We start from the raw sequence: 72089 nt of genomic DNA, 5'->3' as shown, positions 1-72089 counted from the left end.
GCTCTCTTTTATCTCAGCTTCCACAACGGCAATTGCAATAGGGTACATGTTGTTGTTGGCATCTTTGCCAACTGCAGCTAGTAGTGTTCCCTTGAAAGGACCCTTCAGAAAGCACCCATCTAGGCCAATAAGAGGCCTACAACCCTCCAGGAACCCTTGCTTCATGGCTACAAGGGACATATAAAGTCTTTGGAACATAGGTTCTAAGTCAGGGTAGGTCTCTCAACCTTTATCATAACACAGCTGCCCTTGTTTGTTTGCCTCAGAGTTTCTTAGTAATCCAACAACCTGTCGTATTATTCACCCAGATTACCAAAAATCTGCTTTCCTGCCCTTCTTCGACCCCTATACATTTGGGTCCTGGTCACTTCTACGTTCCATCTTCTCTTCACTTCATCTTGTATCACCTCAAGTGGCATGTCTGGTTGAATCTTAAACTTGTCAAACAACTTATCTAATATCCACCTAGAGTTCACAATTGAACTCTTGTATACACGAGTACAAGAGTGTTTAGGTCTTAAGGACCTTACTTCAAAGGACTGCTCATCACTCATCTGTCTACCATAGACTCTGTAGTCACAAGAAGGATCTCTACAAACTGCAACACATCTGGCTCTTTTATTTTTTACAAACTGAATGTCTTTGCCCCTTTGTACATTGTACTGCTTAACAGCTTCTCTGAACAACTGTAAACTAGAAAATTTCATCTTTAGCTTTAGGCTTGGATTGACAAGGTCCATCTCATGGAACTTCGAACCAAGATTAGTGAAATCTCACCAAAATCATCATCACTAATAGGTGGTGACAATAGGATGTCACTTCTACCCATTTCAGAATCATTGTGGTTACCTCAACATCTTCAAATGACTGCATGACGTGGTCAGATGTAGATGGCCCACTTCTACCCTGAGACATAGATGGCCCACTCCTACCCTCAACTCCAGAACCCTCAAACCCATCCCCATCCCCATCCCCATCCCCATCCTCATTCCCATTCCCATTCTCCCTATCACCCTCCACACACTCATAGGTTGAGGGGCTAGCCCTATTCACATCATAATTAACTTCAAAAACATCTTATTCATCTTTAATTTTATCATCCCACAATGGATTATTAAGAGCAACCCTACCTCGAACATCTTCCTCTTCATCATCTTCCCCACCTTCCCCATCCCCATCCCCATCCCCATCATCTTGGAAAGAAACAATATATAGTTCAACAACATTGTTCTCCATATGTATTGATGACATATAATGCACATCATAATCCGAGGACACTAGATGCAAAACCACAACTAGATCTTTATTGGGGTCTCTAAAATAAACTAAGTCACCCGGATTGTACCCATATTGTTCCACAATAGACTCGAGCATAGAAAAAGTAATACTATTTGGATCAACACTTTCAGGATGAATAACCATTTCACCTCCCGAATAGATGACTCCATATGCTCTGTCGAACCTACCCCCATAATTTATCTCAAACACCAATTTCATCCTACACATGCAAAAATATCACATTATCAATTGGACTAAGGGACCACTACTATACAATTTTAATTTTACATTACATTACATTTACAACATAATTCATCCAGGGAAAAATAAGCTATGAACCCACTGCCCTCAATATGCCCCCAGGGAATTAATATGTTATGCACCAAGAGAGAACATGGGACCACTATGTTATGCAACCAACTAGAAATGGTAAAAGATTGAGGGTGCCTTAGTGTGAGGGGTTTTTATCTTCAAAGCATATGCTTTGGATGCTTGGACTACATCATTGGTTAGTTTTAGAATGTTTTGAATGTTTTGAGTTATTTCTTCCTTGGTTAGTTTATGATTGGACTGACTTTAACCTACTAGAATGTTTTATAAATTATTCATCCTTTTTTTTTTTTGGCTTGTGTGTGCTGTGATTTATTTATTTGTGAAAAGGTGAAGGACTTATTTGATAAAAAATTTATTGAAGTGGGGGAAAGTGACTGAGTTGTCTATTTATCTTCGTGCATATAGGTATGTCTGCCGTGTACATATGGCATCCTATACAAAAGTAATTCTATTCTGTAGAAGGTTCGGGTAGGCTTGTATCCTTAACATGGCTGGCATCTTTAGATGGCCTTTGAATTGATTTTACTTTGACTCGAATCTATTAGGAACAGCCATGTGGTTATGTACCCTAAGCATTTTTTACCACTAGTGATAGGTCTTGAATGTTACACATTCAAGCCCCTTAATTTGTTATTGTTAAATCCTTAACCTCATTGTAATTTAACATTTTATCTTGTTTTAGTGTTTATCTTATTTTTAGGTCCTAAAGAAAAATACACACAAATGCATCAAGGAAAACCGAACATTAAATTGAAGAAGAAGTCAGCACTGAATTGAAGAAAATAATTGAGTGCGCAACTCAAACCAAATCATGATGTGGCTGGAGCTTTAGATGATGTGCTGGACGTTGGAAATTGAAGTCATCATGCATTGTGTTTTGCTGGAAATTCAGCATGAGGTGGTGCAGGATTTTGTTGAAAGCATGAGGTGGTGCAGGTTTTTGTTGAAGGCAAGACGCGTGGGCCCTTTTTCCTTAGTTGGGCAGCATGTGGACAGCATGGGGAACCAAGAGAAGGCCAGCAGCAACTCCAAAGCTTCTGGACAGCAGCATTGTACGCAGCACCCATCAATTCAAAAGCTGGAAATCACATTCACACTTTTCACTGTTGTCCCCCCATGACGTCTAGCACCAAATTTGGATGATTTATTTCATTCAAAAACGAGCAGCACAGTGCGGTAGAGAAGAGAATTGAAAGCACCATTTTTTTTTTAGATCCAGATTTTGTTCGTGGACAGCAAACTCGTGGATGGGGAATTGTTCTTCCACTCCAAATTTTCAAAGGATCTTCATGCGTGGCTAAAGCTCTCCCTAGGGTTTTGATAAACTCTATCCAAGTATCAATGGCTTAATTATATTTTTCTTTGGGGATATTTATTTTGGGCATTGATGATTGTGTAACTATGAGAATTACAATTTCGTAAATGGTTTTAATGTTAAATGCAATCATAATGAAATGTTTATCTTGTCTATGAGAAAGCATTTTATTTTTCTCATTCTGATGTGTTCATGATACACTTTCTGTGCTTTGGGTATTTTAAGTGTCTGCAAAGCATACATAAAGTCCACTGTATTTTCGATTTGAGCTATGTCATTAAAGCACAATTAAAATAAGCAAATAAATAAACAAACCCTCAACTCAAATCAGTGTCAACTGAAACCCCCAAATTCCCGAAATCCTAAATTCTCCACAGTTGTAATGCTTTTATCCCAAATCCCAAACAACCCCAAAACCCTAGAAATTAGGAAACAAAACACCAATCACAATTAAACTATGCAAACAAAAGAAACAAACCCTCAACTCAAATCAGTATCAACCGATGCCCCCAAATTCCCGACAGTTGTATTGCTTTTATCCAAAATCCCCAACAACCCTAGAAATTAGTAAACAAATCCCATACAACCGAAACCCCCAAAAACTCGACAGTTACTATGCACACACCCACTATTCAAAACCCAAATGCTGATAAACCCTAAACTATATAGAAAGCACAAAAAGGAATGAAAAAGACACTCACCTGCATTTTCGATTTGGTTGAGAGAATATTGGTGTCGAGTGGGAATCGAAATTGGGAAATTGATGTCGCATTCTTCCTCGCCTTCTTCCTTTTGAGTGCAAAGTGAAGTCAAGTGGGGAACAAAGTTTGAAAGGGAGGTTTTGGATGGGCACGAGACAATGATATGTGGGTTAGATGATGTCGGGGTAATTTGGGGATGTAAACCATGTTAAACGTGACCGTGCGCTGCACGTGACACGATTTCCGTCTAAAATGATGGGCATGTGGACGGAAGGTCCACGGTGGCACACGGATACAACTTGAAGGGGGGTCATCTACCAAAAAGTAAACATTGGGCGTCAAATTGCCAATGGGTGGATACATCAAGGGGGTAAAGTGTACTTTCCCCTTATTATATCAATAATATGATAACACCATATATATATATATATATATATATATTTATATATCAAATATATATTATATTACACACAGTAAATATTACATAATAATATTATTCATCAATATTATCATATCAATTAATCCATTGATTAATTCAGTCGGTCTGTTAAATAATCCTGTAATATTATTAGAGTCTAATAATATTATTCTTTATTTATAAAATTACAGTTTATAAATAATAAGACTAAGGAATATTAATTTTCATAAATATTCATGTGTTCCTTATTATTTATCGGGAATTAAAATATCGTGTTTTCAATAGTATTAAGCCGCTCGAGTGTCGAGTCTTGTAGATCGAACGCCAATTCTAGACTGGTCTATTTTACTCAGTCTTAAATTCTAATTTAAGACATTTTATATAATTACTTAAAATCTGGGGCACTACGCATGTTCAGGTCGTCGTATGGTTGACAACCATTACGCACTCATATTATCCATAAATGAAAATCCATGTGAGACACATTCAGCCACCATTGGTATGCGGTTTGTGTGAAATCAAATCTCTATATTTTCCATTATCTCCATTTTAATTACCTTTAGTTTATGTTGTTTTAGTTTTAAAATTTAAAATAAAAAACAATATCTTTTCTAAGTTGAATTGGATAAAATATTGAATATTTCATAAAGCAAAACTGAAAAATAAAGAGACTTCTAATTTAACCGTGTGTGTGTGAACAAGGTGTAGTAAAATATCTAAATGCATAATTTAAATGAGACAGATATTTTGTTAACGAAGTGAAAACTCAATTAAGAGAAAATTTACTCCGGGGCAACCAAACCCAGGAATTTCACTATTCAAAAGACAAGCTAGTAACAAGACAGTAACACTCACATACCCATATGCAGCAATCGTATATTGCACTCTGACACATAACCCAACGTGAATGCCTCCCAACCAAGTCACCTACTTGAAGGGGTCTTCAATGGATTCATTTACCTTAGGTCTCCTCGCTAAGATAGACTTCAACAAGAGCAAGTCACACACTGGACAACCCTTAGAGAGCTAGCAGATCTTTACAATTTCTACCTAAACATCTCTCTCTCTCTCTAAGAACAGGAGAATTCAATACTGAATTCATAATGTTTACATGCCTAGAGGCCTTTCTTTACAGGCTCAAGAAAACCTAAGTCGAGTCTAAAACGAACTTCTCTAATCAGCGTCTGGAAGGAAGCTGAGTGCGTCCGAACTGAGAACTGTAACTGTCTTTCCATAACGCGCTTCACCCTCTCCATATTAAGGCTGCGTCCGGAAGGTATTGCCCTAAAATAACAAACTCCCTCTTTGTCTACAAGTAATTTCCTTATCAAGGACTGCATCCAGACGGTGTTACCCTAGAGTCCGGACGGATGTAGGTTGTATGCACGTAATTTCCTTATCAAGGATCTCGTTCGGACGGTGTTGCCTTGTCGTCCAGATGGATGTAAGCTGTCTTCCCAATCCATGTCTCTAGAAGAAAACTGGAATCTTCTCGAACTCTGAAGAGCGTCTGTTGCCATGACGTTTGGACGGATGCACACAGGAACTGTTCAGAAGCTTCTCGACATTAATGGGCGTCCAAATACATCATTTGGCCGTCTGGACGGAAACAAAGGATCCGACTTCTCTGAGTTGGAATCTGCACAGAATCTTCCTGGAACTTCTGAAATAGCCTTCTTAAAGCTTATGACACTGCAACTTATCATAATAAGGCTTTTTCCGTATTAGAGAAATAAACTCTAAATACTTTGAAGATTTTGAAATATACAGCATCCTTGTTTACAACAGCAACATTACACGCTAGTGATTCTGTCAATAGAATGAAGCCAACAAAACTAACAAACTCCCTCTTTGGCCATTCTGGGACAAAAATCACTTGACCAGTTTAAAAATACAATCCCTATCAAAATAAAAATGCTGCCCATTTTTGTCTCAAAAAAAGGGTAAACAGAGTATAGAAAAACCACAGCTATAAAATACTCCCCCTTGATGTCTGAAGAGGACAAGGGTAAACAGAGTACATAAAATCCGAAGACAAAAATTTCTAAAATCTAAAAATAATAGGGATAATAAAGAAGTGTCTGCAAGTAGCCCGAATAATCAAAAGTTTGTAAAACAACTGATAGAGAGAGGAACCAAAATCCTCCAAGTACCAAATCTTGCTGATCCACTGAAATCAAGTGATGGAGAGAGATCCGTACATTAAGCTGGATTTGTGCTACTTCGGCTTCTAGCTCTTGAAGCCGGGTACTATAGATTGAAGATCTTCAGACGCTTGAAATCCTCTAGTCAACTGGTCTGCAAGACGATGAAGATTCACCACAAAACCTCTAACTGGTGCAGATATGGAGGAAGATGCTACAAAAGGCTCTACATGAGCTGGGAGAATAAGCTCATCTAAATCATGAGACCTTTGGAAATTGAATATATGGCTTCAACAACAGTCTATTTTCTGAAGGATCCATTTGTCGGATGTTGTGCTGGAAGCTGTTGGTTGACATATACCTAAAAAGATTTAAGCAGAAATATTTCCAAAAATACCACGACCAAGAAAGATTAGATCCTGTTATTTTCAAAAACAATGTGGTATTATGACGGTTGTCAATTGTATGCACAAATTACATAAGCAAATATAGCAAACCAAAACTCCCAGATATATCAATATAAATCCCACACACAAACAGAATAGGATTTTCATGCATAATATCTTAAGAAAATATTCCAATTAACAAATATTTCTAAAAATTAATATGACTTCTAATTTATCAAGTGTGTGCAACAGTGTGCAACAAAATATCACAATGCGGAAAATACAGAGACAGCATTTTGTGGACGAAGTGGAAACTCAATTAAGAGAAAAACCACTTCGGGGCAGCCAAACCTAGGATATCCACTATTCAGAAGACAAAGCTAGTACGTAGACAGTAACACTCACATACCCGATGCAGTGATCGTATCTAGCACTCTGACGTATAACCCAAAACGAACGCCTCCCAACCAAGTCACCTACTTGAAGGTGTTTTCAATGGAATTCTTTATCTTAGAGCCAAACCCTAAGATAGACTTCAGTTCAGCACAGCAACAGCACTTGGCAACGGCTTGAGAGTGAGCGTATCAGCACAATAACTTCTAAAATAAACTCTCTAAGCACTACCGAATTCTTACAAAAAACATGCCTAGGGGCCTCTATTTATAAGTTATAGGAATCCATATTCGCGTCTGACTTGAATTTCCTAGGCGGTGTCCGGACGGTACCTGAGGGCATCCAGACGGATAACTGTGCGATCGGCTTTCCAAATTCGCTTAAAATTCTTTCCTGAATAAAGCCCCATTCGGACGGTGTTGCCCCAGCGTCCGGATGGTTGCACTTTAGCTGCATGCAATTTTCATATCAAGGATTTAAGCGTCCGGAACATGAAGTATGACATCCGAACGGTTGAACTGATGCACGCAATTTCCATATATAAGGCTTAAGCGTCCGGACCATGAAGTCTGACGTCCGGACGGTTGAACTTGTATGCACGACTTGCCTTATCAAGGATAGCGTCTAGACGGGAACACACATCGTCCAAACGGTTGCAACTGTCTTCCCATATCTATGTTTTGGAACGAAGTCCTTTTCCTTGTCGAACACTGAGAGGCACCAGGCCGTGTTGCTGAGACGTCTAGACGGATGCAACTAGGAATAGTTCGAAGGTTCTTGACATAGAGGAAAGTCCAGACGGAAAGTTCTCGTCGTCCAAACGGATGATGCTTGGACAATTGAGCGTCAGGACGAATACAAGGGATCTGATTTCTCTGACTTGGAATCTGTACAGAATCTTCTAGAAGTATAACTTTGAATAAGAAGACTTTGAAAATAACTAAATCCCTATTTAAAAGCATCATTACATGGAAGTGATTTTGTCTAACAGAATGTAGCCAATTACAAACCAACAATTTCAATATTCTAAAAAGCACAAAAAATTAAAAACAGAGAAAGACACAGAGAATATCATGGAATGAGAAGAGATGTGTAGAGAATGCCAAAATCTCGGGAGAAATCCGCAAGAGAAACACACAATCATGACAAAAATAAGAAGAAAAAAATGCAGTACTGTGTAAATGGCAGGGAAAGCAAGTGACAGATAAAAACCTGCAGGAACACATCCAGACGTGTTACCAACTCGTCCTGATGGTCCATTGCCAGATTATCAATCTACAGGGCTGCATGCGTCTAGATTGTATGCCAAATCCGTCCGGAAGCTTCACACTGAAAAGCTGAAATTCAGACAAAAATTTGCAGAAAAATAATTTTCCCTTAAGTTAGCTTCAGAACACACATGTACAAATAACTGATAAGACAGTCAAATAGCAATTCAAAAATAAGCAAAGATATAATTGAGAGTTATGTATTCAATAAGCACAAATTTCCCTGCAAATAGAAATTTTAAATAGTTTACTCAACTCATCCAATGCGTGTGTGTGAAAGCTTCCTCAATAAGGTATGAAGTTCGGTGATATGATTTAAAGCAACTGAATTTTTTAAACAAGAGAGAAAATCAATGTTAGATCAGTCAAAAGTCAAACCTTATTTTACTAGGGCCTAGACACCCTCATCTGTTATACTCCTCCTAAGATGCAGTATATTTCTTTTACTTAGTCCTTTAGTGACCGTCTATTTTCACAATGAATTGGTCACTGACTATTTCTATATGGACAAGTTTAAGAACATAATTATAGCACAATAAGCAGTGCATATTTTTATTTATCCATATTTACTAAAATTTAAATGATTTTTATCACTTGGTGCTACAACCTAAAAAGAATACCAGAATTTTTAGGTTCTAGGTTCAACTAGTGAGTTGGTCAATTTGACCATATTAACAAAAAAGGAAAAAAAAAAAAAAAAAAAAAAAAAAAAACCTCATTAGAATTTTCAGAAGCTAAAAATCAAAGAGAACAAAAAAATGTACCTTAGGGGAGCTTTGGATAGTACACAATTTTCCATCGCATGAGAAAATCAACTATCTAGCATTTAGATGCAACAGGAAAACTTAGCAAATATCCGGCATAAACTCTCAATCATATATAAGCATATTCAAGCAATGCACAATGAACTAAGATATCAGGCAAAAAGACATACAATATCTGAAAAGTTATCAAAAGAAAGAATAATAATTCTGCATCTTCTTCCCCAATTTTTTTTTCTATGTTGAAAAAAAAAATAAGACAGAAAAACAACAACAACATGCTTATGGAGAAACGAAATAATATCTAGTCCTAGCATGTAAGGTAAGAACAAACTTGACCTCAGGGAGAGATGTTTGGAATTACCAAAACAGAAAAGTAACTGCCCGACGTGCTTTTTCTATCATTCCCATTAAATATCTGCAGAAATTTTTCTCAAAGAAAACAAGAGAAAATATGGAGATGGAATCAATGGTTCCTCAAATAGAATGTAAACCATACTCAAGATATGCCAAGATAAATAATGCAATGCAAATGTACCTAACATGCACTAGGATTTAGGAACCAAAACCCTGGGCATGATGAGATTGTACCTTTACTAGGTGAGTCCACTCCCCCTCAAGGGGTGAATGGTCTCATCCTTCCTTACCCATACCTTCTTTACCTGAGAGATAAAGTTGTAAGCCATGTCCAATTTGTCAAAACTGACTAGGACATTCTTCATCATGTAGACAAGCCTTTCATAGATCTAAATTTCCTTGGGCTTGCGAGGCTTCTCTCTGGAGTATTTGGCCTTGGTGTGGCTATTCTTGCCACTGTGACGGCCTGAGGGAGAACCCCTTTGAGGATATTGCCGCTCTTGTTTCTTGATTCGAGGCTTTTGATGCCGGATCTGATGACAGTGTGACCTGATGTGTCCTGTGACACCACAATGATGGCAAGTAGGTTGACTTTGTTTGCTGAAATGCTTCTTGACAGGCTTTACAATTTTAGCATTCTTATACGAAACAAGGTTCTTACCTTCTTGAGATAAATGTCTCCTATGGGGCAGGACATATTTATCAGAAGAATGATTCTCAATTTTGCCCTTTGTAGGAGCAACCTGCTTATTCCAAGGCCTGTGGGATTTCAATAAATAATAATTTGGTCTAATATGACCAATCTTCCCACAATTATGACAAGTAGGAACAAACTTACCTTGTGTTCCTGATTCCTTGGATTTAGGATTCACACAGTCATTCAAGCAAGAATTCTCAACATTATCTAAACAAGCTGTATCTACTATAACAGGTTTAATGACAATAGAATCTAATTTAGAATCAGAAGCATGTGAAGTAAAAGCACACAAATCATCAACAAATAAGTTAGGCTTGTTAGAAATATCTGGATGAATACTAAGTATGCTTTTTAAATTATCACTAGAGAATTTTTCAAGAGATCTTCAGATTCTTTTAATTTATTCTCAAGTGCATCAATAGTATTAAATAGCATGGTATTCTCAGATTTTAAAGAGTTAATCAAAGCATGTGATTCAGACAATTGAATGATTAAAGATTCTTTTTCTTGCTTAAACTTTTTGAGCTCTTTAGTGGAATTTTTAGAAATTTTACTCAATTTAAGAAAATCCTCAATAAGCTCATTATTAGAATTCTCTTCAGATAACATAGAAGAATTCATGATAAAAGAAGTCAACAAAAATATGGATCACACTCAAAAATTAATCCAGTCTACCCGCTCTGTTACCAATTGAAAAATAAAGAGACTTCTAATTTAACCATGTGTGTATGAACAACGTGTAACAAAATATCTAAACGCGGAATTTAAATGAAACAAATATTTTTTAAACAAAGTGGAAACTCAATTAAGAGAAAAACCACTTCGAGACAGCCAAACCCAGGAATTCTACTATTTAGAAGACAAAGCAAAGTAACAAGATAGTAACACTCACATACCCATATGTAGCGATCATATCTTGCACTCTGACATGTAACTCAACGTGAACGCCTCCCAACCAAGTCACCTACTTGAAGGGGTCTTTAATGAATTCCTTTACCTTAGGGCTTCTCCCTTAGATAGACTTCAACACGAGCAAGTCACACACTAGACAACCCTTAGGGAGCTAGCAGATCTTTACAATTTCTACCTAAACACCCTCTCTGAAAACAGAAGAATTCAATATTGAATTCATAATTTTTACATGCCTAGAGGCCGCTATTTATAGGCTTAAGAAAACCTAAGTCGAGTCTAAAACGAACTTCTCTAGGCAGCGTCCGGACGGAAGCTGAGTGCATCCAGATGGAGAACTGCAACCGCCTTTCCATAACGCGCTTCACGCTTTCCATATTAAGGCCGCGTCTGGACAGTGTTGCCCTAGAGTCCGGACGGTTGCAAATTGTCTGCACGTAATTTCCTTATCAAGAACTGCATCCGGACAGTGTTGCTCTGGAGTCCAGATGGATGCAAGTTGTATGCAAGTAATTTCCTTATCAATGATCTAGTCCGGACGATGCTGTCCTATCCTCCGGATGAATGCATGCTACCTTCCCAATCCTTGTCTGCAAAGGAAAACTGGAATCTTCCCGAACTCTGAAGAGCATCCAGACGTGTTGCCATGACGTCCAAACGGATGCACACTAGAACTGTTCAGAAGCTTCTTGACACTGATGGGCGTTTGGACACATCATTGGGCCGTCTGGATGGAAACAAAGGATCCGACTTCTCTAAGTTAGAATCTACACAAAATCTTCCTCGAACTTCTGAAATAGCCTTCTTGAAACTTGTGACACTGCAAGTTGTCTCAATAAGTCTTTTTCCATTTTAGAGAAATAAATTCTAAATACTTTGAAGATTCTAAAATATACGGCATCCCTCTTTACAACAGCAACATTACATGCTAGTGATTTTGTTAACAGAATGAAGCCAACAAAACTAACAAAAACAACCACCACATTCCTTGAGGTTCGACACCCTCTCTATAGTGCAAAGATTCGTACTATTGCAAGTGGTTATAAATTTAAAATCCACGTGTGTTCAAATTAATTTTCGAGCCATCAATTTTTGGAGTCGTTGCCAAGGGCTGTCATACAGTTGTTTATGAAATATTAAGGAGTGGATCTAGTTTAATTCTGTACATATTGTATAACCTGTCCATAAGTCTTTTCTTTGTATAAATTGTTGTTTTTATTTTCATTTCCGTCTCCATTCTGTTTTTGCATGTTTCTATTTCTACAGAGTAGCTGTCGATCGAGCGCTGGATTGCATTGATCGATCGACCCTTCAATCGATCAACAAAAGAAGTCGATCGAGCGCCCTCCCGACCAGTAGCACCGAAGCTACTGCCTCACTACAGAAATCACTATTTTTTCTAAATTTTTCTTTTATTTTTATTTTCCTTTTATTCTGCATATATTGTTCCTTTTTTGTTAGTATATGTTTGGTCGTCGTTCATTATTATTGCCTATTCTTCCATATGACCTAGACATAGAACGGACTCTTAGACAACGTAGAACCAAAAGGAACTCACTTCTAAAAACACGTTCTGAAAAACATATGGCTGAAGAACCAAAGTCCATGTTGTTGAGGGACCATTATGTTCCCTCCACATACACACCATCTTCATACCTGCAACTGCCAGACATCACGGCAGGTCAATATGAAATTAAGTCTAGCATTATTCAAATGCTCCCATCTTTTTATGGACTTAATAACAAGGACCCTTATAAGCATTTAGATGAATTTATTGAAATATGCTTCACCATAAGGTTACAAAAAATTTTAGAAAATGCTTTAAGGATGCGCCTTTTTCGGTTCTCCCTAAAAGATAAAGCAAAATATTGGTTAAATTCCTTAGAAACTAATTCCATCACTTCTTGGGCTCAGATGTAACAAGAATTTATTAAAAAGTACTTTACTATAGGGAAAACTAATCAAATATGAAAGGCCATAATTGGGTTTTCGCAAATTGAGGGATAACCGTTTCATGAAACTTGGGAAAGGATGAAGGACTTTTTATGAAAGTGTCCACATCATGTTGTTCCTAAATGGCAACTTGCACAATGCTTCTATGATGGCTTGACTGAGCCTCATAGACAAATGGTAGATGCCTCGTTTGGAAGCATGTTTATGTTAAAAACTGAAGATGATATGTGGACTCTTTTTGAAAATCTTGCTGAAAACTCTTTACATCATTCATCATCCAGTCGTAGGGCACCTGTTTATAAAAACCAAAAAAGTGAAACTCTTTTTGAAGTGAGCCATCCTTTAGATTTGACTGTTAAGGTGGACACTTTATCTAGAAAAATAGATCAATTAATGGCGTCTAGTTTTGTACCTACGACTGCTTCTCACATTTCAACTCCACATGAAGCTTATTCATTTCGCTCTAACCCATCGCATTGAGTGAAAGATTGTCCTACCATTGGACAATTTTCTGAAGTTCCTCCCGAGCAAATGAACACAACTTTCTCTAGATCGGGGAATGATCTTTATTCCAATTCCTATAACCCGGGGTGGAGAAATCATCCTAATTTTTCATGGCAAAATCAATCTAATGGAAATTATGCTTCACAATTTAATGGAATGCACAATCAAGCTTATCTGTAGTCCAACAACCAATTTTTCCAGCCACCACCTAATCCTCGTCCTCCCCACTAGCAATAGCAATTAGCCCCTCTACCTCCTAGGAACTCTACCTTTAAAGACAAAGTGTTGACTACTCTCAGTATACTTGAGTCACAAACACAATTGCTAAATTCCCATTCTCAGTCCATAGCCAAGCTAGAAGTCCAAATTGGATAGCTAACTAATTCACTCAACGAGAGAGAGACAGGGAAGCTTCTGAGTCAGCCAGTGGCTAACCCTAAAGGACACTACATGATTGATGAAAATTCTTCTAGCAGTTCTCATCATGAGCAGGTCCAGGCCATCACCAATCTTAGGAGTGAAGGAATAATTAACCATCAAGTGGACAAACAAAGGACAAAACCAATTGGGCCCTCAGATAAGCCAAATCTTGCCAAAGGCAAGGGAGTGATCAACGAAGAAACTATTTGGCAGAGGCATGAAAAGACCAATGCTGCCCAATATCTGCCATTCACTGACCGAATCTTAGGCAGTCAGTTTTGCAGGGTCTGGCTAAAGATGTTAAACTTTTACACTTTCGGGAGGCACCCCATGTAACGCCCTGCTTTTACAAAAAAGCGTAAGTGAAAATTTTTGAATTTTCACGTGACATTACTAACTTATCAAAGGTAATTATTGGTAACGGAATATATGTAAATGTAATACAGATTTAGAAACAGATTGACACCTCAGAGCTTCTACTGAAATACGTCAAAATATATAAAATAGCCAGTCAGTATAATTATACAAACAGTAATAACAGTTATGCCTCACAGGGCAAGATAGTCATACAAGCCAAATATCTACATATAACTGGGGAATTATAAATACTGTCTTAAGCTAGGTAGGGTGAACTATAGCAAGGTAGTCCCAAAAAGAAAGGCTGTCCAGCCTTACAAAAAACTGAATCAGGAACCATCTACGAGTCAGGATAGTCCTGATATTCTTCTTCTTCATAGCCTGAATCATTACACAATACAAAGAGAAGACAGCAACATAAAATACTAAAGTAAGTCCAGTGTTTCTAATAATAATATGAGTGCTGATTTATTTAATTAATGCAACACAATGCAATGGCCTTATAATCACATGTATATACAAAATATAATCTATGACCGCGAATCATAGACATAAATGAACATAAACATAATCATAAAGCAATGACAGTTTTAAATGAAAATTTTTTAGGTATTTCCCTTTTTCCACTCCTCTGTTGGCCTTGGCACGGTTAGCGTGTTATTTGAAACCTTGGTTTCCTCACTTTAACTTTTAATTATATTCTTTGGGGGCCTTGGCTCCTGGAAACCTTGGTTTCCCTGGTGACCTTGGTACACCAGTTTTTATATTTATTAATCTCTTTTCAGGTACTTCCTCATTCACTGAGAACCTTGGAACTCAAATGAAGCCTCAGGTACCCACTGTGGATCTTGTTAGTATTTTGGCCTCATTCTGTGTTTTGGACAAAATCACTTGTATGTGAAAAGATGTTGTAAACAGGGATTTCACTATTCAGAGCTCTCTCAGAAGACTTTGCACTGCGAAGATTTCGGTTCCCTGTCAGCTGTCCGGACGATCGAACCATCCAGTCCGGACGCCCATCTGACCACTGTTCCATCCGTCCGGACGACGTACCATACCGTCCGAACGCCAATTAGACCTAGCATCATCCGTCCGGACGACGTGCATTTCTGTCCGGACCCTCCACTGTGTCGAGAAGGTTCTATCCAGCTTGCATCAGTCCGGACGTCTCAGCAGCACGTCCAGACGCCTCTCGGTACTCGACCAGTCTCAGATTCTTTCCAAGTTCCAATAAAGGAAAGATCGTTCGACCGTCCGGACGATGTGGTATCCCGTCTGGACGCGCCTCTCCGTAAGGCAAGAATCGCAATTCAAATATCACCGTCCGGACGTTTGTCAGTCTTGGTCCGGACGCGCGTACAACTTATATGGAAATTGCCTATTCGACTTCAACCGTCCGGATGACTACCTCTCATGGTCCGGACGCACGCATAGCAGATATGGAAATTGTGTGTTGAAGTTCAGCCGTCCGGATGCTCATCCCCATGGTCCAAATGCGCGAAGCCTTATAAGGAAATTACTTGCAGCGGAAGTGCGACCGTCCAGACGATGTGCCATCCCGTCCAGACACAGCTCTTAAACAGGAAAGATTTCTCAGTGAAATTTTCGGAAAATCCTGTCGCACAGTTGTCCGTCCAAACGGCCCATGTCCACTGTCCGGACGGCGCCCAGCTATATTTTGCCTGACGCTCATTTGAGCCCCCAGCCTATAAATAGAGGCCCCTAGGCATTGAGAACTGTAAGAATTCGGTATTGAATTCCACAACTGCTCAGAGATGTGATATTTCCTCTGAAGCCATTTCAAGTGTGTTGTTACTGTGCTACATCTGAAGTCTATCTTAGGGGTTGGCCCTAAGGTAAAGGATTCCATTGAAGACCCATTCAGGTAGGAGACCTGGTTGGGAAGCGTTCGTGTTGGATTACACATCAGAGAGTAAGGTACGACCACTGCATCGGGTATATGTGAGTGTTACTATCTTGTATCTAGCTTTGTCTTCTGAATAGTAGAATTCCTGGATTTGGCTGCCCCGGAGTGGTTTTTCTCATGATTGAGTTTCCACTTCGTGAACAAGAATCTCTGTGTCTTTTACTTTCCGCTGTGTTTATTTTTGTTGACACTTTGCGCACACACTTGTCGTTTTATTTAGAAGTCAATTTCAATTTTCAATCTTGATCCAACAGCTTGTTATTAAACAGATTATTAAAAATAATAAAATATGCAAAACCGCATGCGCAAACAAGTAAATAAAGCAGTAAACATATATTATAGGAAAAGTCAACCAGCTTCGTCCTTAGTAAGTATAGAGATACTTACTAGTTTCTGCTCCAAATATTTTCTTTTACAACTGCATAATAATCATCATGTAATAATAATAGATTAATTAAAGCATTAATGAAAACATTCATTAATATTACCATATCTCTTTCTAGAAATTGCAACGGCTACGAATTTAAATATAATAAACATGACATCATATTTATTTATTTCGGTTTAGTGCTTACTTTTACCAATTCTTCATAATAGTACCACTAGAGTTATTCATTCTGTACGAAAATTATTGCATATATATATATATATATATATATTATAAGTTTAATAAATCCAAACACATATATATATTCCTACAAAGTTACACACCTATTTCCTTACTATATATATCACATTTCAAAACCTCAACAAACACATATTTATACTTATATTTTCTTGATCCATTTTAAACACAATTTACCCATGCTCATATGTTCATAATATAAGTTAGCAAACTTCTCACACAATATTCATAATCAAAGCAAGGGCAAACCAAAATCTTAAAATAACAATAGGACTACTCGTTCTATGAGAAGTTTAAGGAAGAAGATACTCACCAAAGCTTCTCTAAAGGCTCAAAGGGTGGAGGAGAGTTGCTGTCCAAAGAAAATTCCACTTATAAGACTTGGTTCTTTAGTCTAAAACAAGGATAGTTTCTGCTCATACTTCTCTACTGATTTTGTGATGGAATGAGGGTGATTTGAGGCTTAAATTTGGCTTGCTAGATGCTGGAAAGTAAGGTGAAATGAAGGGATTTTCGTGCTATAGCTACTGCACTAGAACAAGAGAGAGTTTGAGCTAAAACTTGGTTTCTTCTTCATGAAAATCAACTTCCCATGCATCCTATATATAGTGATCTTGAAGGGCTGAGATCAAGCCAACAAGAAGACACTCCAATGGCCAAATTTGAGCCAAACACTCTCCCAAAATCGTAGCCCAAATCCTCTAGGCTACTATTTCACATCTTAGGTAATGATTATATAATATCTATAGAAATCTTGTTAGCTTTGAACCAAATTGGGCTAACTAGACTAACTAAAATGAGGTATGATCGTGTGGTCCTAAGAGCACGGTGTGGGTCCAAAAATCAATGGTTGAAAATTGATCATCGTTGTTTCATGAAACTGCACCACACTGGGTAAAGTCACTCGATCGAAAATTAGTCGATCGATCGACATCGACCCATAATCGCTGGATCGACCAGAAAGTCACTCGATCAATTCTACATTGCTTCCAAAGTCGCTCGATCGCTCGATTGACTTTGATCGATAACTTTTACTAATCCAACTCTCTACATGCAAATATATATAATTTTATTAAACTAATAGTAATTCTTAAGCCTTATACTTATGCATGCACATATTTCAATAACTTAGGTATGGTGTCTTTCCCGGGTATTACACCCCACCCCATTCCATTCTTGTCTTTTTGTTTATATTCAATTCTTTTTGTTTATTTTCTTTGGTTATTTGTTTTCTCTTGTTTTTAGTGTTTTGTTTTTAAGGATAAGTGTTCATATGTCCAAGTTTAGCAATATGCTATGAACCATACCTCCCCAGTGAGGACAATATCCTTTATCCCTAATATCATGCTTTCATTTTAAACATATTGAGGACAATGTGTGATTTATGTTTAGTGGTATGGAAAGACGCTTTGTCCAAATTTTTTCTTTTTCTTTTTTTTTCTTTTTTGCAAATGATTATGTTATTCTATAGAATTTGGTTGATTTGTAATTATGGTTTGCTTTTCATTGGCAATTTTAAAATTTTGAACTAATGATTGATAAGTCTTGAATTATTCGATTCAAGACCCCTTAATTTACGTTTGTTAAACCTAGTTTATGTTTTATATATAACGTTTTGTTGTAGTTTTGTGTTATGTCTTATTTTCAGGTCTTAGTTGAAATCTAGTTCAAAACACTTGAATTAGACCTGAAAATATATCAAGGGCAATTTGGTCATTTCTAGAGTTCAATGTTGATCCTGAAAAGATGAAAATCGTCTAAGCCATTTTGATCGATCGATTATTTGTACAGTTAATAATTCGATCGATAGACTTTTAGTCGACCCAACTTCGATCAATCGTGATGCAATCAATCAGTTCTTAGAACACCATAAAAGCAATCGATCGAAGTTCGATCGATCGACATTATATTCGATTGATCGACTTCGCGTCTTCCATAAGGTCCAGATATTTCCAAATTTTTGTACGATCCAAATCAAAAGTTAAGTTCTATGGACAGAAATGGACGCCGACCAGCTCTATTTATGTGGCCCAAATTGATTCTTGGTGGTTTCTTTTGTAAATCCAAATTCCTATATATATGGAATTAGGATTTAGGTTTAGTTTATGCATCTTTTAGGGTTTTCGAATTTTCTCAGGTGTATCACTTAATTTCTTGTGTTTTTAGTTTCTTTTGATGCACGTTTTCTGGGCTTAAATCCAGAGAGCAACTTCCTTTGTTAAGTTTCAAGTTCTAGCTTAGGTTTTGTTCTTCCTTTTCATTTCTTTTGTGTAATCCGAATTTCTTAGATTAATATAGTTGTTTTTAGTTCATTTTAATCTTGTTTCCTTTACTGTTTTCCTTAGATTTCATGCTTAGATTAGTTTAATCATGTGTAGCTAAAACTCTTTCTTAGGGTTTGATCAAATCTTTTCCAAAACCATGAAGTGTTCTTGATGTTCTTGAGATTTTCTTGAAATGTTTGATGATTGTATAAGACTAGAGGATATCAAAACTCATGCTAAAATGTTTTCTTATCAATATTCCAATCTATTTTATCAATGAAAAAGGGATTTACTTGTCTATGAGTTTCTTGATTTCTTGAATAAAACCAACGTTCTTGAAAGAGAACGATGTCTTATGCAATGGTTCTATTTGACATAATGCATGTTCACTTATTAAAGTTACCTTATTGGGTATTCTAGGGAGCACCGGTCGTTTCACAGATTTGGTAGTCTAAACCATTTTTCAATTATAGTGTAACTTTTACGTAATGTGATCGGTATGAAACTAGATACCTTATCATTATGGCCTAATTAGGATTTTCATGTATTGTGTATGCTTATTAGGATGTTTTATAGGGTAGTAAGCTAGGAAGCATTAATCACCCCACACATTTTGTAGTGTAAACGTTTTTCAATTATCGATTAATCTTTACGTGGGGTTGTTTAATGTGAAACTATGTGCTTTATTATTAAATCTTAACGAAAGTGTTTTCTTGTCAAGGTTGTCGTAATGGTTGACGCCCATTACGCACTCATATCATGCATGTTAGGAAGATCCATATAGACTTTAAGCTTTTCATTGGTTTAGGATTTGACGCAATCATTACCCTAAGTTCTTTTAAGTTAATTTCAATTTTCTTTGTTTTCATCACTTGATTCATTGTAGCTTCAATTCTACAACTTTACTTTTGTTTTTATTGTTAAGTTAAGTTAAATACGTTCCTTTGAATATCCCATGACTCAAATCAACCCCCTAATCCTTGTGGTTCGATAACCCTTACTATAATACAATTGATTCGTACTATTGCGAGTGGTTCAACTTATAAATTTAAAATCCACGTATCGTGTCGTTGAGACACGTACCAATGATCACACAATTAGAGATTCTAAATCTACTTACTTACTTTTGGCTATTAGGGTTCACTTGTCTCAAAATTTGAGAAATCAAGATACACATTGGCATATTGTTTATGGGGTATGAGCTTAAACTTAAATTACCGAACTTCATGGAGTAACTGTACCTTTTGCCACATTAAGCATTGAGCATTCACGACAAAATATGTGAGTAATTAATAAAATGGCTAGTTTGACTTTGAAAATTAAATATTGACTTCTAACAACCAAGTGTGTGTGTTTGTGTGCAACAAAATATCTTAAAATGTGGAATTAAAAAGACAAGATATTTGTTGACAAAGTGGAAACTCTGTAAAGAGAAAAACCACTCCGAGGCAGTCAAATCGAGGAAATCCACTATCCAAAAACAAAGCTAGTTACAAGACACTCGTACTCACATACTCTTATGTAGTAGTCATACATTTAACTCTGACACGAAGCCTATCGTGAACGCTTCCCAACCAGATCTTCCATCTGAAAGGGGTTTTTGATAGATTCATTTACCTTAGGGCCGACCCCTAAGATAGACTTCACAGGAACAGTTGAGCACACACCGACAACGGCTTGAGAGCTACCGGATCTTCGATTCTCCCTAAACACCCTCTCAAAGCACTATAGAATTCACTGTTGAATTCTGTACAAAAAAAAGCCTAGGGCCCTCTATTTATAGGCTTATAGGAAACCTAAAATTGCTGAGATTTGGGCTTTAGCTGTCGAGCGTCCAGACGGAAGTTAGCCATGTCCGGATGGTTTTCTGCGATATCCTTTCAGAAACAGCGTAATTCTTTCTTTATCAAGTTCACGTCCGGACGGCTTAACCGAGCGTCCGGACGGTCTTCGCTAAAATCCTTTCTGTGTTCGAACAGAACTCTGGAATATTCTAAAATACTGGACATCGTCTGGACGTGTTGCCACGTCGTCCGCATTGCTTGCAGAGACTTTCCAAACAGTGTCGACTTCTGAAATCCAACTCCTTTTTGAACCATGATTGACCTAGCGTCCGGACGTCTTCATCATTATCTGTAAAACACTGCGGGGCGTCCGGACGCCTTCAAAGGCTCGTCCAGACGGTAGCACAAGAACCGGTTGTTTTGTCTTGAATTTTGCATGGACTCTTCATGGACATCTTCTAGAAGCTTGTGATCAGTTACTTTCTTTGATTTGAACATTGTCTGAATACATGAAGATTCTAAATTGAAAACCAACCATCCTGTTAATTTGCAACTATTACATAAAATGTTTTTGTCATCCAGAATATAACCAACATAAAATACTAACAGACTTCGTAGCCTTTTTTACTTGAGTTATTAAGTCCTTTGGGATGGTTTACATCTAGTGCCCTAAAGCCATTTGGTTTGGGAGTCATTGGCCAAAACTCGTTACATAGGTCAAATAGAAAGCTTTAAGGAATTAAGCATTGCACAGCCATATAAATATTATAAATACTATTAAATTCTACCTATGCCTTGGTTATCCCATGTAATGAGAAATATGAAGAATTTTGAGATATTGAAGCATGTTTGTAGGAAATACTTTGAAGCCCCATAACTGTTTTAATATCACTTTGCACCAATTTGAACATGTTGTATCTTTGCTAGCCATTTGTAAGTTATTAGACCATGAATTTCCTAAACTGTTGTGAAGATGGAGTTTAACAATTTAAGCTTGTTCATGAATTAAAAACCGTTGTTCTGATGATGCTTCATTCTTAGGGATAACATGTATATTATTAAAAAAAAAATATGTTTGTGGGTAGTATTTCTGTTAAACCCTCACAAGACTTCACTCGTCCACTAAGAATGTCTAAGGGTTTAAAAGGCTTCTTGCATGTGCTAAATACTCGCGGTTCCTACGAAAGAGGAATTATAGTAGTTGTTTATGTTTCATTTCTTGTTGTAATGCTAGGGTTAGGGGTGTGATAAGTGTTGAATATTTACATTCAAAACCCCTTAATTCACATTTGTTAACCTTAGTTTGTGTTGTAAATATAATGTTTTGTTATGTTTTAGTGTTTTATCTTATTTTTAGGTCCTAATTGAAAACAAGAACAAAATTATTGAAATAGGTCTAAAATGTATCGAGGAATGATGAAGATCAACGAAAGAAGTCAGCACAAGCTTTGGTCGATCGATCGACTTCACTCCTTCCAGAAGCGTCAGATATTTTCAATCTTCTGTGTGGTGGAAATCAAAACTTAAGATGTGCAGCTAAAATCAAATGTCAACATTATTTTTCTATGCGGTAGAGAGCAATTAACGAGTTGTGTGGCTTGAATCTCCTCTGAAAATTATTGGACTTCTAATTAACTGTGTATGAGCAGTGTGTAACAAAATATTAAATGCGAAATTTAAAGGAGACAAATATTTTGTTGACGAAGTGGAAACTCAATTAAGAGAAAAACCACTCCGGGGCAGTCAAACACAGGATAACCACTATTCAGAAGACAAAGCTAGTTACAAAGTAGTAGCACTCACATACCCTTGATGCAGTGGTCGTACCTTGAACTTTGACGTGTAACCCAACACGAACGTCTCCCGACCAGGTCTCCTACCTGAAAGGGTCTTCAATGAAATCCTTTACCTTAAGGCCAACCCCTAAGATAGACTTCACAACTAATCAAATCACACATTGGCAACAATTAGAGAGCTAGCAGATCTTCAATATCTTCCTAAACACCCTCTCTAAGCTACAAGGAATTCACAACCGAATTTTGTACATAATGCATGCCTAGAGCCTCTTATTTATAGGCTTTACAAGTCCTAATTCTAGCCAGAATCAGAGTCTCTAGCATGCGTGTCCGGACGGCAGACTTGGGCCTCCGGACGGTCAACTGTTTCCATGTCTAAAAAGCAATTTGGAAACTTCTCGAATTTTGGCAAGCCATCCGGATGCTTGATCTTTCCATGCAGATGATGGGCTTTCCAGAAGTTTCTATTAGTTGTCCGAACAATTGTGTTGTAGCATTTTTTGTTAGCTTTTCAATGACACCGATTTCATCCCAATCTAATATTTGAGCAGAAAGTTATGATCAAAATACTGGAGGGTGTCCGGAAGGTATTGCCTTAGCATCCAAACGGTTGCACTTCTGCTGCACGCAATTTTCATAAGGGTTAAATACATATTTGCCCCCTGTGCTTTACGACCTTTATTTTTTGCTCCCTCAGTTTCACTTTTTATCAAATTTGGTACCTGTGGTATATGAAAAGACGGAAATGGTACCTTCGTCTGATTTCCCGTCCAAAACTAACGTCCACCCACGTCATTGGGTACCTAAAAATTTGAAGCCCAGAACCCAATTCTTTACACATCGTTTCCAACAATATCCAGACAACAACATGACAGAAAATGCTGTGGGTGGACGTTAGTTTTGGATGGGAAATTAGACGGAGGTACCATTTCCGTCTTTTCATATACCACAGGTACCAAATTTGATAAAAAGTGAAACTGAGGGGGCAAAAAATAAAGGTCGTAAAGTACAGGGGCAAATATGTATTTAACCCTTTTCATAATAAGGTCTGAGCGTCCCGACCATGGAGTCTGACTTCCGGACGATTCAACTTCTTCTACATGACTTGCCTTATTAAGGATAGCATCTGAACGGGACCACACATCGCCCGGACGGTTGCAGTTGTCTTCCAATATCTGTGTTTGAGACAGAAACCCTATTACTTGTCGAACACTGAATGGCGTCCAGACAGTATTGCCACATTGTCCTGACGGATGCACTTGAAACGTTGGATTCTTCTTGAACTCTAAATAACGACCAGACGATTTGTCATTACTTCCGGACGGATGCAACCTTGATCAGTTCAAAGCTTCTAGACACTGATGGGGGTTCGGACGGTATTGCCACGTCGTCCGGACAAAAGTTGCTGACTGATGAGCGTCCGGACGCTTAGACTGGGTCGTCGGGTGGAATTATGGGATCCGATTTCTTTGAGTTGGAATCTGCACAGAATCTTCCTTGGATACTCAAAATAGCATTGAACACTGAAGTAGCCTTTTTGCAACTTGTGACACTCAAACTTTGTCATAAAGGGCTATTTCCATATCAGAGTAATAAACTCTGAATATCTGAAGACTCTGAAATAAACGACATCCCTATGAAAGCAATAACATTCATAGAAGTAATTTTGTCCAACAGAATGCAGCCAACACAAAAACTAACAAACTCCCATTTTGGCCATTATGGGACAAAAATCAGTTGACCGGGTTAAGAATACATTCTCGGTCCAAAACTAACATATACTCCCCATTTTTTGTCTCAAATGGACAAAGAGTAAACAGAGTATAGAAAGACCACAGTAATAAAATACTCCCCTTTGATGTCTAAACAGGACAAGGGTAAATAGAGTATATAAAATCCACAGACAAAAAGCGTTCTAAAATCCTAAATAATAGGAAAATAGAGAAGAGTCTGCAAGTGGCCCAAAAGAGAAGAACAAAAATCCTCCAAGTACCAAATCATGTTAATCCACTAAAATCAAGTAACGGAGAGAAAACCGTAGAAAAAGCTGGATTTGTACTACTTCGGCTTCTAGCTTCGGAAGCCGGGAACCATGGACTAAAAAACCTTCAGTCACTTAATTTTGTAAAGCCTGAATGTAACGCCCCGCTTTTACAAAAAGCGTAAGTGAAAATTTTTCGATTTCCACGTAACGTTACTAACTCATCAGAGTTATAAATTGGCAGCGGAATATATATGAATATAGCACAAACTTAGGAATTGAGTAACACTTCAGAGCTTCTACTGAAATACCTCAAGATAGATATAATAAGTAAGTCAGCATAATTATACAAAGTAGTAGTAGTCATGCCTCACAGGGCATAAGTAGTCATACAAGCCAAACATCTAAGGTTTAATGACTACATAACTGCAGAATCATAAATATTGTCTTTAAACTAAGTTGATGAACTACAACATAGTAGTTCCCAAAAAGGGAGGCGGTCTAGCCTCAAATACTAGTGTCAGGATCCACCTAAGTGTCTGGATAGTCCTGATATTCTTCTTCTTCATAACCTGATTTGACACATAATACAGAAAGAAGACAACAACACAAAACACTAAAGTGAGTCCACTGTTTTCAATAATATGATGATTACTGATTTACTTAACAATATACGATGCAATGATATGATGTAATGACATTTTATATGCACAGTCTTATTCATTTTCTTCTTGCACTCCTCTCATACCAGGGCCATTAAATCCCTGTTCGTTTAAGCGGCTAATTATTGGAGCACAGACTCCCTTACCATGTTTTCTTAACTTTTCCGCACTAGTAGTCAAAGTAGCATACTTAGTACATTGGTCATCCCGACAACCAAGTACATTGATCATCCCGACAGTCAATTAAGTAGCCATAATTTGCCTAGCACATTGACCATCCCAACAGTCAACTTGTACTTATTATTGTTTTTCGCACTAGTAGTCAAAGTAGCATACTTAGTACATTGGTCATCCCGACAACCAAGTACATTGACCATCCCGACAGTCAATTAAGTAGCCATAACTTGTCTAGCACATTGACCATCCCAACAGTCAACTTGTTATTAACCCTGCATCAAAATTATTAACAGTATGCAATATGCTATTCCTATGCATATAATTAAATAAAGCAGAAATCACAACATTAAAGAAAACAACCACATGATCCTCAGTGAGTAAGAATACTCACATTTATTTCCCGCTTCGGAAAGTGTTTACAGATAAATATTCACTGCAATAATTTAATACAAACAATAGTGAATTAATATAATTCACTGACAATACATTTTAAAGTTATTCCCATTTTAACCTTTAAACCTTATTGTAATCTCTAACATTATCCAGACCTAGTAACGGCGTATAAATTAGTCTAATTATAATGCTGCGTATTTCATGCAGGCATAATATCATTTTTAATAACTAAAATACCTATAGCATTATAAACGTTTTATCATTAAAAGCATATATATATATATATATATATATATATATATATATATATATATATATATATATATATATATATATATAATAATTTACTAAATATAAATAATGAGCTTTATAACCTTATTTTATTCTTTATAAAGTCCGGGCAGCATAACGGCATTAATATCAATAATATCTAAAATACTTAAAAATATTTGCGCAGCGTAACGGCGTTTTTGTAAAGTAATATATTTTTATTCGGGCATCATAACGGCGTATTTTTATATTTCAATACTCCGCTTGAAATACCCTGTTTAGAAATACATCTTAAAAACATTAGATTAATAAATAACTCATATAATCAAAACCTTTAAAAAATAAATATCATTTCCTTTTCCTTTCCCTTTTCTTTCTTTTTCTTTTTCTCTTCTTTACTACAAGTAACCGAGAGAGAGAGAATAGAGAGGGAGAGAAAGAGAGAAAGGGAACTAGAGAGATTACCCACAAGAAAGAGAGCTTCCTTGATGCTTCTTCTGATCTTCTTCTACCTTTCTTCTGCTGGACAAACCGAGAGAGAGAGACAGAATTTGAGAGAGGTTGGGAGAGAGTTTGAGAGAGTTTTGGGAGAGAAATGAGATGTGTGATCAAAGGAAAGGATTGGGCTCCTTTTATAGTGAAATGAACGGCCAAGATTGATCCAAAACGATCGCATCCAACGGCTGGGGAGAAGATTTGGGGAGATTTGGTATTAAATACCAGATTTTCGGAGATTCGGTGCATGAATCTGTTTTCTGCAGAAAGTCGATCGATCCACTTTTTACACTATAAAATATTCGATCGATCCAATTGAACAGTAGGTCGATCGATCTACTTTTTACACTATAAAATATTCGATCGATCCAATATACTTAGCCAAATTTTCATCCGTTTCAGCACCTATATAACTAAATCGCCCGATTGACTAATTAATCGATCGATCGATTTCGGCTTCTAATAAGGCTTCGATTCTCTAATCGCACGATCGATTTTAAGACATTAAACAATCGCTCGATCGATTCTATAATCAATCGATCGAATTAGACTTAGTTTAATTCTAATCTATTTAACTCTTATATACTTATACACATATTTCTGATAAATATTTAATCTCTTAAATATTTATACCCATCTTTATGAATATTTATTCCACAAATATTCATATGTATGTTATTCCTATTATTAGGCCTTAAATCGTATTTTAAGATATTTTACTCAATCTCTTAAAATACAGGGTATTACACTGAACCTAGTGATCCACATATTGACATCCTCTAAGCATCTGGTCTGCAAGATAAATGAGGAGATTCACCATTGAACCTCTAACTGATGGAGATCTGAGGGATATGCTACGGAAGACTCTGCATGAGTGGGGGGAAAAGCTCATCTAACTCCTGAGACATTTGGAAATTATGAACATATGACTTCAACAACAGTCTGTTTTCCAAAAGATCCATCTGTCAAACACTGTGCTAGGAGCCACTAGATGTCATATTCCTGAACCAAGATTAAACAGAAATATCTCCAAAAATACAATTTCCAAGAAAAATCAGATCCTGTTAGTTCCAAAAACAATATGGTATATATGACGGCTCTCAAATGAATGCCAAAGAAACATATAGGCAATGCAGCAATTCATAAGGCATAAATATATTAAGATCAACCTAGCACACAGACACAGTAGGTTTTTCATACATAATATCTCAAGAAAATATCTCAATCAACAAATATTCCAATATTCTAAAAGCAAAAAAACTTAAAAGAATAACGGAAGACATAATGAAGATCATGGAATGAGAAGAGATGTGCAAAGAATGCCAAAATCTCGGGAGAAATTTGCGAGAAAAACACACAACATGACATGATAAATCAATAAAAATGTAGAGATGTGCGTACGGCAGAGAAAGAGACGCAAGTCTTAAACCTGAAGAGATCTCGTCCGAACATGTCACTTAATTGTCCAGACGGTTATTGTTAGGTTAGTGTATGGCAAGACTGCGCTCGCCCAGACGTAAGAATAGGTCAGTCCAGACACTTCACACTGAAAATCTGAAACTTGAGAAAAATTTGCAGAAAAATATTTTACCCTAAAGTTAACTTCAGAACACGCATATATAATCAACTAATAAAGCAGTCAAATAGCATTGTAAAAATATGCAAAGATATAAAGTATTTAATAAGCATAAATTTCCTTACAGATAGAAATTTTAAATAGATCACTCAACTCATGCAATGCGTGTGTGTGTGTGAAAGCTTTCTCAATAAGGTATGAAGTTCACTGGTATGACTTAAAGCAATCGGATTTTCTAAATAAGAGAGACAATCAATGAAAGATCAGTCAAAAGTTAAACTTTATTATTTACTAGGGCCTAGCCACCCTCATCTAATACACTCCCCTTAAGATGCAGCACTTAATTGTTTTACTTGTACCATGAAAGACAAGATAAAATTTTACTTGCACCATGAAAGACAAGATATAAAGCTAACTCAGCGCAGAAGCAGTGAATATAAGCATATAACAAGGAATTCAGAAGAATAACTGTTTGTTTCTTTTTTGTGTTGCAACCTAAAGAGAATGCTAGAATTTTTAGGCTCTAGGTTCAACTAGCATATTGGTCAATTTGATCATCTTATCAAAAACATCTCTCTCATAAAAATTTCCAGAAGCTATTAGTCAGAGAAGAAAATGATGTACCTTAGGGGAGCCTTGGATAGTGCACATTTTCATCGCATGAGAAAAGTACCTATCTAGCATTTAGATGCATAGGAAAAACTTAGCAGATATCAGACATAAACTCTCAATCATATATAAGCATATTCAATTAATGCACAATGAACTGAGATATCATGCAAAAACACATACAATATTTGAAAATCTATCAAAAAAGAAAAAAAAAATTATGCATCTTCACCCCAAATTTTTTTTTTTTTTTTTTTTTAATGTTGAAAACATAAAACAGAAAAACAACAAGACATGCTTATTGGTAAATGAGATAATATCTAGTCCCAGCATGTAAGATAAAATCAAACATGTCCTCAGGAATAGAGGTTTAGAAATATCAAGACAGAAAAGCAACCACCTGATGTGCTTTTAACTGTCATCCCCAAAAAATATATTTGTAGAAAATTCTCAAGATAACAAGAAAAAAATATGGGGATAGAATAAATGGTTCCTCAAACAAAATGCAAGGCATGAATAAGATATGACATGACAAACAATGCAATGTAAACATACCTAACATGCACTAGGATTTAGGAACCAAAATCCTAGGCATGGTGAGACTTCACCTTTACTAGGTGAGTCCACTCCTGCTCAAGGGGTGAATGGTTTCATCATTCTTGAGCCATACCAGCTTGACCCATGGAGATGGTTTGCGGGTCAAATCTATGTTGGCCATACTCCTTAGCATACCTTGTATTAGGCTCAGCAATCCTTCATAGCCATGGCTGCCATTGGGCTTCTGTGGCTTTATCTTGTAGCGCCTTGATTTGTTCTTCTTTGATTTGCCACTCTGATTGGCAGTGAAAAATAAAATAATGACTTCTAACAACCAAGTGTGTGTTTGTGTGTAACAAAATATCTTAAATGCGGAAAAATAAAAGAGACAAGATATTTGTTGACGAAGTGGAAACTCTGTGAAGAGAAAAACCATTCCGGGGCAGCCAAACCCAGTAAATTCACTATCCAAAAACAAAGCAAGTTACAAATCACTCGTACTCACAAAACCTATTGCAGTAGCCATACCTTTAACTATAACACGAAGTCCATCGTGAACATTTCCCAACCAAGTCTCCTACTTGAAGGGGTCTTTGATGGATTCTTTTACCTTTGAGACGACCCCTAAGATAGACTTCACACGAATTGTTGAGCACACACAGGCAACGGCTAGAGAGCTAACGGATCTTCGATTCTCCCTAAACACCCTCTCTAAGCACTATGGAATTCATTACATAATTTATACAATTTACAAGCCTAGAGCCCTCTATTTATAGGCTTACAGAGATCCTAAATCTAGACAAATTCGGATTCTAGCTGTCGAGCGTCTGGACGGAAGATTGCCTCATCCGGACAGTCTTCTGCTACCGCCTTCCAGAATAGCACAATTCTTTCCATAACAGGTATACGTTCAGATGGCTTGGCTGAGCGTCCGAACAGTTTGCTACAACTCCTTTCCGCGTTCGAACGAAAATCCAGAATATTCTAAAATGCTGGACATCGTCTAGACGTGTTGCTCTAATGTCCGGACATCTTCAACTCAATCTGCTAAACATTGCGGGGCGTCTGGAAGCCTTCAAAGGCTCGTCCGGACGGTTGCACAGGAACTAGTTTTTCTATCTTATAATTTGCAAGGAATCTTCATGGACATCTTCTAGAAACTTGTGATCAGTCACATGTTTTGAAATGAACACTATCCGAATATATGAAGACTCTGAAATAAAAACCGATCATCCTGCAACTATTACATAAAGTGTTTTTGTCATCCAGAATGTTGCCAATATAAGATACTAACAAACTCCCTAGTTAGCCATTCTGGGACAAAAAACACTCAACCAGTTTGGAAATACATTTTAGGTCCAAAACAAAAAATACTTCCCCTTTTTGTCTCAAAATGACAAAGGGTAAACAAAGTATAAGAGAAAACCTCAATTACTAAAATTCAAAACAACAAGAATAATAGTAAAGTGTTTCATCAAAAGCTCAAATCAACATAAGAGAAAACCAAAACCTTAAGATATCACATTTCTTGAATTTGAGCCACTTGGGCTACTTGCTCCTGAAGCCGGGAAACCATAGACTGAAAATTTTCAGTCATTTGAGTCTTCTAACCCGAAGCTGGTCATCCGCAAAAAGAAATCCTCTAGACAAGTGGTCTACAAGATGATAAAGAAGATTCACCACTGAATCTCTAGCTGGTGCAAATCTAAAAGAAAAGGTTACGGAAAACTCTGTTTGAGCAGGGAGAATGAGCTCATCTAAAATTTGAGATCTCTGGAACATATGATTTCAACACTGGTCTGCTTTCCAAAGAGCCCTTTGTCTGACACTATATTGGAAGCCGCTGGACAACATATTCTTGAAAATATTTAAACAGAAATCTATCCAAAAATAACACCACAATGAAACCAAATGAAAATAAATATTAGATCCTGTTAGTTTCAAACAGAATGTGGTATTATGATGGCTATCAATTGGATGAATAAATAAATACAAAAGTAGATATAGCAATCTAAAAGGAACAAATCAGTAATATCCATCCAGCATAAAGACAGAAAAAAATATTTATGCACAATCTCTTAAATCATAATCAATTAAAGATTCTAATATTCTAAAAAGAACCAAAGCTTGAGAGAATAAGGAAAGTCAAAGGAAATACCTGGGAATGAGAAAATATGTGCAGAGAATGCCAAAATTTCGGGATCAATCCAAGAGAAAACACACACAACACAACATGATAGAACATGCAAAAAGTAGTGTGTGTGTGTGTGTGTGTGTGTGTGTTTGGCAAAGAAAGCAAAAAGCTCGCGTCCGGACGTCGTACATACTCATCTGGATGGCTTGCTGTTAGATAAGAGATCGACAGAGCCGAGCGCGTCCAGACGCAAGAACATGTCCGTCTCTGAAAAACAGAGGAATTTCCTAATGTTAGCTTCAGAACACGCATGTATAAATAACTAATAAAACAGTCAAATAGTATTTCAAAAATATACCAAGATATAATTGAGAGTTAAGAGTCAATAAGCACAAAAATTTCTCTGTAGATAGAAATTTTTCAATAGTAAACTTAACTCATGCAATGCGTGTGTGTGTGTGTGTGAAAGCTTTCTCAATAAGGTATGAAGTTTACTGATATGACTTAAAGTAATAGAATTTTCTAAATAAGAGAGAAAATCAATGGTAGATCAGTCAAAAGTCAAACCTTATTTTACTAAAGGCCTATTCACCCTCATCTAATACAGTCCCCCTAAACTGTAGCACTTTTCTTTTACTTCGTCCTTTAGTGACCGTCTATTTCCGCAATGATTTGGTCATTGACTGTTTCTATAGGGACAAGTTCAAGAACAAATTTATAGCACAAAAGTAGTGGATCTTTTCATTTATCCATATTTATTCAGTTTTGAATGCTTTTTATCACTTGGTGCTGCAACCTAGAAAGAATGCCAGAATTTATGGGTTCTAGGTTCAACTAGCGAGTTGGTCAATTTGGTCATCTTAGTAAAAAAAAATCTCTCATTAAAATTTCCAGAAGCTAAAAGTTAGAGAGAAAAAAAAAATGTACCTTAAGGGAGCTTTGGATAGTGCATATTTTCATCGCATGAGAAAAACAACTATCTATCAAATAGATGCAGCAGAGAAACTTAGCAGATATCAGACATAAACTCTCAATCATATATAAGCATACTCAATTAATGCACAATGAATTGAGATATCAGGCAAAATCACATACAATATCTGAAAAGTTATAAAAAATAAAATAAAATTCTGCATCTTCTCCCACAATTTTTTTTTTTTCGCTAAAAACAATAAAATAGAAAAACAACAAGGACATGCTTATGGAAAAGAAAATAACATCTAGTCCCAGCATATAAGGTAAAATCAAACCTGTCCTCAAGAAAAGGTTTAGAAATACCAAGATAGAAAAGCAACCGTCCGACATACTTTAACTGTTATCCCAAAAAAAAAATATCTGCAGAAGTTTCTCAAGACAACAAGAGAAAATATGGGGATAGAATAAATTGTTCCTCAAATAGAATGCAAGGCAAGAATAGGATATGACAGATAAACTATGTAATACAAAACACACCTGACATGCACTACGATTTAGGAACAAAGATCCTAGGCATGGTAAGACTTCACCTCTACTATGTGAGTCTACTGCCCCTCAAGGAGTGAATGGTCTCATCATTCCTAACCCATACATACTTGACCCGTGGCAGTGGTTTACAGGTCTTGTTCATGTTGTCCATTATTCTTAGCATACATTGCATTAGGCTCAGCAACCCCTCATAGCCATAATTGCTAATGGGCTTCTACGGCTTTCTCTTGTAGCATCTTGATTTGTTATTCTTTGATTTGCCACTCTGATTGACAGGAACCAACTTCAGTTGTCGTTGCTGATGACGTGGAGCCTGGAATGCAGTCGGAGGTAGAGTGTCTGATGTAGCTCTTGTTGGCAGCTCCTTCTGAACCTTCGACTTCTGAGCCTGAAGATGTGGACATTTGGGTCGGATGTGACCGATGATGCCGCAGTGATGACAGATGGGCAGGCTTCTTTTATTGGAATGCTGGTTGACTTTCTCTACAGAAATATGGTTAGCATTCTTACAAACAATATTGCCCTTACCTTTTATATGACTCCTATGCGGAGGGACATATTTTGATGAGAAATAATCTTCAACTTCACTTTTCCTCAGAGCATCCTGCTTAATCCAAGGCCTGTGGATTTCAACAAATAACAATTTAGCCTAATATGACCAATCTTTCCACAATTATGATACTTAGGAATAAACTTACCTTGTATTCCAGATTCCTTGGAGTTAGGCATCACATGATTAGTTAAGCAAGAATTATCTAAACAAGCTGTAACTTATCACAGGCTTAATATCAATAGAATTTAATTCAGAAACAAAAGCAAGTGAAGTAGAAGTACTTAAATCATTAACAATTAAATCAGGCTTGTTAGAAATATCTGTATGAATACAAAGCATGTTTTTCAAATTATTACTAGAGAGTTTTTCCGATACATCTTTTGATTCTTACAGTATCAAAAAGCATGGTATTCTCAAATTTTAAAAAGTCAATCAAAACATGTGATTCAAAAAATTGTAAAATCAAACTCTTTTTCTTGCTTAATCTTCTTGAGTTCTTTATTGGATTTTTTAAAGAGTTTACCTATCAAAATGGTATCTTTGGAGAAATCATAAAAATCATCTTCAAAGAACTCAGGAAGATTTATGTTAGAATAAGTCATGAATCACACTTAGGAAATAAATCCAAACACAAATGTACCCGCTCTAATACCAATTGAAAAATAAAATAATGACTTCTAACAACCAAGTGTGTGTTTGTGTGCAACAAAATATCTTAAATGCGAAAAAATAAAAGAGACAAGATATTTGTTGACGAAGTGAAAACCCTGTGAAGAGAAAAACCACTTCGAGACAGCCAAACCCAGGAAATTCACTATCCAAAAACAAAGCAAGTTACAAATCACTCGTACTCATAAAACCTATTGCAGTAGTCATACCTTTAATTATAACACGAAGCCCATCGTGAACATCCAACCAAGTCTCCTACTTGAAGTGGTCTTTGATGGATTCCTTTACCTTTGGGACGACCCCTAAGATAGACTTCATACGAACTGTTGAGCACACACCGGCAACGGCTAGAGAGCTAGCGGATCTTCGATTCTCCCTAAACACCATCTCTAAGCACTGTGGAATTCGTTACAGAATTCATACAATTTACAAGCTTAGAGCCCTCTATTTATAGGCTTACAGAGATCCTAAATCTGGACAAATTCAGACTCTGGCTGTCGAGCGTCTGAACGGAAGATTGCCTCGTCCGGACGGTCTTCTGCAACCCCCTTCCAGAATAGCACAATTTTTTCCATAACAAGTATACGTCCGGACGGCTTGGCCGAGAGTCCGGACGGTCTTCGCTATAACTCATTTCCGTGTTCGAACGGAAATTCAAAATATTTTGAAATGTTTGACATCATCCGGGCGTGTTGCCACGTCGTCTGGACGTCTTGCAGAAACTTCCCAAACAGTGTCGACTTCTGAAATCCAACTCCGTGTAGAAATTGGAAAAGCTTGACCTATCGTCCGGACGGTGTTGCTCTGACATCCGAACGTCTTGAAATCAATCTGCTAAACACTGTGGGGCGTCCGGACTCCTTCAAAGGCTCGTCCAGACGGTTGCACTGGAATCGATTATTTTGTCTTGGAATTTGCAAGGAATCTTCATGGATATCTTCTAGAAACTTGTGATTAGTCACATGTTTTGAAATGAACACTGTCCGAATATATGATGACTCTGAAATAAGAACCAATCATCCTACAACTATTACATAAAGTGTTTTTGTCAACTAGAATGTTGCCAATATAAAATACTAACACGCAGGAACAAACTTCTGCTGATGCCATGGAGCCTGAAGAGCCATCAGAGGTATAGTGCCTGATGTAGCTCTTGTTGGCAGCTTCCTCTGAACCTTTGACTTCTGGAGCTGTGGACATTTGGATCGGATGTGACCGGTGATGACGGAATGATGACAGGTAGGCAAGCTTCTTTTGTTTGAATGCCTCTTGACATTCTCTGTAAAATTATGATTAGCATTCTTACAAATAACATTACCCTTACCTTTTATATGTCTCCTACGAGGAGAGACATATTTAGATGAAGAAGAATCTCCAATTTCACTTTTCCTCAAAGCATCCTGCTTACTCCAAGGTTTGTGGGATTTCAAAAAATAACAATTTGGCCTAATATGACCAATCTTTCCATAATTATGACAAGTAGGGACAAACTTACCATGAGCTTGTGTACCTGTATCTTTGGATTTTGGCTTCACACAATTATTCAGGCAAGAATTTTCAGAATTATCCAAACAAGCAGTGCCTAAGCACTCAAATTATCAACAATTAAATCAGGCTTGTTAGAAATATTTGAATTAATACAAAGCATGCTCTTTAAATTATCACTAGAGAATTTTTCCAATTTCTTCTTAAGTGAATCAATAATGTCAAATAGCACGGTATTCTCAGATTTCAAATAGTCAATTAAAGCATATGATTCAGATAATTGAACAATCAAAGACTTTTTTTCTTCCTTTACCTTTTTAAGCTCTTTATGAGAAACTTTAGAATGTTGAGCATTCTTCAATTTATTAAAAACCTTAAAGAGCTTAATATCAGAATCCTCATTAGATAACTGAGAAGAATTTATGATAAAAGGTGTAATAAAAAAAAAAATAGAAGTCACAAAAGAAAAGGATCACACTGAAGAAATAAATCCTTTAAACGGGGTGTACTCGCTCTGATACTAATTGAAAATTATTGGGCTTCTAATTAACTGTGTGTGTAAACAGTGTGCAACAAAATATTAAATGTTGAATTTAAATGAGACAAATATTTTGTTGACGAAGTGAAAACTCAATTAAGAGAAAAACCATTCCAGGGAAGCCAAACCCAGGATATCCACTATTCAGAAGACAAAGCTAGTTACAAAGCAGTAGTACTCACATACCCCTGATGCAGTGGTCGTACCTTGAACTCTGACGTGTAACTCAACACGAACGCCTCCCAACCAGGTCTCCTACCTAAAGGGGTCTTCAATGAAATCATTTACCTTAGGATCAACCCCTAAGATAAACTTCACAGCTGATCAAATCACACACTGACAACAGCTACAGAGCTAGCAGATCTTCAATATCTCCCTAAACACCATCTCTAAGCTACAAGGAATTCACTACCGAATTCTGTACATAATGCATGCCTAAAGCCTCTTATTTATAGGCTTTACAAGCCCTAATTCTTGTCAGAATCAGAGTCTATGGCACGTCCGTCCGAACGGCAGACTTGGGCGTCCGGACGGTCAACTGTTTCCTTGTCTGAAAAGCAATTTCGAAACTTCTCGAATTTTGGCAGGCCGTCCTGATAGTCAAGTTGTAGAATTTTTCGTTAGCTTTCCAATGACATCTATTTTATCCCAATCCGATATTTAAGCATAAAGTTATGATCAAAATACTGGAGGATGTCCGAACGGTATTGCCCTAGCGTCCAAACGGTGTTGCCCTAGCGTCCGGACGGTTGCACTTCTGTTGCACGCAATTTTCATAATAAGGTCTGAGTGTCCGAACCATGAAGTCTGACATCCGGACGGTTGAACTTCTTCTACATGACTTGCCTTATCAAGGATAGCGTACAGACGGGAACACACATCGTCTAGATGGTTGCAGCTGTCTTCTCATATCTGTTTCTGAGACAGAAACCCTATTACTTGTCGAACACTGAATGGCGTCCGGACGGATGCACTTGAACGCTGGATTCTTTTCGTACTCTAAATAATGGCCGAACAATTTGCCATTACGTCCGGACGGATGCAACCTTGAACAATTCGAAGCTTCTAGACACTGATGGGGGTCCGGACGGTATTGCCACGTCGTCCGGATGGAAGTTGCTGACTGATGAGCGTCCGGGCTCTTAGACTGGGTCTTCCGGACGGAATCATGGGATTTGATTTATCTGAGTTGGAATCTGCACAGAATCTTCCTTGGATACTCAAAATAGCCTTGAACATTGAAGTAGCCTTCTTGCAGCTTGTGACATTCAAATATTGTCATAAAAGGCTCTTTCCATATCAGAGAAATAAACTCTGACTATCTGAAGACTTTGAAATAAACAATATCCCTGTGAAAGCAGCAACATTACATAGAAGTGATTTTGTCCAACAGAATGCAGCCAACACAAAAACTAACATTCTCCCATTTGATATTTTGTAAATCCTTCTTCTATAAATATAGAAGGCAGCAGAGAGAGAGCGGGATGCCTTTTCTTGGTTTTGTTTTCCAGAGGCATCCTTTGTAAGTTTAGTTTTTCAATTTTTCCAGTGACCTTTTCTTTAATCCAACATTCACTTAACTTTTTCCAGAGCCTTCTTTTCATTAATCCTCTAATAGCTTTTAATTTTATTTCTTGAATCTCTTTAGCTTATTTCTTTAATAGTTTTAGTTTTATTTTCCAAAAAAATGAGCTTTTGATTTATTTCATTTTTAAGTCTATTTCCATATTACCCGTAGCCTTCAACTTTCCTGAAAGACATGGGCTTCTTTTCTTCTATAAGAGATTTCCAATTTCAATAACGAGTAATTAAATTTTCATAGGGTTTTGATGAAATTCTTTCCATTTACCATGGCTTGATTAAGTTTCTCTTAGGATTTTCTGAATATGTATAATGATTATATAGCCTAGAGGATTGCAAAACTTTTTGTCAATTAATCTTCAAATTTATATTTATTCATGAACAAAAAGTTTATCTTGTCTATGAGAAATTCTTTTTATCTTGAATAAAATCAAACGTTTCCTTTTTCTGTGATTAAGGGAACGATGGCTATGTAATGATTTTTTTTACATAAGTTTAAGTGAATTTGATGAGCCATGCTAGGGAACACAAATCACTCCACATCTTTGTAGTTTAATTGTATTTCATTGTAATGTAATTTAAATGCATTTTCATTGTAGTTTTAGTGGATGATTCATGTGAAACTAAGATGTCTCATGCTTATTTCTTGAAATATGTATGCTTATTAGAGAGGTTTTATAGGGCATGTTAGGGTCACAAATCGTTTCACAAATAGATGTTAGATGAACGATTAGTGCGTAAAATGCCTTATCATTATTTCCTAACCAAAGTATTTTCATGTCGAGGTCGCCGTATGGTTGACAACTATTACGTGCTCATATTATGCATATAAATGAAAATCCATGTGAGACACAATCAACCATTAGTATGACGTTTTGATGAAATCAAATCCCTATATTTTCCTTTATCTCCATTTTGATGACCTTTAGTTTAAGCTATTTTAGTTTTACGATTAAAAATCAAAAACAATATCTTTTCTGAGTTGAATTGGATAAAATCTTGAATAATTAATAAAACAAACCAAGCACCACAATCCTTGAGGTTCAACACCCTCTATATAGTTCAAAGATTCGTACTATTGCGAGTGATTATAAATTTTAAATCCACGTGTGTTCGAATTAATTTTCAAGCCATCACTATCCTAGTCATGATTTGGAACTCGCATTTGTAGTCTATGCCTTGAAGATATGAGGCACTACCTCTGTGGTGAAGAGTGCGAAATCCACACTGATCACCAAAGCCTCAAGTATATTTTCACGCAGAGACTTCAATATGAGGCAACGTAGATGGCTTGAAGCGCTATAAGATTATGACAACAAGATATTCTACCATCTTGCTAAACCTAATGTAGTGGCTGGTGCACTAAGTAGAAAGTCTCATGATGGAGAGACCAACCCTAAAGTGCTTATGGTACAACTAGTGCAAAAGTTTGCAATTGTGTAGGTTGATGAAGTGCTAGTTAGTGGGCCACGAAACATGGCATCCCTTGTTGTACAACCGCAATGCCTGGACAAAATCAGGCTAGCACAAGAAAATGATCTGGAGTTGTAAGATCTTGTTGATAGAACCAGACGGGGAGAAGCATCTGAGTTATATCTAACAGCAGGTGGAAACTTGAAGACTAGTAGTGGGAGAACAGTTATTCCCAATGATGTTGAGTTGAGAAGGGAAATTCTTAATGAAGCTCATCAGACATGGTACACTGTTTATCTTGGCAATTACAAGATGTACCAGGATTTGAAGAAAAAGTTTTGGTGGTGTGGCATGAAACGAAATGTTGCACAATTCCTTTCGTGCCAGCTTGTGAAAGCTGAATACCAAAGGCCAGCTGGGCAACTTCAGCCTCTCGAAGTGCCAATGTGGAAATGGATCAAATAGAGCTATTGATTTTGTCGTTGGTCTACAAAAAGCACCAAGCGGACAAGATTTCGTATGGGTGATTGTAGACAAACTTAGGAAGAGTGCCCACTTCCTCCCCATCAAAATTACAAATTCCTTGGACAAGTTAGTAGAAATGTATGTGTAGAAGATAGTAAGGCTACATAGAGTGCCTGTTTCCATTGTGTTGGACCGTCACATCGAAGTTTTGGAAGAGATTGCAGGATGCAATGGGAACCACAAATGTATTAGGTTGATGGCTTATGACTAATTGTCATGCCACTATGATTACTCTGGTTTCTATAAAATAAATAAAATGGGTTGTCACAGTTGAGGACATCCGAGAGCACCTATTTGACAATGTCAAATCGGCATCAGATAGAAGTCATGGCGTTGCATCACAAATATCAAAAAGTTACTGATGAAACCCTAGCTGCTGCCATGATGCTACGGGATTTTCTACAGTTAAAAATCCACCTTTTAGGATTGTTGGCGTCATATCCTCTATCCTATAAATAAGAATGAACGTACATTTGCCCTCCAAGGAAGATATAGCTATTGTTTGAGCCCATAACCTCGAGAGGCATCCCTTCCTTCTGCATTGTTGACCCAAGTGAAGATTCCAAAAAATCTTGAAGCTTTCTCACTTGGAACCTATTTCCTTCAAACCACACCATACACAACCTTCTACCGTCAAGAAGTCTATCAAAGGGTCGGTAAGGGGAAGCACTCGAAGAAGATTGGCCAGCAGGGAGCTTCTTGTTTTTGTACAGTTGTTCTATGTATTTTACACAGTTGTCAGTTTACTTTGCATGTACTTTAATACTTTTCAAGATAGTGATCTACTGGGTTTGGCTACCTAGAGTGATTTTATCTTTAAGATACTCAAAAAGTTTCCACTTCGTAACCAAAATCTTAGTGTTGATTTTGTGGTTGTGTTGCTTATGTGTTTTATGTTACAATTGTTTTATCTTGTAATAATTATTGCTATTGTAGGGTTATTTTGGGGTTGGAACCTGATCCGTCTTCTTCCATAATTTCTAAAAAATATCTTCTTTCCATAATGACTAGTTCTTATTGACAGTCGGCCAAGAAAAGGAAAATACCCCTACTCATTGACGTGTAAGAAAACTTAAAGATTTTTTTGTTCTTTTTTCTGCTTAGTGATATGACATTTATTTGTTAAGTTATGAAACCTAGTCACCCTGTAAGGACCGTTACTTTGTTTGAGGAGAAGAGTCCCAGCAGTTAGAAACTTAGGCCATTTAACGTGTTTTATAACCTATTTGAAAAGTCTTTTTTATTTTTTTATTTTTTTTTCTCTTTCCAAACACTGAATCATACTTTCAAAAAATATTTGTCAAATGAAACACTTTTTTTTAAAAATAAAATAAAAATAAAAAAATAAAATATGAATATGTTGAGAAAAACATATATTTATTATTTCAGGTGAGAGAATTGACTTGTTACTTGACAATTTCCTTATAAAAAATAAAATTAAAAATAGAGTTGGTCTCTCCAACGAGACAGATGTGGCTACACAACCTAAAGGGAGGGGATAGCCACACAATCACTCCTGATCTTTTCCTTCTTTTATTTTTTATTTTTTATTTTTTTGTCTATATTTTGAAGGGAAATAATAGTATTAATCCTTATACTAGTTTATTGGAGGGAAATAATCTTATGAATTGTCCTTCATAAATAAATATTTTTAGTATTCACTGTTCTTCCGGATGCAATATAACCAAGCTGTGACAGAAAAAGCGTCAAACCCACCTCCAAAAATGCCACGTCATCTGAGCAAGGGAACGTTGTTTTATAGACGAACCTGAAGTGACAACTACTGTCTAGCCGCACCAATTGTAGAGATGTAAATTTAGTCACTGCTGGTCTGTATAAACGGCATCAACATCATCAAGTTCAAGTAACTTGCTCATCAGTTCCTTGTTTAACTCCATAGCCTCGTCATCTACCTAAAACCCAACAAGTTACTTTCGATAGGAGATATTTAAAACAGTCACTACAAAAAACAATAACATATAATTTATTCTTCACAATAATATTGGAAAGCAAAGCCACAGACATGGTGGAAGCATGCTCATAACAGTGAAGTTATAATTTTACTTTCAGGCTGCAGTGTTACAATAATTTAGGGTTAAAGAAGGAAACTTCTGATATGCAGCTGATATGATTCTCCCCAATCTGATTTTATTCCTTTATTTCCCATTGTAATCTGCAATAATTATATTTCCTTTTTTTTCTTGTTCTCTTTGAGTGAATTATAGTTCCATTTTTTTATTGTATTACTCTTGTATTTAAACTAATGTAATAATATGGTAGTCATCACAGAAATAAGACAGTATTCTCCTTTCTTCTTCAATGTAACATGGTGTAGAGAGAAGCTGAATCTGCAAACACAAGACTTCACTTGAGCAACACAATCTCCAAGCACAAATTTTGCCTCCTTTCCAAAACTGTCCATTACCTCAAATGGCCGTTTGTCATTCTTTCCCATAATACCCTTGCTCGAATCCTCTCTTTCTTTGACAAGCCCTTTCCCTAACACCACTGCCGCAAACGTCCACCGCCCTTGCTCCACCGTCCGCAGCTGCCCCTGAATAGAACCGTTCTTCGCGCCGACATTACTTATCTGTTTAGCATGCTTCACCATCCGCCTCAACTGCGAGATGCATTGTCCCCATCCACTACCTTCTTGACCCTCCACTATAATTATGAAACTGTGCCCCCCTCCACTATCATATTCTGAGTTCCAAAAACTTCTCATGGTTGTTCTGTCACTTATGCAATACAAACGTTGTATATCCATCTCTACCAGTCCTACAGAACTCCTTCAAATTATCTTTGTGGATCAATTCCTCCATTTTAAGCAACCAGACTACGCTCTGTATGACCATAACCACCACTAGAAAAATCCCTCTACTCCTCTCAACTAGTCCAACACCCCACCATTCCCAACTCGAAACCGAATCTCGTATGACTTTGTTTCAATGTAAAAATAACCCAAATAACCCATCGAAAAAAGCTACAAAAACTCCGACAAAATCAAGAACACTATGAATCCTCACGCTTCAACTTTCACCAACACATGCCAAGAATCATCTCCCCTAAGAATGGTGATTTATATCAACACATGGAATATTTAACTAAAATTGGGAGTAAATTGTGGAGTGTACAAGCCGAGAAGGAGCAGCAGGGTCTTGGGAGAAATAATGACCTCTGCCTCGGCCACCAGAAGACGGGCCTCTGCCTCTATACGTGGTGCGACCTCGACCACGATATCCTCTCCCACGATTCATGGGAGCCCGAGTAGAAATATTAGCCATTGGAGGGGAAACCTCAGTAGGGGAAAGATTGTGCTCTATCCTCATCTCGTGAGCAAGTAGATGACCATAAATATCATCTAAGGAGAGAGGATCCAACCGAGTGGTGATGGATGTGACAAAGGGATCATACTCAGATCCGAGACCAGCAAGAAGGTAGGAGGTGCTTTCAAAGTCATTGAGTTGCTGTCCAGCAGCAGCAAGATTATCACACATGGCTTTAAAGGATTGAAAGTACTCTGTGATGGAAGAGCTACCTTTCTTGGCTGTGGCAAGGCGATAGTGAATCAGCATAACCCGTGAACGTGCTTGGGAAGCAAACATGGAGACAAGGGTCGTCCAAAGTTGATGAGCAGTGGCTGAGCTAACGGCATGAACTACTAACGGTTCAGTGAGCGTGCAGATCAACACGCTGAGCAGCATCTGGTCACATTGACACCAGAGAACGAAGTCGGGATTAGCCATGGTGGCAGGGGCACCCGGAGCAGTGCTAGTATTCAGGATGGTCTGGGCTGGAGGTGGAGTTGTACCATCCAGGAAGCCATACACATCATTGGCTTTAACAAAGGCCAAAATCTGAGTTCGCCAGCTAGGAAAGTTGTTGTTAGACAGCTTGATATTCAAGGTATGGTTCATATTTGGGACGGTGAAGAGGACGTTGGATGAAGTAGACTTGGAGGAGGAATCCGGGGATTCAGACATAATGATGATAGGAAAAAAAATCCTGGAGACGTGAGTCTATAGGTGCTCTGATACCATGTACAATTTCAGAGTATATTGGCTTTCAAGCTTGCTCATTTAGTGAGCGTATATTGAATTATATATAGAATATACAAGGTAGTATAGCTTACACGATAAGCCTTGGCTTATAGTATTCTAATCTAACACAAACTCTTAGATAGAAATCTAATTACAAGTAAATCTCCTCTAGATAATCGTATCCTTATCAACCGGTTGTGTTATCAATACTCACTAGGAGATTTGATCAACCGGGAGTCTATCAGCACACTCACTAGGATTCTTAAGAGATTGAATCACACTAGGAGTATGTTGTGCGCTAATATGGAGTAAGGGCTCGAATGCATGACCTATTCTTAATCATTCTTAAGAATAAGTGTTAAATGGGCATTATAACGATACTTTCAACGATTAAAATGAATGGACAAAGAGGAGTGTAAATTTGTACCTCACAAACTCTTCTTAACGAGCACCTCATTATTCGCACCACGAATTCTCACTCTGGTAGGGCTTCGCCACTCAAAACCCACTCCTCTAAGCCTTTCGCACATTTAAAATGATAGAAATGGAGTTCGTGTGCTTCTACAAGTTTTGTGGGTTTATTTATACACATTTTTTGAAGTGCAGTGTTGGTCAATAGGTGTTCGAACGGCGATGAGTTAGCACCAAAAATATCTAAGCCCTGCCATTGCCACGCCTCACAACACACTGACTGACACGTGGAAATTCCCTTTGGTCGATGGGAGTTCAAACGGCACCGACTTACAAGCATTAAATGCATGTGTCGAATCAGTCTTTTCGGCACATGATTTGCTTTAGACCAATGATCACCTAACACCAAGCTATTAGATAATGCCACATGGTGACATTCCCTTCAAATGTCACATTCTCCATTCGAACGCAGTCGTTTGACTTTTATTTTCCTATGCTTTTTCCTCTTGTTGCCACGTATTGTCGATATTTGGTTGAACGGGCTTCAACTGGAATGGTCTGTTCTAAAATTTTCTAACTGCTTTTGATTTCGTTTTCGCTCCGTTTGATCTCATATTTCCCAATCACTGCTGTACTTCATCTTCAAGTATTTTAAAAGAGCATCTTATATATTTTATTAGTATCACATTATCATTTTATCTGTATTTATTTTCTTGGACGTTACAACTCACCTACCTAAAATGGTTATAAGTGTTATCACCCTCAGCCGAAAAAAAAAAAACATTGTGTTTTGTGTCAATTGATGTCACTTTCTTTGAATCACAACCTTATTTTTCCTCTTCCTAGACTTCTCAATAAGAAGAGAATAGAAGTGAACTTCTGCTTGTGAGTCCTTTTCCTATAACTGCTACTCTACTAGAACATGAATATCAGTCGCCATCTGCTAAAGAGCCACTTGTCGATGTGCCATCTGTACCTGCTGATAAGCCGTGTGAGCCACTAGTGGAGGAGTTGAGAATTTACTCCAAACACTAAAAAACAAAGACCACTTCCTCACAAACATGCCAGGCATCAAACCCTAACTCAAGTAACCCATGACCTTGTTTGGCGACTCCTTCCCCTCAATATTTGAGGGGAAATTTTTTTTTTTGAGTGGTAGTAAGAATTGATTGATGTGATATAAAGTAGAAAGAACTAATATGGAAAAGTGAAAAAAATAAATAAATAAATTGTATTGTAGTAGGGTTTTTTATTTAAATAGTAATAAAAAATTGTTGTTGTGATATAAAAAGTGAAAAAAGTTACAATGTTTTGATGTTAATGATAAGGCGATTGGATGCAAATGGGTGTTTAAAGTAAACCATGAGGTTAAGGGGTCAGTGGAAAGATGTCAAATTGGTTGCAAAAGGCTTAACTAAAACTTATGGGATAGACTACGAGGAGACATTTACCCCCGTAGTAAATATGAATTCTATTCGAGTCTTACTTTCATTGGTAGCAAACTTAGATTGGCCACTTCAGTAGCTTGATATGAAAAATGCATTCCTTCATGAAGATTTAAAAGAAGTATACATGAAACTTCTTCCTGGTCCTCAATTCTCCTTAGCTAAGCGTAAAGTCTGTAAATTAAAGAAGGCCCTATATGGGCTTAAACAAACTCCTAGGGCTTGGTTTGAGAGATTTTTCCAAGCTTTGTAGAGATTCGGCTATAAACAAAGTCAGGCAAATCATACACTGTTCATCAAACATTCCTCACAAGGAAAGGTAACTGCTTTAATTGCTTATGTAGACGATATCATGTCGATCGCAAAAGATAATATGGAAATACAAAGGTTGGAAAAATATATGGCCAGTTAATTTGAGATAAAACGCTTGGGAATTTAAAATATTTTATAGTTATTGAGGTAGCCAAATCAAGACATGGTATCTTCCTCTCCAAACAAAAATATGTTATTGATCTACTCAAGGAAACAAGGATGCTCGATTATAAGGTTGTTCAAAATTCAGTAGGGCAAAATAAAAAGTTAGGAGAGAGTGATGAGAGTTCTCTAGTGGATAAAGGCATATATCAATGATTAGTTGGTAGGTTAGTATATTTGTTGCACACTTGCCTATGAAGTCAGTGTAATGAGCTAGCTTATACATTCACCTCGGAAGTCTCAAATAGAAGCAGTTTACAGAATACTTTGACTAGGGGTGGGCATAGGTTGAATCAGGCCAATTTTCGCAGTTTTCCCAGACCCAGACCCGCAAGTCACAGGTTTGAAACCCGTGATCCGCAACCCACAATTTAGGCCTTGTTTGGTACGCGGAATAGGTATTCCATTAGGAAAATAAATAGTTATTACTGGGAATGAACAAGAGTGGAATGGAATAATTATTCCAATTCTTTATAGGTATCAGGTATCACGGGGTGAGGTAGTATTTTTTTATTTCAGTTTTCATCAAGCCATTTCGTGAGAGAGAGAGAGAGAGAGAGAGAGAGAGAGAGAGAGAGAGAGAGCAAATTATACTTCAAACGACGGCTAGGATGGAAGTTGAAAAGTTAAGATTTCTTCAGTACAGAGGGGTTGAGGCACAGATTGAGGGCTGAAGGTGGAATTTCTGAAGAGTGATGAAGAACCCATTTGATTTCAAACCCGAACGCATAGGACATAACATAAAACGCAAGCTGTAAATGAGACGTAAGTGGTCCTGGTCCACAATATTTCAAGTAAAACACATAAAGTCATGGACCATATCCCAATATTTTATCACCCACATTCGCTACACTTGAAGTGGATGCCAGCTGCCATTCTAGATCCTTCCCATCTACATGCCTATCTTGACTCTTGAGATTCTTGAGAAGCACACCTCTCGTGCTACAATTGATGATTGCTACCTTCTTGGAATTATACCACCAGCACGCTTGAGTTAGCACACGACCATCTTCGACTCTTCGTCTTCCTTCAACAATAGATATAGAACTGCTGAACCGTATGAGGCGCTGAACGGCCTGCGCCATCTCACGTCTCTGGTTTAATGTGTTAGGGACTTCGGGTTTTGGCCTTTGGGGAAAAAACGCATGGATTAGAGGCTTACCAATCTCGGGGTGGGGTGGGTCCATGCGGTTAATAAATTTCAATTCCGTAATCCGGTCCGGTCCATGCGGTTTGAGCAAAAACTAGCCCGCATGACTTTTACTAAAGGATAGATCCGCATTTACCAGGGCGGGGCAGTTATACGGGTTTGGACGGGTTACGCCCACTCCTAACTTCAATATTTGAAATCTTCACCGAGTAAATGGTTGTTGTTTGCCTGACATAATCACCTGAGAATAGAAGCTTATACACATACAAATTGGGTTGGGTCAGTCCCAGATCGAGGATCTACTTTGCGATACTGGAGATTTGCGGGAGAAAATCTAGTTACCTGGCATAGTAAGAAACAGCAACGGTTACTAAATCTAGTGCACAAGCTGAATTTCAAGTCATGGCCCATGGGATATGTGAATTATTATGGTTGAAGATTCTACTGAACGAACTTGGATATGATTATAAGGATCCTGAGATTTATTTTTTATAAGTCTATGAGATTATACTACGACAATAATGTTGTGATGCTTATAATCCAGTTCAGCATGATCAAACTAAACTCAATGAAATTGATAAGACATTTTATTAAGAAAAAATTGCGTACGTGATTGATTTGTACACTTTATGTGTAGACATGAGAGCAACTTGCGAATATTCTAACAAAGAGAGCGCCAATAGTTTTCTTCATTTAGCCTTGTGCAAGTTGGGCATGCGAGACATCTTCGTCTCATCTTGAGGGAGAGTGTTGAAGAATGAAACTTTTGATATGAAGCTGATATGATTCTCCCTAATCTGATTTAATTCCCAAATTTATTCCCATTATTTCTCACTGTAATCTGCAATAATTATATTTCCATGTTAGATTGTATTACTCTTCTATTTAAAATCATGTAAAGGTATGGTAGAATCATCAAGGAAATAAGACAGTATTTTCCTCCTCTTCTTCTTCTTCCAATTTTTCTTCTTTTCTTTCAACTCTTAGATGTTTCACCGTCACCAAATACCAGAGAGAGAAATGGGGGCAATCCAACATGACAGCATGAGGCATAAAATACAGTGGCTGTGGTGTCATCTATACACACAAGTCCTTGCATAACAAAATATTCAAGATATGTACTGCAGCGTATTCTTAAAAAAAGCAAAATTCCCAGAGTAGAAATAATAAAGATAAAACAGAAAAAAAATTGTAGCTAATTATTTTCCTTTTCCTCAAGGACTACGAATTTTTAAGAAAATATCAAGGGAGGAGGCATATCTGCAAAGAGACATACCTCAATAGCAGTTAGTGGAAGCAGCTCAGAACCATTATCAGGCTCAAAATGTATCCCTTCCTCACGTAGTTTTGATAGTATTGCCGTGTAGTTCTCTGATGAACTTACAATTTTATAATAGCTTCCATTTAAAAAAAAAAAAAAAAAAAAAAAAAAAAAAAGAAAAAAAAGAAAAAAAAGTTAAGAGTTGCATAGTTTATTATGAGGGGGAAAAAAAAAGAGAAAAAACTATAACGTTTTAAAACATTATATTACGAATGCATCTACTATCCCACAAGCAGATATATATAAAAAATTTAAAAAAAAAAAAAAAAAAAAAAAAAAAAAACACGAGAATTTCACTACACCCTTTTTCTAGTTCTCCCAGTACTAAATATACATGAAGAACCACAGAAAGCAGGCCTCACTATGACATGCCCTAATACCTGAACAGTAGAGGAACCCTTGCACTCCCTTTTCCTTGCTGTATACAGTACCTCTCCGTCACAAATTTCCATAAATCATAGCAAGATTCTGTAAATACTTCTATAGAGCTCATGTTACAGATCACAGCAGAACAAATTTTATACTTTCTCCATAGCAAACATGATTATATTCAAAAAATCCTCTTACGAAAAACAGGAGGGTTCCTAATGTTCTCACTCTTCAGATAGTACAGCTGCTTCAATAGCATAGCATGCCTACTGCAAGATCACAAACTATACCCACCTCATCCAATGACACTAGCTAGCTATCATTTTCATTGAAAGAAACCTATAAGACATGGAACACAGTTGCAGCAACTGAAAAAAACAAAGCTTTTACAGGATTTCAAGAAAATGATGAAAGATTTTATTATATTGGCATAGCTGCATATTTTTTACAAGAAGGGCCACTCCATTTTTTAAATCCCTACACAGTTAGGTAATTGAACATTCTACTTGTTAGCACCACTCCTAGTGTCGTAAACATCCCTGCTTGTTTTTTCGCTAAATTTCAGTGAAAACATGGAGCTTAGAGCACCATCTACATGTAACTTAAAAAGTTCCAGGAATTTATGCCCATGCTCTCAACAAACACAAACAAAAGCGACCCACAATAGAACTTTTAGTTCAATTGCCACCATGCGAAACACAGAACAATCTTCTTAATTCGTCATTCATTAAATTTAGCAGTATGTATATGTTACGGTCTTCCGTAACGGGGGATGATTGGTGTATAATTTGGATGGGGAAGTGCGTGGGATAGTACGGTATTCGAGGTACCCTGGACCTCCTAAAGTTAGGATTATTCGAGAAACCCTAAAAAACTCCTAATCAACTACAAGAGCTGAATTATAATAATTTTCTTCTTTTTTTTATTTCATTCTTCAATACCCTATTTATAGGGTTACAAATCTAAAAATATGGAAACGATAAATAAATAAATATTACATAAATATTACTAAACCTAATGGGGTCATTAATTCTCTTATTTCCTTCCTATTGGAGATATTGCTTTATGAGCAAGACTCCTTATTATTCTTTCCAAGAGACAATAATTAATTCTCTTATTTCTTTCCTATTGGAGATATTGCTTTATGAGCAAAACTCCTTAATTTCCTAATAATAATAATCTATTATTCTTTCCTAAAGACAATACACTCTTACCTTATTTAAGAACCTAACCTAATTATTCTATTAAAGAAGGTATAAATATAATTCCAATAATGCCCGTGTTATATACCCTAGGTACGTAACACTCCTACCCTCTTCAAATAGACCTTATCCTCAAGGTCCTAAAATATGTTGCAATTGTTGCTGACGTGGAGGGTAGCTCTGGAAAAAAAAAATTGTGGCATAATACTCCATTTTTTCAAGCCACCCGAGCCCCGGTTTGCACCCTTGAGTCCCTGATTTCTTTCCTCTTCACTCTTCACCTTAAGGGTAAACAGATGGGGCCGAATATTTCCCTCCACTGCAAGTCCTGACGAAACTCGCCTCAATTTTCCTCCAGCAACAGACCTCGAACGGCCTCCTCTGTCCACCTCGCTCACCGGAAATTGTCAATCATCGGCCGGTATCTCTGCATCCGTCACAAAATCGCGTGGAGGCTCGCCCCTGCGCTCGATGGAAAATTCCGGGCTGCCGTGGTTTACGCCGAAATCGCCCCCCTTTGCATAATCACCGTCTGGCGGGCGGCTGGGTGGCCGCCGGTGACTTGAAATGCCATCCGGAGGAGAACCGCGCTCCGTCGGACCCTCTGGATCGCTACCCATCCTCCCAAGCCCTGCTCCCTACCGCTGGCCTGTGCCCGCCACTCTTAGCCACGGCCATGTCTTCTTCCCGAGCCTCTTCCTTGCTGAAGACCGAATTGCCGACACCTTGAACTTGAAGCCCCGGATGTTGGCCCGCCACACCTGCCTCTTCTTCTTCGGTCCCCTTTTGCCCAAGCCCGTGTCTTTCTTCCCACGGCCCAACCCGTTCATGCCGAACTTAGACACTGCAAGGGGTTTTCTTCTCTCCATGAAATTTCTTGATTTGAACCTTGCCCGTTTCCTTCTTCTGGACCAATCAGTGTGAAAGAGATTGGGTTTCAACGATGGGGGCTGTTTTTTTGGTTTGGTCGTTTTGGGTTGTGGTTGACCATGGGTGATCTTGAGGTATGGGGAATGATGGGTTGAGGAAATCAGGGAAAGGGTGGCTGGGCTGTGGGATTTCAGGGGTTGGTACTGTGGGTGATGGAGTGGCTTGTTGATGGTTGAGCTTGGTGGAATTTTTGGAGGTGGTGAGGGGGGTTGACTTTTCGGTTTTGGCCAAAAGATGTCGTTTTGCTGGGTTTTGGCTGGGATTTTGGGTAGGGGTGGTGATGAAATGTTATGTGGGTTGATGGCGTTGTGTGTTATGGGCGATGGTGCGGCTAACAAACGTGGTTGGGGCCTGTTTTGGGGTTCTGCGACGGTGGGTACGGTTAGTGGGGTTGTCTTTTGTGTGGAGTTGGGTTTTGGGTCCTTGCAGGATGGTGGGGCTGGGTTTTCTTTTGTGGGTTGTTTTTGGGGTAGATTTAGTAAGGGTGATGGTGAAGTTTCTTTTGTGGTTTGCTCTTCTGCACGAGTGACTTCTGGGCAAGATGGGTCTTCTGCATGGGTTGGCTGGAGCTTGATGCCATAGGCAGCCAACAACTCCTCCATTCTTTTGACCATCCGTTCCATCCGATCTGGGAGCGCCTTCATATCCTTCTCTGCCATGTCGAAACGAGGCTTTGATACCAAGTTGTTACGGTCTTCCATAACGGGGGATGATTGGTGTATAATTTGGATGGGGAAGTGCGTGGGATAGTACAGTATTCGAGGTACCCTGGATGATACGTTCATAAAGTTAGGGCTGATGTGGCACTGTAGCTGCATTAACCCTAGCCGCCTCTAGCATAATAAGAAGCCTCTAGCTAAATAAGGAGTAGAATACTTCTCCATATTTTCTTTCCCTAAGTGTCTTAGCTAAATAAGGAATATATTTTCCATTCTTAATTTATTTTCCTGCAGTGTGTTATGACGGCTAGACCTAATGGTTAAGTCTTATGACCTAGCCGTCATCTATTTAAGTGTAACCCTACTCAATGAATAAACATGCTGAATTATAATCAAACATAGACCTTATTGGTTGTTTTGGAGATCAAGGCTCTCTCGAAGTAGCTATTGGAGATCACGGCTCTCTCGAAGTAGCCCATATCTTTTCTTTTGTTCCTTTTTATTATTTGATTGCATCAAGTGGTATCAGAGCCGGGGTTCCTCTCGTTAACCGCATTGATAAACCTTGAGGCCCGGTTTCCCTCACTAGAAACCAGAAAATTTTTTTTTTTTTTTTTTTGAGAAAAAATTCCAGTTTATCACCATAGGTCGTTCCCGCAACAAGAACAAGGCCTACTTGGATTTTGCGGTGGAAGCAAGACCAGCCATGCGTTCATTCACCCAGCAACACGAACAGCAAGTTATGGAAGGACGCATGGGCAGCTTGGAGCAAGCGGTGCAGGCCTTGACAGCCCGAATGACCGAGGTATTTGAGATGCTGTCCGCCAGGGACCGACGTGACGCAGTGGAGAACGGGCGTAGGCGGTTACGGGCAGGAGAAGGAGAAGAATTCCTCGCGTACAAAGAAGAAGCCAGCAAACGGATGGAGGAGATCAGGAAAAGAATGGAAAGCTTTTCTCCACCACGCACCTCTCCGACAAGCCAATCCTTGCCCATAACAGGAGAGTCCAACGCAGGTTCTGTTGGTACGAATTTTATGCCCCATATAATCAATATCAAGCCTACCGAGGACGTCACGATGTCACCTGAATTTTCTGGGGATATTTCAAGCCCGGATGGTCGTGTTGTCAAGGAAGGAGTTGCTGGTATTCTTGTAGCAGCTAGTCCAGAAGGGGCTGAAAATATCATGGGGGTGCTGCAGCAGAATGTGAAGAAGAAAGAAGAAGAGAGGAAGCACGGGTTGGAAGAGCATGGAATAATTTTTACAAAAACAGAACTGAAACAGAATGAGAAGAAGGAAGACCAGGGGCTGATTTTTGCAAAACCAGAATTCTTCCTTGGGGACAAGGAAGATGTTAGGGGAGAGGGATGATACGTTCATAAAGTTAGGGCTGATGTAGCACTGTAGCTGCATTAACCCCAGCCGCCTCTAGCATAATAAGAAGCCTCTAGCTAAATAAGGAGTAGAATACTTCTCCATATTTTCTTTCCCTAAGTGTCTTAGCTAAATAAGGAATATATTTTCCATTCTTAATTTATTTTCCTGCAGTGTGTTATGACGGCTAGACCTAATGGTTAAGTCTTATGACCTAGCCGTCATCTATTTAAGTGTAACCCTACTCAATGAATAAACATGCTGAATTATAATCAAACATAGACCTTATTGGTTGTTTTGGAGATCAAGGCTCTCTCGAAGTAGCCATTGGAGATCACGGCTCTCTCGAAGTAGCCCATATCTTTTCTTTTGTTCCTTTTTATTATTTGATTGCATCACTGGACCTCCTAAAGTTAGGATTATTCGAGAAACCCTAAAAAACTCCTAATCAACTACAAGAGCTGAATTATAATAATTTTCTTCTTTTTTTTATTTCATTCTTCAATACCCTATTTATAGGGTTACAAATCTGAAAATATGGAAACGATAAATAAATAAATATTACATAAATATTACTAAACCTAATGGGGTCATTAATTCTCTTATTTCCTTCCTATTGGAGATATTGCTTTATGAGCAAGACTCCTTATTATTCTTTCCAAGAGACAATAATTAATTCTCTTATTTCTTTCCTATTGGAGATAGTGCTTTATGAGCAAAACTCCTTATTTTCCTAATAATAATAATCTATTATTCTTTCCTAAAGACAATACACTCTTACCTTATTTAAGAACCGAACCTAATTATTCTATTAAAGAAGGTATAAATATAATTCCAATAATGCCCGTGTTATATACCCTAGGTACATAACAGTATACCAACTAATCTACTCAAATAGACGCTTCACTTTATCTTATAAGAGTCGTTATCAAAGTTATCTACTCAACCACGCTATAGGAATAGTTGGAGACAGTAGTATTGATAAAGTTAACCAGCCCTTCAACACCTACTCAAAAAACAAACCAAATTCCTAGACTTCCAAACTTACTTGAACTAGTTGAAAGATCAAAACTTGCCTTTTAAGGCAGTCAAGGAATTCTATCCCACCAAGACGAGATATATTATCAGTGTTTGCCGAAGTCTCTGGAAAGAAAGTCTCTTCCTTTGAATAGCAGAACTTTCTAGCATTTTAGCAATTCTCAAGGGCTGCACCCTGGGTATAAACTCCCGTCGTGTGGAGCCACTGCTGCTTCTGCTGGCTTCAGGGCTGCCTTTGAATCAGGTATTGCTTCATGAGTATTGGGTCCCAGCAACAAGGGGCTGTTAGCCCTCCCCCACGACGACATCTCTCCTAGTTTGTTGTGCAATATGGAACATTTGTGGTTACAAATCTCAGCTGCCAACATGCATCAGATAAGACATCTACATCTCACATTTTGGAGCATGAGCCTATAAGGTAAAGCTTCGAGGCATTTAAATCAACCACTATCTTGAACGCTTTTTCTAAAAACATTTGTTACTCAACTCAAGAAAGCCTTGAACAAATATTTGAATATAAATAAACATTCTTTTCCAGATTCATGGTGGTAAAGGCTCAGGTACATTTTAGGTTTCATTTAAATAGCAGGAGAGTTATGTAGAAAATGAAAATACTGTTTGGACACAAAATCTAAGCTCATAGAGAGAACCAGAAATATAGGAAGAAAATACCCCCTTCGAATTCTTCTAAGAAAAGGAAGAAAAAGAAAACTTAAACAGGCTCCTTACAAGACTGTTTTTTATAAGTAATACATATAATTAATGAGCGCAGAAGGTCGCAACCCTAATACACATATACAAGAGATAACCCCCATTAAAGATTAAAAGCACAAAAATCCACAGATTCAGAAAAGTTAGAAAAACGGTAAATATTAGACGACCTCCATATATAAAGTGAATTGACCAAGATATTCTCGAGCTTTTCCATCGGCCTCTCACGATCTTTAAAACACCTTGCAATCCTCTCTCCAAAAACTGCACATTAAGCAGCAACAATTGAACGACTACCGAATTGCCCTTGCCAACAATCTAACAACTCAATCACCCCTCTAGACATGACCCATTCTACACCGAAAAGACAAAAAATCACAACAAAATTCTCTAGCCACTTCACAAAGATTCTCCACTCCTTTTACACATACAACACCATTCCCACTACTATTACCCTTCTCAACCTCATATTATCCAAGGTCAAAATCATTCCAAGAGCCACCGTCCACACAAATAAACTCACTTTCAAAAAGACATTGACTCTTCAAATACTCTTCTAAGTAAAAGATGAACCCCACAAAGTAGCGAAACTCATGACAAAACGACTTTACTACAAACTTCCTCCTCTTTGAAGGGATCCACCAAATGCAATCCTCACCACCTTGTCTCAAACTATGGGAATACAACAAATCAAAGAATGCAATAACCAAATCAACATCCCAATCCTGTACAGATCTTGTAAAAGATAAATTCCACTGAATATTACCATTAAAGAACTGCATATTATTTGCAACCCACGCCTCCTTACAACAAGCAATAGTAAACAACTTCAAAAAGGATTCCTTCAGTGGTTGATCTCCACACCATATATCATGCAAGAACCTAATCTTAGTTCCATCTCCCATTTCATATCTGACAAATTTGGAAAAAACTCATCAACCCCTCCTAATATGTTTCCACACTCCAACTCCAAAGGGCCCCTCTACCTCTTAAGTGCACCATACTCCACTCATACTATAATATTTTGCTTCTACCACCAATTTCCACAAGCCTCCCTCTCCATGATGAAGCGCCATAACCACTTACCCAACAAAACTTTATTAAACTTGATCAAATTTCTTACCCTCGAACTACCAGTTTGCTTCAATGAACAGATCATAGACCAATTGACTAAATGGAACTTAAACTCTTTATTGATAGCTCCCCATAAAAAATCTCGCTGAAATTTCTCAAACCTATTAGCAACACCAATAGGAATGGGAAACAAAGACAAATAGTAACTGGCAAATTGAACAAAGTACTTTTGGTAAACGTACCTCCCATTGATAAATAGAGCCTCATCCAACCAACCAACTGCCTTTCCATTTTTTCTAAAATGCAGCTCCAAATAAAAGTGGACTTGTATGGAGCACCCAAAAGGGGACCCAAGTATTTCAACGGTAACAAAGCCACTCCAAATAGAAGTGAACTGTATTTGGTAAAGAGGAGGGCTCTTGGTTGAAAATAGATTTTGAGGAGAGTGAGTGAGGTATTTGAGGTGGTTAAAACACTGAATGGTGATAAGGCTCCAGGTCTTGATGGGTTTTCTTTGGGTTTCTTTCAAACATGTTGGGAGGTCCTTAAAGAGGATATTATGGCAGTATTCAGGGAGTTTCATGGTAAAGGGAGGGAGATTTGACAAGAGTATTAACACTACTATCATTTCTCTTATCTCAAAGAGAGTTGGTGTCGTGGATATTAAGGAATTTTGTCCAATAAGTTTAGTGGGTGGTGCGTATAAAATTATATATAAGGTACTAGCAAACTGATTGAAACAAGTGCTGGAGAAAATCATCTCAAATTCGCAAAATGCGGTTATCAGGGGGAGACAAATTCTAGATTCAGTTTTGGTTGCAAATGAGTGTATTGACAGTCAAATCGAATCAAGGGTTCCTAGCTTCTTGTGCAAATTGGATTTAGAGAAAGCATATGATCATGTGAATTGGGAGTTTTTGTTGTATTTGTTAAAAAGAAGCGGTTTGGGGAGAAATGGAGAGAATGGATAGCATTTTGTATTTCTACTATGTGATTCTCAATTTTTATAAATGGACCCCCCTCTGGTTTCTTTAGTAACTTTTCACATGACATCTCATTTTTTAAATCCCTTAGACTTTACATTTACATTAAACTCATAAATGATATTGTTGTTTAATATAGATCATATCGTGGAAGATTAAATGTCTTCTCATAGGAGAAAGAAGCTGAAATAATGTAACTGACTGATGTCATTTGAAGAGCGTTCCAACACCATTTTGAATGAAGGCCTCTCTGCAAGATCATTCGAATGTGTTCCCCCTGCATTTCAAACGTTGCTTCCTATCCTCCTTGGGATGGATCTACTTTGAATCTCATTTGGCATGCGACTCCAATAAAGCATTCTAAACTCTCTAGATGAGGACTGTTGGTATCTATTTGAACACCATTCAAACAAAAGAAACCTAGAAACCCTTAGGAAGAGACCGTCTAGAGCACTGTTTAAAAACCACATGAGTGGCAAAATCTATTTTTGATAAGTAATTCAAATTCATTAAAAGTGCAAAAGGGCACAATCCTAGTACACAAAAAGTGTACAAGAGAACCCTAAAATATAGAAAAGGAAAAACAAAACTCCAAAATCTCAAAGAAATTAGAAACAGGCAAATTATTAAGTGCTACTATCCATGTAGAAAGGGATTGGAACAACACTTCTTCAACTCTAACATCTAATCTTCAAATCTCTTTGCGTTCACTCTCACCAAATACACCACATTAAATACAAAGAAGCCAACCTCAACATTTCCAAAGCAATACGGTGTCCCAATTGTCCCCTCCAACTCACCAACTCTCTCACCATCAAGGCATAACCTATGCAACACCAAACAAATAGAAAAGCAAACTTCATAATTCTCTTGCAACCGTACAATGAAGGAGGTGATAATAGACTCCCCACTTTTCTTACACAGATAGCATCAATCTACAACAATAACATTCCTCTTTCGTAAATTATCCAAAGTTAAGATTTTTTCCTAAAGTCGTTGTCCACACAAAGAACGCCTCTCGAGGGAGCCTTAACTTTCCAAGTACTCCTTCAAGGAATAGGGGAACTTACTGAAGTAGATAACACAGGATAGTAAGACTTTACTTCAAACGATTTCCTTTTAGAAGGAATCTCGCAAATTTTATCCTCACCTCTTTGCCTTACTCTTTGAGGATACAACTCCTCAAAGAAAGTAGAGACCACTCCTAATCATGCATTGCTCTTGTAAAGAAAATATTCCAATGAATGTTTCCATTCCAGAGCTGCATATGATCCACCACACACGCACCCTTACAATGAACAATAGTGAATAATTCCAGAAAATAGAACTTCAAAGGCTGCTTCCCACACCATTATTCATGCCAAAACTGCACTATAGATCCATCTCCCACCTCATACCTCACAAATTTAGAAAAGCCTTCCCACCACCTCCTCATACATTTCCACACTCCCACACCTTAGAACGCCAACCTCTCCTCAAACCATCATATTTATTGTCCACCACTGATCTTCACGGAGCCACCCTCGCCATAGCATAACGCCACACCCACTTACCCAAAAGGACTCGGTTAAACTGATTTTTCACCCCCAAGCCCCCTGAAATTATCGAAGAATATATTTTTGACCACTAGACTAGATGAAACTTAAACTTATCGCCAATAAACCCTCCCCAGCCCCCAAAAGAAAGCTCATTTAAAGTTTTTCCAGTCAATTAGCCACTCCTATTGGAACAGAGAAAGGGGAGAAATATTATGCTAGTAAATTAGAAAGAGAGCTTTTTATCAAAGTGTATCTGCCTCCCTTTGATAGATAAAGCCTCTTCCAACCCACCAACCGATGTTCCATGTTCTCAATAATGTCATCCAAATAGTAGAAGCCTTGTAAGGAGCTCCCAAACAAAGACCCAAATACTTCATCGGCGACGAAGCCACTCTACACCCAAGAATGCTAGCCAAACCTTCTACATCACCCTCATCGCCTACAGAAGCAATCTTTGACTTTGACAAGTTTATCTTCAACCCCAACACTGCTTAAAAATATAAGAATAGACATCGCAAGTTACGAAGTTGTTCACAATTAGACTCACAAAAGATCAACGTATCATTTGCAAACAACAGATGCGACACTATCATTTCCTTGTGATTCCTCGATCCCACCAAAAAAATCCAAATAAGAGTCCACTGTCCATAGTAGCAAACATCATCCTATGTAATGCATTCATAACAACCACAAACAATAAAGGAGACAACGAATCTCCCTATCTAAATCCACACAAACTACTAAAGAAACCAGATGGAGATCCATTACTGAGAATGGAAAAACCGCACCGTAGATATACAATGATCTATCCAAACTCGCCATCTCTCCCCAAAGCCACATCTCTTCTACAAACAGAAACTCCCAGTTGACATGATCATAGGCCTTCTCCAAATCCAATTTACACAATACTCCCGGTTCCCTAGATCGAATCGGACAATCCAAACATTCATTCGCCACCAAGACATAATCCAAAATTTTGTCTACCTTTGATAAATGCATTCTGAGAACTTGAGACAATCTTTCCCAATAATGATTTCAACTTGTTTGCTTGGACTTAGGAAATAAATTTGTACAAACCACCCACTAATCTAATGGGACGGAAATCCTAGATTTCCATCGCCCCAGCTTTCTTCGAAATAAGAGACATAAAAGTAGAATTGAAGCTCTTCTCAAACTTTCCTCGACTATGAAACTCCTTGAAAACTGCCATAATGTCCTCTTTTAATACCTTCCAACACTTCTGGAAAATATATATATATAGAAAACCCATGAGGTCCTGGAGCCATATCTCCATTGAAATTTCACACCACCTCCAACACTCACTATCCTCAAATTCTCTTTCCATCTAATTTTTTTCCTCCACGTCAATTGAAAGGAATCAAACATTGACCAACTTTAGTCTCCACATAAATATTGTTCAGAATACAACTATTTATAAAAGTTGACAATATGTTCCTTTATTTCTAAGTAATCACACGTCATATTCCCATTAACCACTAGGGACTCCACTAAGTTATTTCTTCCATGCAAATTTTGCCAAACAATGGAAAAATTTAGCATTATTATCTCCCTCTCTCAACCAAAGGAACCTTGACTTCTATCTCCAACTCACTTCTTCAAGAATAATACACCTCTCCAACTCTCAAAAAATATCTTCTTTCTTCAACCTTTCATCTTCAATTAACGACCATTCTTTTGCGATCATATCAAGCTTACAAAGACCCTCAACCATCTCCTTCTTCCACTTCCCTACATTACCAAAGACCTCATTCATTTCTTCAAATCCGTTTTCAACGTTTTCAATTTATGTGCTAACACATAACTAGGAGAACCCTCAAAATAATAGGAACCCTACCAAGTCTTTACTTGCTCTACAAAACCCTTTGATTGTAGCCACATTCTCAAGCTTAAAATATCTACTGCCCCTACTCCCCACACCACAATCCAACATCAACAAAAAGTAATCAAACAATATTCTAGGAAGGTGTCTTTGAGAAACATCCGAAAAATATTTTCCCCACTCCAGAGATAGGAAGAATCTATCAATTATAGACCATGACTCAAAATCTCGATTATTAGACCAAGTAAAATTCCCCCCTACCAACGGAATATCTGAGACCCTGAACAAAAATCCAACATTGCTTGTGATTGTCTTCAATCGCCTGAACGAAAATCCCACCAATACACCACGACATCTCCCACCAATTCATCGATCCAACCAACTCATGCCAAAGACATGACTACTATTTGGAGGATGACACTTCAAACTCGAGGATAAGTTTTCTTGAGACAAGGGAGGATAATGTATATTGTATCACGCAAGACTACATGCCTTCCCATGGGCAAAAGAAGCTAAAACAAAGTAGTTGACTGATGCCGTTCAAAGAACACTCAAACTCCAATTCAAATGGAGGCCTCTATGCCAAACTGTTCGAACACATTTCCCACATGCTTCAAACAAATGCTCTCTGACCTACCTGAGATGGATCTAGTTCAAATGCCATTTCATATGCAATTTGAACAAAGCATTTTGAGCTCTTTTTATGGATACAGTTTGATGCCCATTCGAATAACATTAAAACATAACAGATATGAAAACTCTTGAGAAAGATACAGTTAGAATGACGCATCATATTGGTAAATTTTAAGTCGGTTTCTTTCGTAATTTACATTATTGAAGCTTTGTTTAGGGTTTTCTTATCTAATAGCGTGTAATCACCAGGAGTATGAGTGGTTATTTTGCATTTTCCTCTATGTAAGATTTTATTTAGAGTTTCCAATATTTAATAATATGTAGCCATCAAGCAAAAACAGTTCATTAATTTTTGAAAGAGAGTTTTCTCTTTGTTTTCTAACTCTTGGCATTCCTAAGGAATCAAAATGAGTTGATGCCTTCAATCCTGACATTCTAAAGTTAATTAACAGGTTTGAAAGGGTTTCTCTTCTAGTATCTGCGTACAAATCAACAAAATTAGGGCAAAGTTCGCATCTTTTTCTTGCATATTCATTTACCTTACAAACGTTACTGCATTAGTTATCAGATAGTTCCCACCCTGAATCACTGTCTAATCTAACTTTTTGCATTTGTCAACTCTAATGCTCTACTCTTGTCAAACTATAATACCCTTAGAAACAAGGTCATGAAACCTAGAGTTTAAACATGACAATTAAAGATCAGAAACATAATCTCTCTGGAGAAAAGTGGAGTGTTACCTTTCCAACCTATCTACTTCGGTATCATCTTCATATATTGGAGGTTCAATAACATCCTCAGCACCAGCATCTAAAGCAATGGCAAGGAGCTGGTCTTTGTCAACATTTGTGACCTTTACATTTACAACCCGGACACGTCTGAACTTGAACATTACGGATCCTGGATCTGCCATCTTTCCCCCATAGTCCTTCACTACCTCTCTAACAGCTGCTACAGACCGATTTATCTTATCTGTTGAGACCTCAACTACCATACTAGCTCCACCATAACCATATACCTTAAAATAATAAAGAAGCCTTTTTCAAGACCCAAATAAAGTCATCCAGATGTATCAATATGAAGTAAAATAATTGAAGTGTCAATCCTTGACAAACTAACTCTAAACAATTTGAACATCATAGCATCCCTGGGATAAAATGATAGATAATGTATATACCAACCTCGTAGATTTTCTCAATGTACGCCTCTTGTCCCTTCTCAGAAGCTTTCTTAATATTGCGGTCCAGAATTTCCTTTGGCACATCAAGCTCTTTGGCTTTCTCTAGTATAGCAGCCAAAGCCGTATTTGATATTGGATTTGGACCCCATTTCTTTACACTGGATCAGCGAAAAATATGGCCATTTTAGTCCCTCAGTAGTAACTATAGCACTGACTTAATATTATAGGTATGACCCATAGAAAACTAAATAAATAACTCAATGTACATCAAAGTAAAGACAACGGTCATGAAAAAACCTAACCAAAAATAGGGCAGCTAAAAAACTTCATTGCAGTTTCATGCTAATAATTTAGGGGTGGGTATCAGTTCGGTTAACTGACAAAGTCAGGTAAGTCGGTTAATTCACCAACTTTATTTCAACAACTTTTAATTTCGATATTTTCGGTTAAATCGGTAAAATCGGTTAAAAAGTGGTCGGTTAAATCGGTTAAAAATCAGTTAACCTTTGAAGATTCCTCTGTCGATTCCTTAGAATCGGTTAAAAGTTGGTTATTCCTTACTCTATATTGTCGGTTCGGTTCGGTTCGGTCGATTAGAAGTCAATTCGGTTAAAATAAAATAAAATAAAAAATTCACCTATACCGACTACTGAACCAAACTGACTTTCAGAATAAAAATCTATACCAACTACCGAACCGAAATAAGTAGGTAGAGTCAGTAGGCGGTCGATGGTGGTTCGGTGGCGGTTAATAGCGGTAGTTGGATATTTTGCCCACCCCTAGCTAATATCCCTCAAAAACAGAGAATACTACCAAGCAGAACCCACAGTGAAGAAACTTCTGCTAGTAGGTAATTGGTAGGAGCAATGTTCTATACCTTCTTTTTTAATTTACTTTCAAACTATGAATTCAAGAAAAAGTTAACTAAAAATGGAGTAACTTACGCAGATACGACTTCCTTTCCAATCCTTGAATATAGCTTTGCCTTTTTCGCATCTTGCGCCCCCTGCATTTAAATCACATTTAGAAAGATAAAGTCGAAGGCCACAAAAAAGTCTTCCTGACTTTCCAGATTCATGATTGATAAAAACCTTGCATCACACACAAGGAGTTCAAGTAGAAAAAAGGTTGGAAAAAAAAATTAAAAAAAAAAAAAAAAGAACTGAAAATTGAAAGAGAAAAATGACCCATATTAAGATTGAAGTAATCTCTCCTGAAATATATTTAGGTATTTCATCAAACGTATAGCGTTCAAGTAGAATTGCAACTCGTAAATACACCTTCAACAGGCACGTTGCGAGTCACAGCACAAACAAGCAAAACATTAATAAGTTAAGTCCTCAAACTAATTCAAAGAGACACGACAATCAGTGGTCGTATTAGTATTTTTCCTCAAAATGCTAATACTTTAAAGCAATGTAAAAGTTCATTTTCTGTTAGGAAAGCAAGGAAAAGCACAAACTGAAAGAGAGAGGACCTTTCTGCCAGCGATTTTGGAGGAACGCCTGCCCATACAGACAGGAGAGAATGTCCATATCTTTCTCACTTGAAGATAACGCCTACTGTACTTCTTGTTTTCACACAAATACGATGGGCAAAACTTTGATACTGTTGATGAGGATGATAAATTTATGCTTAGCAAAACATTTCCTGAATCACAAATACATATACATACAGGTGAGCGCTGCTATCACTTCAACTTTGAAGAGACTGAGAAATTCAGAGAGAGTGGTTTTTACTTTGGAGACCAAACGAGTTGGGGCATTTGGAGGAGAACCCATGAGAGAACCTGTGAAGAATAGCGCCAAATGCTCTGAATGACGATGACGAACCCATATCTTTGTTTTTATCATGCGGTATTCTTCTTTTACGGCTCCAAATTCCAATCAGCGCAAGCAGGGCTAGAAATTAGAATGTGGAGATTTGCCAGATTAATTACTTGGCTCGCGCAATGTTTGGCCGCGGCCCGCGGGGAATGCGTCTCATGGTATCTATTTTGTGATGAAAGCGGACCGCGTACATTATGTCAATGTCAATATATTTTAAAAAAATATTAAATAATATAATAATTTTAAATTTTAACTATAAAATGAATATTATCCGTTTCGAATAAAATAAATAGATCATTGCCCGCCCTTAAAGGTAAGGAAAACTCTTAAAAAATCTATTCCAACAAACTTCCTGTTGGGAATAATAATTGCAAAAACATGTTTGCGCAGCGGAATATAACAATTCTCACACCAATATTGAATTTTAGGTTTTCTCCCTACCTTATTTTTCCTCAGGGTTGTCTCCTTATCTCCGAGGGTGGTACGTGCCTTCTTGTTTTTCTGCAAAGTTTTTCTCCTCTCCTTGTTTTTCCTTAGGGTTTTCTCATTGTCTTGTTTTTCCTCCGAGTTTTCTCCCTGCCCTATTTTTCCTCAGAATTTTCTCCATATCTCCGAGGGTGACCCCATGCCTTCTTGCTTTTCCTTAGGGTTTTCTCCATGCCTTTCTTCCTGTAAAAGAAACGACATCAACAGGTCATCGGTCTCTTGACCGGGGACACTCCAATGCTTAAGTCAGCTTTATTCTGTAATTCAAAATATCCATATTTCCAATATCTAGAGGATTTTCTGTCTTTATTAAAATAAATTTGGATTATTGGAAAACAATAACATAGTTGATGAAAACATAAATGAAGAAAATAAAATACGTGGAGATACTACTGGTAGTATATTTTCTCTTTTCAGGTGCTCTGCATTCCAAGGCCTCAGTAGGAGTTTACTGTCTGCTAATGCGATAAGCGCCATGCCCGTGACTCTTGATGACCATTCCTACAGAATTCCAGCTATAAGCTCCAGTTTCCTCGGTTCTCTTCTTTGTACAGTCTCCCAAGGACTGTTCTTCTAACCCCTATCATCTTGTTGAGGACGGTCTCGTGGATAGTAATCCTAAGGCTGATGGGGGTTGATAGTTAGCGATCTCGGGGCTAGTTATGCTTGTCGTTCTCTGGTTGATCCCCCTGCTCTCTCATAAATAGAACTATAGCATGCTGTTCTTGATGAACTACTCGATTAGCAACCTTAGGGCTATGCACCCACCAGTGTAATGGCTTGTCTGTCCATGGAATCAAAATATTTGTCTTCATTCTTATGAGGATGATTACTTGGTATCTTTGGTGGTCGGCGAAACTCTAGGTCTTTTTTTTATCTCTATGAGGACCTCTGATATCCCGGCATGAGAGGTGTAAAGTTGTAGTCCTTGAACTTCTTTGTTGGTTCCTGCTCTTCTCTATTAGCTCTTCTGAATTCTTTTATCTTCCTTTCCGGGGCTATCTTCTAGGGTTGCCTCGAATTGGCCATAGCCTTCAAAGTCTCTTCCTAGTAGATGAATTCCTCCACCTAATCCATTAGACCTTACAAAAAGCTCAGTTGCTTTCGGGACAACTTTTTTCACTAAGGGCCTCTCGAGTGAAAGGCTCTTATAAAGGGTAGCGAAAACCATATTGCCGGTTGCATCTTCAACAGCCATCTTTTCCAAGTTGAATTTTTCTATGAGCTCCTTAAGAGTTTTGTTACTGTGCTACTGCAGTGTTAGCAAGTATCCCAAGAGCCTCTTCCATGACCGCGAAGCCAGAAATTGTGTTAGGAATATCCTACCTAAATCCTCAAACTTATCAACGGAACCTGGGGGCAACTTCTTAAACCAATCTCGAGCGCTCCCAGAGAGAATAAGAGGAAAAGTCCAGTACGCCACTTCATCAGGCATCCCATGGAGGTCAAGGTAAGCTCAAAAATCCCCCGAGTGCTCAATAGGATCTGCAACTCCAGCATAACTCAGGATCTTAGGGACCTTGAACTTCTCGGGTAGCCGGTAATTTGCTACTCGTCTAGTGAAGGGTGAGACAGTATCCAATAAGAGCTTGTCTAGCACCACGGCTTTGCTTTTGTCCTTCCTCTCCATCTCTCGAGCCACAAACGTGCATCTCCTCTCCAAATCAGCAACAATCCTACTCAAATCTACTGCATCTTCAAATTGATCTCTACGGAAATTGACTTCTTTGTTCTCTCGTTCTTGGTTGTTATCTTCTTGGTGATTATGCTCTTGAAAGTTGTCCTCCCGGTGATCATCCGCCCAATGATCGTGGATGTTGGTATGGCTGTTGTGCTCGCCTTCTTTGTGATCATCCCGGTTCATCTCGGGATGGGATTCTTCCGGGATGCGAAGCAATGACTCTGCATTCTATAGTGCTAAGGCTTCAATCTGGGCTTCCAACATTGCTACACGGTCGTAATCTCCTCCGCCCAGGGGATGGAACTTTGGAGGCAATGAATTGTTCTGAACTTTTGGAGCCAGGCTCAACTATATAAATTGTCTCCGGCTGGTATCTTCCAAGCCGGTTGGCATGGCTACTAGAATGCGTATTCACCACAATCACAAATTTTGTTTTTACAAGAAACGAATAATCGTTACCACAGACGGTGCCAAACCGTTAGAACAGTTTTCGGTACGGTGTGATCGACACATTCTTTGATGTTCTTTATGTTTCCAAGATCACTGCAAAACAACTAAAATTAGATAGAGCTCGATAGGGTGCCCGCGATGTCTCACTCTAATGCCTAAGTAAATCTCTGAGGGAAAAGTATGCCCAAAGTATGATAATTTAGTCTAAGGTTTATATAGGCTAAGATGTGGAGGTTTACACCTAGATTAGGGTTTCTACTCCAACTTGGACTATGAGTGATAGGAGTTCGATTTGGATCAGGAGTCCTATCCTAGTCCAACTGGGTGTAGGACTGCTGACCAGGTTCTTCAAGGAGTCCCAATTGGGCCCAGATTGGGACTACTACCCCAATTCGGCTTAGAGTAGGATTCTAATCCGGGGTTCATAGGATGAGACCTTGTCCCGAAATTTCTAGGGTTGAGTGTTGAGACTGGTCTCCAAAACTCTAATTGCATTATTGTTGCTTTTCTATAATTGTATAATATTGAACATTGGACATATATATTATTGTTTTACATGTACATATATGTTTGAATATTTTCATATGAGATACATGTAAGTTACACTGTATTTGACTAAAGTGTGAGTAATGAGATTATTGATGTGCAAATTTTAATACTCGCAAGCGCACGAGTCATATGTAGTATAGTGCATGCGCAAGTACGAGATCTTATCCACAGGGAAGTGTGTGTAAGCAAACGAAAATCAATTTATATTTAAATTAATTATGTTTTAACCTAGAACCAAATATTCGAGAGTTTTTGTCAAGCAAAAATAAAAATGAATAAAAACAATTGATAAAAGTACTAAGGTTTCAGAATCTAACTTGCCAAATCAAAAACACATTCTTGTATTCCATTCACACACCCGATAAACAAATAAGTTGTATTTTCTGTTCAAAGTTCCATAAAAAAAAATGCATGTTAAATAATTGAATGAATCCAACTCTATGACCAATCACAACGAATATCTAATTAAAATTAAATCATCCAATGTATCCGTTTAATGAACAAATCACAATGAATATCATTTTTTAATCAAATCATTCGATGTATCCGTTTGGTTGAAACATATCAAATATCCAACTTTAAATAAATTAACATTCAATTAAAAGACGTAAATCAAATAATTGAATTTGGACTTTGAACAATATAGTGAAAAAGAATGCGGAATTGTATAAATAAAATAACAAGAATGTGTCTTTATCAATGACGAGGTTTCATCTTCAACCTTAGTTGAAGATTTATCCTCTCATAGCTAAAGACAAAAGGATAACAAAAATAGAAAACATAAAAGAAAAGAATAGAATGACGAGAAAAAGAAAAGAAGAAACAATATAACTTCAAATAAATTTAAAGCAATAAACTAGTATGATAAGAAAAGGAAAAAGAAAAAGAAAAGAAAAAAAAAGAAAGACGAATTAAAAATTAAATAACATAAAAAAAGAGCTATGAATTAAAATGACAAGGAAAAGGAACAAGAACTGAAAATTTAAATAACATAAAAATAAAGCGAAGAATCTAAAAAGAAGAATTGAAAACCGAATAACTTTGAATTAAAATAAATAAAGTAACAACTTACAAAAGAAAAGAAAAGAGCTAAGACAAATGCTCTGAAGAGAAAAAGTGATGCTGCAAGTGGTGCTTAGCATGGAGTATATATATTTATAGTAGAAAATTAGGTTAAACCTAATCTTTTTACAAAATGGGGCATCTACCCCTGTGTAAAGAAATTGAAGTTCAAGTCTAGGTCGTCGGCGTTTCCCCTTGTCCACGTACGTGTTTTGTTCCTCCAGGAAAGAATCACGTATATTGAGCTGTTGCTTTCCACATCTTGGTGCACTGCCAGGTCAAACAAAATACATTCCTTTTATAGCAGCGCCACACGAACTCTCTAGATCAAGGAACTAAAAATTCTCTCAATATCTGATTGGCGCCTCCACGTTCTTCGTATCTTCTGCTCAGTGGTCTTCAGTAGTCTTGCATCGCACGACGTGTCCAGGTATGGAAAGTCTTCAAAATGGCAAGTCGATCCCCAGCTTTGGAGAATTGGAGTGGTGTTGTGCGTTCGGTGCTTGCCAAACCTAGAGAATATTCACGTGTTGCCAGCTGCTGTTTTACTTGGAGAGAATCACTGATTTGCGCCGCACGTTAATTCAGCTTTCCAAGTCTGTCCTGTTCGGTTCTCCCAGCTCAAGGCACCGGAATTGACGCACGGCTTGGTGCCTTTGGTTGCAGCTAATTCTGGAAAGAATTGGTAGAGCAATCACACACGGCTACACGTGTTTTCTTGCTGCTAGGTGTGCATCTATTTCACGCACAACTTCATTCACTCTCTTGCTTTCTTGATTCTTTCCATCTTGAGGATTTATTGCAGGTCAAGGTCTCAATATTTGTGTCGGTGCTGCTGGTATGGCAAGAAAATCATATCTGCAAATGGCAAGAAGGAAGAAAAAAATCGGTGCTCCAATTATTTGGTCCCATGGAATATTTGGAGCTGCTTTTACTGCTGTCCTCCTGTCCACGTGTTTGCTGGTCTTTTATTTGGAAAGAATCATGCCCCTTTGCACCTCAACGTTCACATGGTGTTGCCTTGCTGTGTACACGTGCTTCTATTTTAGTGCACTTGCCAGATCATGTATTGTCTCACGTATGTAGTTTAAGAGAAATGATCCCTACACTCATTTCTCACAACAACCCCACAACAAACTGACGTGACTGGTAATATTTTATTGTTTTTTTTGTTTTCTTTTTGTAAAAAAATAATAAAATATTATCAGCCACGTCAGCTTGTTGTGAGGCTGTTGTGAGAAATAAGTGTAGGGATCATTTCTCGTAGTTTAATTAGGTGCTGCATGGTGTACAAGTTGGTGTCCAATCAGTGCTGCATGGTCATGTCTCTCTTATTTCTGCCGCACTACCAGCAACTCTAGGCTTGAGAAATTAGTAGTCTCGGGTGCTGCTTCTTCTTTTGTTTGTTTTTCCATTTATTTGCAATTCTCCCAAAAGATCATCATTTTTTTTTTTATCAATTACCTGCAAAAATATTAGAACACCAAAACTAACCAAAAATATTAAAAAATAACAAAACTAAAGGTTTAACAAATGCAAATTAAGGGATCCAAATATACAATATTTGGCACTCATCAAATACCTCCAAACTTACATTTTGCTAGTCCCTTAGCAAAACAAAATGAAAAATAACATCAAAGCAAGAAACATAAATCCGCTTTCGTGGGAGAGACGATTGCATTTAGCGTATGCAATAAGCCTTTTAAACCCCTAGGACTCCCTAGACGACGAGTGAAGTCTCATGAGGGTTTGCCAGTAATGATACCCACAAACATTTTAAAGCGCTATGTTTTTGTCAAAACAAAAACTTTCACACAAACACATGGTTCATATACATGAGTAGGCTTAACAACGTGAACATCACAATTACATCAGACATTACAAATCAATTAACTCATAGCTGAAAAATCGAGACAACGCATGTTCCAATAAGTGCAAAGTGAGATTTAACATAGAATCAAGCCCCTTTGCACCTCAACGTTCACATGATGTTGCCTTGCTGTGTACACGTGCTTCCATTTTAGTGCACTTGCCAGATCATGTATTGTCTCACGTATGTAGTTTAATTAGGTGCTGCATGGTGTACAAGTTGGTGCCCAATCAGTGCTGCATGGTCATGTCTCTCTTATTTCTGCCGCACTACCAGCAACCTAGGCTTGAGAAATTAATAGTCTCGGGTGCTGCTTCTTCTTTTGTTTGTTTTTCCATTTATTTGCAATTCTCCCAAAAGATCATCATTTTTTTTTTATCAATTACCTGCAAAAATACTAGAACACCAAAACTAACTAAAAATATTAAAAAATAACAAAACTAAAGGTTTAACAAATACAAATTAAGGAATCCAAATATACAATATTTGGCACTCATCAAATACCTCCAAACTTACATTTTACTAGTCCCTTAGCAAAAAAAAATGAAAAATAACATCAAAGCAAGAAACATAAATCCGCTTTCGTGGGAGAGACGATTGCATTTAGCGTATGCAACAAGCCTTTTAAACCCTTAGGACTCCCTAAAAGACGAGTGAAGTCTCATGAGGGTTTGTCAGTAATGATACCCACAAACATTTTAAAGCGCTATGTTGTTGTCAAAACAAAAACTTCCACACAAACACATGGTTCATATATCATGAGTAGGCTTAACAACGTGAATATCACAATTACATCAGACATCACAAATCAATTAACTCATAGCTGGAAAATCGAGACAACACATGTTCCAATAAGTGCAAAGTGAGATTTAACATAGACTCATGAGGTTGCAATTTTTCTCAAAGTTTGTGTACCCAAAATTCATAGGAATTTTATTAGATGAAAATAACAAAGGCTGTAATTTATTTATTTATTATTTTTTTTTGTAGGCTGTGCAATGCTTGACTCCCTTAAGCTTTCTAATTGACTTATGTAGCGAGTGTTGGGCCAATGACTCCCAAACCAGATGGTTTTAGGGCACTAGATGTAGAAACATCTCTGAGGGCTTAATTACTCAAGTCAAAAAGGCTACGAAGCCAAACTAGCCATACAATCAATCAAATTTAAATTCCACATCTTTTTATGCGAACACTCAATGCTTAATGAGGCAAGAGGCCTAGTTACTCAATAAGAACTCAAACTGATGATTTTTTTTTTTTTTTTTAACAGCCGAGGTTTTATCAACCAATCATCCTACAATTCTTATGATACACATTCCCCAATTCAAATTTCATACCCCACAGAACCAATGCAAATGTGCTTGTGAATTTTAATTAAAACAAGTGAGGTCTCTCAAATCCAGCAGATGAGTCAACAAGTTCCAATTTCTAATGATATGCAACGTTCAAAATTTTAAGCAAACCAATGATGTGCAAACCATAGTAAGATGTAATCACGCTCAATCAACAACATAGCAATTTTTTTTTTTTTTCAATAAGAACAAATAATCAACAAAATAACAGAAAAAGACAGAAATGTCTACCTCACCCCCAAACTAAAATGACACATTGTCCCCAATGTGACCAGAAATACAAGACCAATGTGGGTGACGCAAGTCGAGTGTAATAGTGCTCCCCTAAACTTGAATGGCAGACACTTATCCTGAAAAACATAATAAAAACAAAACAAACAAACAATCAAGTGACAATAAAAATAATGAGAGTTGCCTCCCACAAGCGCTAAGTTTTAAGTCTTCAGCCAGACTTTCCTCTAGAGACAACTGTTACTCAGAATAGCTCGAGTCCTCCAAAAGAGTCGTCTCAATTTCTGGACTCTTCAACTCCAGGAATGGTTTCAGCCTTTGCCCATTGGCCTTGAAAGTCGTACCATTCGTAGGATCCTCGATCTCAATGGCCCCATAAGAAGAAACAGAGCGAACAATAAATGGGCCCGTCCATCGAGATCGGAGTTTACCTGGGAAGAGATGCAACTGTTCATTGTAGAGAAGGACTTTCTGACCAGGCTCAAAAGATCGTCTCAGAATATTTTGGTCATGGGCCCTCTTCATTCGTTCCTTGTAAGACCCCGCACAGTCGT

At 37.7% G+C, this 72089-nt stretch overlaps 1 protein-coding gene across 3 annotated transcripts; it reads right to left on the bottom strand.

Moving 5' to 3' along the window:
* Positions 1 to 41072: 41072 nt before the first annotated feature.
* On the bottom strand, positions 41073 to 64016 carry LOC133870140 (probable transcriptional regulatory protein At2g25830). 3 transcript variants are annotated; one of them, XR_009900642.1, is made up of 8 exons: positions 63765 to 64016; positions 63503 to 63675; positions 62970 to 63031; positions 62027 to 62183; positions 61586 to 61863; positions 48449 to 48569; positions 47782 to 48013; positions 41073 to 41565 (listed from the first exon to the last, which is right to left on the bottom strand). XR_009900642.1 is itself a non-coding variant. In XM_062307197.1 (7 exons), the coding sequence occupies exons 1-7, from the start codon at positions 63859 to 63861 to the stop codon at positions 41541 to 41543; spliced, it is 909 nt and encodes a 302-aa protein (XP_062163181.1). In that variant the 5' UTR covers positions 63862 to 64016; the 3' UTR covers positions 41080 to 41540. The 3 variants fall into 3 exon arrangements, 2 of the variants coding, with proteins under 2 accessions (XP_062163181.1, XP_062163180.1); XM_062307197.1 differs by lacking the exon at positions 47782 to 48013 and having other exon boundaries at positions 41080 to 41561; XM_062307196.1 differs by lacking the exon at positions 47782 to 48013 and having other exon boundaries at positions 41100 to 41565; positions 63765 to 64013.
* Between the last annotated feature and the right edge of the window lie 8073 nt (positions 64017 to 72089).

The sequence above is a fragment of the Alnus glutinosa genome, chromosome 6, assembly GCF_958979055.1.
Source record: "Alnus glutinosa chromosome 6, dhAlnGlut1.1, whole genome shotgun sequence".
NCBI lineage: Eukaryota > Viridiplantae > Streptophyta > Magnoliopsida > Fagales > Betulaceae > Alnus > Alnus glutinosa.
The sequence above is the reverse complement of the archived record's forward strand: the minus strand, read 5'-3'. Positions and strand labels throughout refer to the sequence as shown.

Coding starts and splice junctions, on each gene's coding strand:
- LOC133870140 (XM_062307196.1), bottom strand. CDS start 63,861: ATGGGTTCGTCATCGTCATTCAGAGCATTTGGCGCTATTCTTCACAGG. Junction 63,032..63,502: donor CCAAAATCGCTGGCAGAAAG/GTCCTCTCTCTT, acceptor ATTTAAATGCAG/GGGGCGCAAGATGCGAAAAA. Junction 48,570..61,585: donor GAAGTAGATAGGTTGGAAAG/GTAACACTCCAC, acceptor TTTAAATGGAAG/CTATTATAAAATTGTAAGTT.